At 39.2% G+C, this 72,089-nt stretch overlaps 1 protein-coding gene across 1 annotated transcript; it reads right to left on the bottom strand.

The window, feature by feature from the left end:
- Positions 1-24,139: 24,139 nt before the first annotated feature.
- LOC116507949 (E3 UFM1-protein ligase 1-like) lies at positions 24,140-55,518 on the bottom strand. Its single transcript, XM_032216375.1, has 16 exons — positions 55,370-55,518; positions 51,789-51,934; positions 49,921-49,949; positions 49,117-49,214; positions 47,939-48,053; positions 45,540-45,670; positions 43,496-43,554; positions 38,909-39,055; positions 37,730-37,905; positions 35,968-36,147; positions 34,463-34,583; positions 32,872-32,994; positions 31,476-31,596; positions 27,001-27,164; positions 25,489-25,619; positions 24,140-24,205 (listed from the first exon to the last, which is right to left on the bottom strand). Exons 1-16 carry the CDS (start codon positions 55,444-55,446, stop codon positions 24,155-24,157), a joined length of 1,869 nt encoding a protein of 622 aa, XP_032072266.1. The 5' UTR covers positions 55,447-55,518; the 3' UTR covers positions 24,140-24,154.
- Positions 55,519-72,089: the final 16,571 nt, after the last annotated feature.

The raw sequence follows: 72,089 nt of genomic DNA, 5'->3' as shown, positions 1-72,089 counted from the left end.
TTTGCAGCCCATGGCCCAGATATGTCATGTCCTGGCCACACCAGAGGTGGGTTGCTCCTGGTTTGTCCCGGTTCAACTGAACTGGTAGTGGTGGGGGTGGGAGGCTCAGTCCACCCACCTGGATGCTTCTGTGCATGTGCAGAAGCATTGCACGTGTGTGCTCGCACAAGCAAATGGATAGTAAACTGGTTAACAACCCACCACTGGGCCACACCTACCCTGTTTTAGCAAAGGGGAGAAAAAGTTGCGATACGTCATGTGATGACAACATGACTCCGTGAATTTAATACCCCTGCACTACCCTGTTCCTGACATTTTTACATATTCTAGCTTCTGCTTCCTTCTTCAGTATCCTATGAAATTAAACTACAACACCAAAGAGTACCTTTTTATCATCCTCGGTTTTTAGCTTGCTGTGTTTTCTGTTGCTAGCACAGAAATATGATTTTAAACAGAAAAAAGCAATTCTTAACTAAGAAAACTAAGTTATCTGCCTTTGCAGATATTTTTTCAGCTTTCACACACCACAATGACAACAGATTGAGAGACAAATTCATTCTATCCATATTGAGATAAAAAAAATTAAATGTCAAGGGTATGAAATATCAATAAAAAAATTAGAACAAACATCACATGGGAAACATCATCCCGGAGTCCTTCGGGATTGGGCGGCCTATAAATTTATTAAACAGTTAAACAGTTAAGTGACATGTCAGATCCCCCCCCCCCATAATAATACTGTATATTAACATCTAGGTTTATATTTCCTAATTTTATCCCTCATATTTTGTGGAAGGTGGATGGGCAAAAACACCAACCCACCTGACTCTTAGTTCTGAGAAAATTCCATTTAGGCATGAAGTTTGTTGATTTAATACTTTTAAAATATTTATGGTAACCTTTGTTTGATCTTGCATCCTTTTAAAATTCTTTAAGTGTCAGATTACCCAGGAATTTTTTAAAAATAGTACCACATTAATCTCTTTCAGTTAACATGACAGTCTCCTGGCTATCAGCTTGGTTTTACATTTGTACGCAAAAATATGCTTCATTGGAACACCAGAATTGTTCCACAAGACTAAATCAACCAAATACAGCATGATCCATACCAGGGGTGGGTTTCTACTGGTCCTTGCTGGTCCTTGTGGACCGGTTGGTTGGTGAACCCAGAAGTAATTAACTTCCAGGAACGCCGGCAATGTTCCCTCTAAGGTGCATGGCTGCGCTGCTCTTTACCGTCAGTCGCCCCGTTTTCAGCAAAGCAAGCACAGGGACGTCCTTTGCAGGCAGCTAGAACTGGCCACCCACAAAGGACCTCCCCAGACTTGTTTTGTTGAGCACTGGGCGACTGACGGTAGTTTGCGCCAGCCGTGTTCAGCAAAGCAAGCCCGGGGAGGTCCTTTGTGGGCGGCCAGTCCTAGCCGCTTGCACCTGGCACTGCAGCTGAAGTGAAGCTCCAAAGCCCCCACCGCCACTAGAATAACTGCTGCTGCCTCCTCCTCCTTCAACAGCACCACCACATTTGCTGCCTGATGCTGCGGCTGAGATGAGGCCGCCAAAGCTCCCGCCAGCGCCCTCGCCCGTAGCAGCAGCTCCTCCCCCTTCACTCGGAGCACCTGAGCTGGGCACCGCATTACCCCTGCCTCCTCCTCTGCCGTGCTTTTGAGGAAACATGAGGCCGCGGGAGCCAGTAGGAAGGTGGCGGGGGGGGGTGTGGAACAGCCTCATGACTTCTCAAAAGCACGGTGGAGGAGGTGGCGGCGGCAGGGATAACGCGGAGCCCAGCTCAGGTGCTCCGAGTGGAGGGGGAGGCGCTCGTTGGCATCTTCAGCGGCAGCCCTGCCCCCTGTGAAAAAAACAATGATGGAGCAGATCCGCGCAGATGACGTCGCCGCAACATGACTGGAGGAGGAATTCTGGGAGTTGAAGTCCACAAGTCTTCAAGCTGTCAGGTTTGAAGACCCCTAGTTTTTTTTCTAAAGCGTTAGGGGTGCAAGGGTCTTGTAACTTGACAGCTTTAAGACTTGCATGCTTCAATGCCACAGTTTCTGAATAGCTACTTGGACCAAACCAAGTACTAATTCATAATTTCATATCCGGTCACATGGGCGGCAAGCCACTCCTATCCGGTCACATGGGTGGCAAGCCACTCCCACAAAGGAGGTCACACCCACAGAGTAGGTTCGAACAATTTTTGAAACCCACCACTGATCCATACCTAAAATGGAAGAGTTAGGTTCTTTCAATTTTTAAAAACTATTTATTTTAAATATTGATTTCTAGTTTTACTAATCACAAGATACTGCTTTTGGTTATCCTAATCATTTCTCTCTCTCTTTTTTTTTTACATAAGAAAAACCTATCAGGAATGATGGGAATATGCAATAGATTTAAAAGTCCTGAATTTGAAGCACAGGGATTACAACCTAAAAGGCACATCCGGGAAGCTCTCTGGAGGATTTTCAAGCTTGACAGAAGTAAAAAAAAAATAAAAAAGTTTTTTTCAAAATGATGGGGGTATGGGAAAGGACTTATAGAGTTCCTTTCTTTTTCTCCAAAGAGCTTCAGGAGCATGCTTCTCATGATTAAACTACTTGGGAATCCCTTCTATGAAATGGGGCTGCTGTGCAGAAGTTGAATAACAAGAGAGGGACTAGGAAATACAGATAGTCCTCAACTTATGACCACAATTGAGGCCCAAATTTCTGTTGCTAAGCGAGACATTTGTTAAGCGATTTTTGCCCCATTTTACAATCTTTCTTGCCACAATGGTTAAGTGGATCACTGCAGTTTAAGTTAGTCACACAGTGAATCTAGCTTCCCTAGAAGCTAGTATTCCCTAGAAGCATGTATTACTGAAACCTGGCTGGGCACAGAAGGAGGAGTCCCCCTTGTAGAGCTGTGCCCAGGGATTTCAGGTGCTTCATCAGCCGAGAGCCCAGGGAAGGGGTGGCGGTGTGGCTATTGTAATCTGGGAGTCTCTGTTACCTCGTAGGGTCCCTGCTCCGGAGCTTGTCGGGTGTGAGCCCTGCTGATAAAGTTGGACCTCAAGGGTCAAGTGGGTTTGCTGCTAACGTACCTGCCTCCCAACTGCGTTGCAGCATCCCTCCCCTCGCTCCTCGAGTCAGTAGCTGAGCTGGCAGTTGAGTTCCCCAGGCTTATAGTTCTGGGGGATTTCAATCTGCCATCGCTCGGTGAACGCTCTGATGGGGCGCAGGAGTTCATGGCTTCCATGACAGCCATGGGCTTGACCCAAGTAATTCGGGGCCCAACCCATGCAGCGGGTCACATGCTCGACCTCGTATTCCTCTCGGAGCAGTGGATGTGTGATCTTGGTCTGAGGGGTAATGAGATCATACCCCTGTCGTGGTCAGACCACTGCCTACTGAGGCTTGACTTCCGGAGGCCAAACCCCCACCGTAGGGAGAAGGAACCGACCAGGTGGTTCCGCCCCAGGCGACTTATGGACCCGTTGAGGTTCCAGACGAGCTTGGGGTTATTCCTGATACTCTCGCCCACAGTTCGGTGGAGACTCTGGCTGCCGCCTGGTATTCGGCGGCGTCGGAGTCTCTTGACCGGATTGCGCCACTACGGCCCCTCCGGGTCAGTGGATCCCGGAGGCCTCCTTGGTTTACCGAGGAGCTCCGGGAGAAGAAACGCCGGAGGAGATGCCTAGAGCACCTGTGGAGGTCCGATAAGTCCGAGTCGAACCGAGCACTTTTAACTACCTGCACCAAGGACTATGTCCGAGCACTAAGAACTGCAAAAAGATCATACATCTCTGCCTTGGTTGCGTCCGCCGAGTCACGCCCAGCCGCCCTGTTTAGGATAACCCGCTCCCTCCTCAATAGGAGGGATGCGGGAGACCCCTTGCAGGGTAGAGCTGAGGACTATGCTCAATTCTTGGCGGACAAAGTAGCTCGGTTTCGATCGGACTTGGACTCCACCGCAGTAGATCCAGCCGAGACACAGGAGGACCACTTGCCACACCATCGCTGGGTTGAGTTCCAGGATGTTGCCTCTGGGGATGTGGACAAGGCCATTCGAGCTGTAAGTGCCTCCACTTGTATTCTGGACCCGTGTCCCCTGGCTGGTTGCCAACAGCAGGGAGGTGACACATGGCTGGATCCAGGCGGTTGTGACCGCCTCCCTTCAGGAGGGGCACTTCCCCGCCGTACTTAAAACGGCGGTGGTGAGACCCCTCCTGAAGAAACCATCCTTAGATCCAGCCATTCTAAACAACTTTCGTCCTGTCTCCAACCTCCCCTTTATCGGGAAGGTTGTTGAGAAGGTGGTGGCCTTCCAGCTTCAACGGGCCTTGGAGGAAGCTAGTTATCTTGACCCCTTCCAGTCCGGCTTCAGACCTGGTTACAGCACAGAAACCGCTTTGGTCGCATTGACCGATGATCTCTGGAGGGCCAGAGATGGAGGCTATGCGTCCATCCTGGTTCTCCTTGACCTCTCAGCGGCTTTCGATACCATCGACCATGGTATCCTTCTGCGACGTCTGCGGGAGTGGGAGTGGGAGGCACTGTTTTACGGTGGTTCTCCTCCTACCTCTCGGACAGGTCGCAGTCGGTGTTGGTCGGGGGCAGAGATCGTCCCTGAGGCCCCTAACATGTGGGGTGCCGCAGGGTTCGGTCTTATCCCCCCTACTATTTAACATATACATGAAACCGCTGGGCGAGATCATTCGGAGGCACGGGATAAAATACCACCAATATGCGGACGATACGCAACTGTATCTGTCCGCCCCGTGCCAACTCAATGAAGCGGTGGACGTGATGAACCAGGGTCTGGGGCCGTTAGGAACTGGATGAGTGCTAACAAACTGGTACTCAACCCGGACAAGACCGAGTGGCTGTTGTGCTTCCCTCCCAATAATTTGGCTAATACACCAACGCTTAGGCTGGGGGGTCAAATTTTATACCCCTCAGATAGGGTCCGCAACTTAGGAGTCCTCCTGGACCCACAGCTGACTTTTGACCATCAGCTGTCAGCTGTGACCAGGGGGGCATTTGCCCAGGTTCGCCTGGTCTGCCAGTTGCGGCCCTACCTAGACCGGGAGGCTCTCACAACAGTCACTCGAGCCCTTGTGATCTCTAGGCTGGAATACTGCAATGGGCTCTACATGGGGTTGCCCTTGAAGTGCATCCGGCGGCTACAGCTAGTCCAGAATGCAGCCGCGCGAGTGATAGTGGGCGCACCACGGTTCGCCCACGTTACACCCGTCCTCCGCGAGCTGCACTGGCTACCTGTTGGTCTCCGGGTGCGCTTCAGGGTACTGATGACCATCTTTAAAGCACTCCATGGTAGTGGATCTGGGTACTTGAGAGACCGCCTTCTGCCGATTACCTCCCTAAATCGACCAATTAGATCGCACAGACTGGGCCTCCTCCGAATTCCATCTGCCAGTCAATGCCGACTGGCAACCACACGGAGGAGAGCCTTTTCTGTTGCAGCTCCGACCCTGTGGAACGACCTCCCGTTGAGATCCGTACCCTCACCACTATCCAGACCTTCCGCGCAGCCTCAAGATCTGGCTTCCCAGCAGGCCTGGGGATAGGTTCCCAATTTACCCGCCCGAGTGTTTGATTGCTGAATGAAAGTTGTGTTTTTACTATTTTTTCTTTGTTCACATACTGTTCTGTTTTTGACACTGCACCCCCCTCCCTTGTGGTTGTAAGCCGCCCTGAGTCCCTCAGGGAAAAGGGCGGCATATAAATCCCAATAAAATTCAAACTCAAACTCAAAAACTAAAACTCAAACTATTGACTTTACTTGTCACACTTTCAAAAAAGAGTGATCCCGTGACATCAAACCGTCATAAATATGAGTCAATTGCCAAGCAGCTGAATTTTGATCACATGACCTTGGGGATGCTGCAACGCCATGTGTGAAAAACGGTCATAAGTCGCTTTCCCCAGTGCCATTATGACTTCAAACGGTCACTAAACGAATTGTTGTAAGTCAAGGACTACCTGTACTGCTGACTCTACCATTTGTGATGAAATAGCCTCTTACATTTCAGAACTTCAGCGCTTATTTGAACTTGGGGCAAAAAAGAGCCCAATTCTGATTCTAATTACAAAAAATGAAAGTAGCAGTTTTAGCACAGTAATGCAGTGCCACAAATATATGGTATGGATGCAACCAGAATAATTGCAGAATAGAAAACAGAAGGCATTGGTTGATGTCCAGGTATTATTCTTGGTCCTAGCTGGTTCTTCTCATTGAGACATTTTTAAATTTAAAATATTAGCCTGTCTCTAATATATGCGGTTTCTGAAAGTCAAAACATGGATTCTTTCTGTTTTTAAAAAAGTTTGAAACCATTACATATGGTTTACACAATTATTGACCATAACATAATTTTTAAAACGATTTAAGTAATCTGGTCCAAAGGCCAATGGAAATAACTACCTTGCTGAAGCTAAGGAGGTTTGCATGCTGTGAAATTTGATGTATTATTTCAAGCTTAGGCAATAGATAGATACATAGATATGGCTATGTCAAAAAGGGGGGCTTGCAACAAAAAAAATTTTTTTGTTTTGATTAATTGGAATAGGTCCCTATTTCTGGCTCCACTGCTTGCACAAATTCAGAAGCAGATTCCAGTATTGGGGAATTGATGTGGTTAATTGTTAATAATTGGAATCAGATGTGAGAAATTCCAGCTTGTACCTCTGCTCCTCCCTAAAGCAACATATTGAAGAGCAAGCCATGAGATCTTCTCGAGATATGATTACAGTCCATCAATAAGTGAAGTTACATTGATGGATCTGTTTATTTGATAAATTTATAGACCCACCTATTACATAGATGACTGGATTTCAGGCAGTGGTGGGCCTGTTCTGTGGATTCTCAGAGTGTGTGAAATTCCCAGCAGAGAGAGATACATATGGTCCAATTTGAAGATACTTTATTAAAGTAGTGCTTTGTTTGCTTCATCAGAAACCTTTAGAGCAGTGGTTCCCAAACTTTTTCAGTCCACCATCTTCTTGGTGCTACAAACTGATCCTCAGTGCCCCCCCACCCAGTGGTGGAATTCAATTCTTTTACTACGGTTCTGTGGGTGTGGCTTGGTGGGCGTGGCTGGGGGGTCATGTGATTGGGCAGTTTGCATGACGGAAGGAAGATAGTAACAGTAAAATTCAAAACTGCAACAATTAATTGCACATTTATTCAAAATCCAATTTAAAAACCTTTTTAGTTAATGTTAATTCAACAAAATTGTTGAACATGATCCAGTGATACCAGGTTTTCAAAGTCTGATAGTCATTTATCAAGAACCTTAGTGACTAGTAACTTAGTAAATTTAGTAAAATTTAGTAACTACTTCACTGTTCAATAAATTCTTAATGTGATGGATGGGCTTGATGAAGTGATACCAGTTTCCCAATGTCTGGTTTCAAGTCACTTAGGAGGAGTCTTAAATCACCACGTTCAGTGATCTGGAGTCGATTTCTTTGTTTGGAGGGAAGTTGGATGACCACTCTGAAGCCACGTTCCACTAAATATGATGTTGGAAATGCAACAAGGAGCTTCTTAACCACTCTCCATAGTGCAGGATAGCGATCAGAATTTTCTTTCTGTAACCAAAACTTTGTATGATATCTTAAACTTTGGCTTCAGCTCAATGTCATTTTGCAGCTCTATGAGATGTTCCTCCACTATCCCATCTTCCTCAGTATCTGAAAATGGATTTATCACCCAATCTGGAATTTCCATCAAAAAAAGATCCTGATATCATTCAGACATCTAAGTCTTAGAATGTCAGAGAAACAACTTTAGCTGGGTAGTCACATCCCTGCAATAACATCACTGTAATTTTCAGTTTCATTAATTTCCACAATATCAACACTAGCTTTTCTACTAACCCCTCCAAACCATCTGCAGTCTTTAAGATTTGGTGGTCTAAATATCAAAAATGGTTGACTCACATCACACATCTAAACAAAACTGAAGTATAATCTATTTTCCTTTTTTTTAAAAAAATATCTCAATTTAAAGATTTGTATTACTGTTTTCATCCAGTTCCCATCCAAAAATGGCAAGAAACTCTGGTGTCAGAGTTTATAAGCTTTAGAATAAATGAGCTGGAAGGGACCTTGGGGGTCTTCTGGTCCAGCCCCCTGCTCAAGCAGGAGAACCTATACCAGAGGTCTTCAAACTTGGCAACTTTAAGATTTGTGGACTTCAACTCCCAGAATTCTCCAGACAGGTATGGACTTCAACTCCCAGCTATGCTGGCTGGAGAATTGTGGGAGTTGAAGTCCACAAGTCTTAAAGTTGCCAAGTTTGGGGACTCCTGACCTATACTATAGTAGTATATACATATAGTATATTATACCTATATCAAAGAAAGCTCCTGTGAGTTTAACAACACCCGTATTTCCAAGGCTAGAAACAGAAGATTGCAATGCGAGCTCACTCCTGCTGGTAATCCAAACCTCCCTAGACAAAATCCACACCACCAAAAGGGAGTGACCACACTTCCGCTCATCACCCCTCCCCCCAGTTACTTTTATCCAGCGCGTCTCCATGCAAAGGAAAAGGATGGCACGAAATATGTGACCGTTTTTTAAACCAGTGGCAAAGAGCTCTCTCGCAAGCTCAACTAGAATTTGATTGGTGGGTTTCCCCCCTAACAACACCGTGCACGATCTTCCCGCCCACTGACCATTTAAAAGAAAAAAGCCAAGATGGTCGGTTAAGATGCCGGCGGTGTTGGGGGGCGGGTGATTGAAGTGGTGCGTGCCCCTCTCCTGGGAGGAAGGCGGTGATTGGAGGGGAGGGTGGTGACGTTGCTTAAAGGGAAACCCGTAGCTATTTCCAGGTTTGTTTGGGTAATTTCGTCCTTCTGCCCACGCCTTTAAACAGCCCATCTTCTGGTTGGCAAGTTTCTCCTTTCCATCTGAGAATTAGCTAAGGGGAAGCTACCAACCTAGGGGCACGCTGTCTGCAGCCAACACAATACACAATCTTTTTTTCCTCGCCCTCTTAGTACCCCCCTGCTGCCCCCCTTGCCTCTTAGCGCCCCCTAAGTCATCCCCCCAGGGGCAGTACCGCCCACTTTGGGAACCACTGCTTTAGAGGAATGTAGTGATGTTAAGCTCTTCTAAGAAACCCTTATATTTTACTGTGAGAACAATGTGCTCTGTAAAACACACTAATCTTATACTTCCCCCCTCATAAATAAATAATATATCTCTCTCCTATACCTACCTGAGCATTGCTCACCCTTTTATAGCCCTTACTTTACTTGAACTTTGCATCTATGCCATTTACTCCACTGTACTCCACTTATCTTATTAGCAATATATCACACAAGGGTGGTAAATCCCTTTTGGTAGCAGTAAATAATTCGTTAGGAATTTATTTAATGTCTCAAGGGACTTACACTCTTGTTAAAAATGTTGTATTTATAACTGCACAGAATACTGTTTTTATTGTATAAGTTGGTCAAAGACCATCAAAAGATTTATTTCTGAATAAGCACATACATAATAGAATATGACTTCTAACTGCATATTAACATAAATTTTAACACACAATCAACTTACAATTTGCAGCATTATTCCTTATTCAATTTTCTGGATATGTTCCCATTCCATAGTTTTTCTCAGAACAAATAAAACTTCTGAAGCATATAACATTAATTAGTCCTTCCAGTGCATACTTCTTTAAAAGTGAACCTTTTTTATATAAACGTTTTTCCATCCACATAGTGAACATTAATCGAGACATTTTGTCAATAGGATTACAGGAATAAAAGGAACTAAAGTTATACACTGTGGTTCATAAGGGGCAGCTATGGGAGGAGATACTTAGTACAGATTTGATTAATATTTGAAATCAGGCAAAAATTGATTAGAAAAGAAAAACTTGTCGCAATACTCACCTTTTTTAAACAGTTGCTTCTTGTTATCTTTGGACCTGAGAACAACAACAACGAAAATCTTGAAGCAACAAGCCCCAACCGCCAGCCGTTTTTCTTCTGCAAGACTCTCTTGGTTTTGGAAAAAGCAGCCAAGGTCACTGTTTCCTTTAGATCTCAAACAGCTGACTCCCTTCCTATTTGTCATTACACACAGCTTGCAAATTGGAGTGCAAATCCATGTAGGAGGGTCTTAAACAGGCTTATATTTCAGAAGCAGGGAGGAGACATTTCAAAGATCTAGGCATTTTGAGGAACCACAATTGGCAAAATAACTTGTCCTGTATTTTCCATATAAAATAACTGATCATGTGGAACAGTCATTTACTAAGTCACAGTTGGCTGGTTACATGGTATTGAATTAAGCAAAAACCAAACCAGCTACATGGTGGCTTAGTAAAATGTATGAAATTAGTCACTGACTTATATAAGGTGCCAATCTAAACTGGGCCATTTTCCCATAAATTCTAGCTTCTGGGTGGCCATGAAACTTGGCTTTTCAGAATACCATTCTCCTTTGGTAGCATTTTGATCAAGGTCACCTAGGTGCCATCTCTGTCTCAGTTGGATCCAACAGTTCAGATTACAACTCTCCATTTCAAGCAAGGTGTTTGAAATGTGTTGGGGCACCCGAAGTTGGAAAATATAAGGAAATGATTAGAAGAGATAACTGAGCAAAGGATAGAGCTGAAGCCGGAATTGTTCCTCCTGGGAATCTTTAATGGGAAAATGGAGAAAAAACTACAATACATAATATTACACATATTAACTGCAGGTAGAATTGTACGAGCACAGAATTGGAAACAAACAGATACCACCACCCCCCAGACCCGATTATAAAAGGGAAAATTTATGAATATGCAGAAATGGATAGACTATCTATGGAAATGAAGGAAAGAAACAATACTATCAAATTTGGAATAGATGGTCTTCCTGGCTTGAGAGTAAATGTAAAACAAGATATAAATGGTAAAAGTATAATATATAGAGTATTTAAAGATGGATATAACTTAGGATAGTGATATAGAGATAGAATTTTTTTTTTGTAAATAGGATTATTATGAAAAACATGTATACCGATATGGAAAAGCTGTTACAAGTGTAAATGTGTTTTGTATTTTGGAAAATGTAATAAATACTTTTTTTAAAAGGAAATGTGTTGGGGCATTACAGAGGTGGTATTCAGCTGGTTCTCTCCAGTTCAGATGAACCGGTAGTGGCGGTTGTGGGAGGCTCCGCCCACCTGCCCTGATGTAATGCGCAACTTTCTGTAGTGTGTATACAGGTGGTCCGTGTGAGCAAAGCTCTCGGCGCATGTGCACGCTCCACTGCAAACTGGTAGGGAAGGTAAGTGGGGCACAAACCCATTTCTTTTTGTCTTTTAAAAAGCAACTCCCAGCAGCCTCCACTACAAACCGCAGTGATATCACAGGGTTGCTCTAATCACCCAAATGCTGCAATTAATTACATAATTGCTTCAGGAAGTCTGGTGCAAGTACACAAGTCACAGCACTGTTGTGATTACTCATCATGCACAAAGCTTTGCTTTCCTTGGGTTGTCCAACCCATATGCATAGGAGCTGCTCCTGGCTGCCTTCAATTTTGAAGTAGCTGTGCCTGCGCTCACAAGCACACATTTGGAAGTTTCTAGAGGCAGCTGCGAGACTTTTCCTGGGGGGGAAAAGATTCAGCTGCTTTCATGATTTGGTGTCAGTCCTCTGGGTAATCCAGATAGGAAACAGGATTAAATGAGCTAAATCAACGTAATTGGAAGGCTACATTAACACAGCAAGTCTGAAGGTACAAATTTCCCGCTCCCACTTTTAACCATTTGACAGTTGGGAAGGTCTTTCCTAAGTTTCGTTCTCTGCCTGTTAAACAATTATAGGCTCCTTCCTCTCGTCTGATCATCTCTAGGCAGCATCTTTTTATCTTGTCTCCAGGGTTGCAGACTTGGGTTTGGCTGGTCCAGGAGTAGTCAACCTTTTTATATCCACCGCCCACTTTTGTATCTGTTAGTAGTAACATTTTCTAACTGCCCACCTGTTCCACAGTAATGATGATTTATAAAGTAGGGAAGTAGCTTTACTTTATAAAATTTATTAAGCAGAGTTACAGCAAACCCCTACCGCCCACCATGAAAGCTGGAACGCCCACTAGTGGGCGGTAGGGACCAGGTTGACTACCACTGGGCTAGTCTAAAGAAAAGAAGAGGACATGATAGCAGTGTTCCAGTATTTGAGGGGCTGCCACAAAGAAGAGGGAGGTCAACTTATTTTCCAAAGCACCGGAGGGCAGGACAAGAAACAATAGATGTAAACTAATCAAGGAGAGAAACAACATGGAATTAAGGAGAAACTTCCTAAGAGTGAGAACAGGTAACCAATGGAACAGCTTGCCGTCAGAAGTGTGGGTGCTTCAGCACTGGAGGTTTTTAAGAAGAAGACTGAACAGCTACTTGTCTGAAATGGTATAGGGTCTCCTATTTGAGCAGGAGGTTGAACTAGAAGAACTCCAAGTTCCTTTCCAGCTCTGTTCTGATTGAAGTCAGGTCACCCACACATTCCTTTTCATTTGGACCGTATTTTTTGGAGTGTAAGACGCACCTCTCCCCCTAAAAGAACGTGGAAATATTGGTGTGTCTTATACACTGAATGCAGCCATTTTTGGCCTCCCAAAACCCTGTTCCCACATCTCATTTTTGCGAAAACAGGTGAAAAATGGAGGTGTTTTGCTTTCCCCAAGCCTTGTTGAAGCCTGCAGACTGCTCCTGGGGGCCAGGGAGGACAAAATCTTTTTTTTCTTACACCTCTTCAAAATGTTGGTGTCTTATACACCGGTGCGTCTTATAGTCTGAAAAATACAGCACTTCTTTTGGGCTTGTTTGAATACTTTGTTTGCTTCAAGCTCATCCAGGCTTTTCTTCAATTTATGGTTGTAATGGGAATGCTTAAATAGTATTTCTTAACTGGAATTGAACAACCTTTCAGCTTTCAAAGCACAATGATCAGTTAGTTTCACTTTAGTTGCAAATGATCGTACTCTGCAATCTGTAGAAATTGCTTGTACACATGGGTAGAAATTATTGTATAAAATTGGAGCTTTCTTCTAATTGTCTTCTACTCCTCTAAAAACAAACGTAAACTTCCAGAGTTTCCAATGCAAAATGTTGTGTTCCATCCTAACTGCTTTTCCAATTTATTATATTCATGCCCTTTTCAAACTCACTTCTTCATGTAATCTTTGCAGATATTTTCCATATTACAAAAATATAAAAATTACCAGCAATTCTTTTATCTGTTGTACCAGACAAGTTTGAAATATAGATTCATGCAGAGACCCAGGAATGTCTAATAAATGCCTATGGTTGGTTATCTGGTTTAAAAAAGAATATCAGAATTGCAATTTTGATAAAATAAATACTCCAATGTATTAAAGTTGGGTCTTCTTGCTTACAAATATAGCAAAGGATATGCAATCTTCTAGTTAGAATAAACATATAAAAACCTTGCTTTAATTAAAAAAAAATATTTTATCAGAAGCTGTTACAAAAACATATATATATATCTAGTATGTATATACAGTGGGCAAAAAAGTATTTAGTCAGCCACCAATTGTGCAAGTTCTCCCACTTAAAAAGATGAGAGAGGCCTGTAATGCATCATAGGTAGACACAACTATGAGAGACAAAATGAGAAAACAAATCCAGACAATCACATTGTCTGATTTGGAAGATTTTTTTGCTAATTATTTGGTCAATATCAAAAGTTCATCTCAGTATCGTTATACCTTGTTGGCAATGACAGAGGTCAAAACATTTTCTGTAAGTCTTCACAAGGTTGGCACACATGTTGCTGGTATGTTGGCCCATTCCTCATGAGATCTCCTCTAGAGCAGTAATGTTTTGGGGCTGTCGCTGGGCAACACGGACTTTCAACTCCCTCCAAAGGTTTTCTATGGAGTTGAGATCTGGAGACTGGCTAGGCCATCAGGACTTTGAAATGCTTCTTACAAGCCATCCTTTGTTGCCCGGGCGGTGTGTTTGAGATCATGTATGCTGAAAGATCCAGCCAAGTTTCATCTTCAATGCCCTGCTGATGGAAGGTTTGCACTCAAAATTTACGAACATGGCCCCATTCATTCTTTCTGACACGGATCAGTCGTCCTGGTCCTTTGCAGGGAAACAGCCCCAAAGCATGATGTTGCTACCCTGTGCTTCACAGTAAGTATGGTGTTTTGGATGAAACTCAGCATCTCTCCTCCAAACATGACGAGTTGTGTTTCTACCAAACAGTTCTACTTTGGTTCCTCTGACCATATGACATTCTCCCAATCCTCTTTGGATCATCCAAATGCTCTCTAGCAAACTTCAGACGGGCCGGACATGTACTGGCTTAAGCAGGAGGGATACAATCTGGCACTGCAGGATCTGATCCCTGAGGTGTAGGTGTTATGATGGTAGCCTTGTTACATTGGTCCAGCTCTCTGCAGGTCATTCACTAGGTTCCCCGTGTGGTTCTGGATTTTTGTTCACCATTCTTGTGATCATTTTGACCCCACGGGGTGAGATGTTGCGTGGAGCACCAGATAGAGGTAGATTATCAGTGGTCTTGTATGTCTTCCATTTCTAATATTGCTCCCATAGTTAATTTCTTCACACAAGCTGCTTGCCTATTGCAGATTCAGTCTTCCAGCCTGGGCAGGTCTACAATTTGTTTCTGGTGTCCTTTGACAGCTCTTTGGTCTACCATAGTGGAGTTTGGAGTATGACTGTTTGAGGTTGGTGGCTGACTAAATACTTTTTGCCCCACTGTATATGTACGTGACCCAACAAATGCGTGCATGACAAAAGCGTGCCAACAAATCGCAGCGCTAAAACCATCGATGTCATCAACGCGCCGACAACAGTGCGCCAACAACAGCGGGCCAACAGAAGCACGATTTATTAAGTAAGGGTCAGGTTTAGGGTTAGGTTTAGAGCGCGCTTCTGTCGGCGCTGTTGTCGGCGTGCTTCAGCGCTCATTCATCGGCGAGGTTTAGAACTCACGGTTTTGTTACCGTGGTTTCATTGGGCACGCTTTGTTGGTCGCCCTTTTGTCGGTGAAGATATGTATATTGTATATATATTTAAGATAGATAATCATATAAAGCTCTCCAGTAACAAGTTAAATATGCTGAACAGGCTTGTGTAAAATGAGTCGAGTATTTGAGTAAATTCTGTCATCTATTTTTTTTAATCATTGGCTTAGTGCTATGCTATTTGGAGGAACACTGCGGCTCAGAACTGATACAAGACATTATACAGATGCTAAAACTCATAGCTACATTTAAAATAAAACAGTGAGACTACTAGCTAATGTACATGTAAGCTGGCATGTGGTGATTTATTTGGCTGTTTTACCATTTGGCAAGTAATACATTATCAAACTCATCTTATCTGCAAATGATTGAGCACTCCATGCAAATTTGGGCTGGAACCTGGGGTGGGGGATACTGCTGCTTCCAGTTTCAAGTGATTTTAAATCACTACCCTGTCTTTTTAGTTTTCTGATCCTTTTCAGTATCTAACGCAAGATCAGAACATGAATAAACTAGTATTATTTTCATTAAAAGGAGACCTTGGAAGTTAATGTTGGAATTTAATGAGAAACTCTGAAATAAATAAACATACACACCATACACACACAACACACCCACACACACACACACGTTAGGTAAGCTCCCCGTTGGGAGAGCGAGTGCATTCAGAGAAGCATTGTGAGAGTAGGTTGGAGAACACAAACAGCATATAGAGACTATGCAGTTTAAATAGGCTTTTACTTTCATGGAAATAGAGGTATCAGAGTCCATCAAACAGTCCAAGATACACGGTTAAGACAGTCAGTCATCAACTTCTTTCAGTTAAGGGATAATCCAAATAACTTAGTCCATAATCATACAAACAGTCCGGTACACAAAGTTTGCTAGCAGTTGCAAACTTACAATAGCTCATGCTGATCACTATACAGCACTTCTAACAGCCAGCTTCCAAACACTCAGTTCAGATCAGTCTAAGTGATTCTGGCTCCATCTTATGGCCAATTGAGGAAACAGCAACCAATCACATTACAGCATGATTTAAAGAAACAGGTACAGTTGTTACATGATTATATATTGCCAACCCAACCATTAGATTATATTCCTAAACAACACAACAACACACAACAACAACACCACACACACACACACACACAGAGAGAGAGAGAGAGAGAGAGGAGAGAGAGAGAGAGAGAGAGAGAGAGATTTTTCTGATCCTTTCACATTTGGACATAACTGGCGGTGGAGGGTGTGTGTGTTTAAAAGACTTGATTATTATGCATTCTTTTTGATCAGTAGATCAAAACTGAATTACAATGTTTAATTTGTAAGAACAATGAAGGAAGCTCAGGAATACACAATAAGGCAAGACTGTTCTCCAAAGGAAACATGGAAGCACTGAGGAAGCAGAATACTGAAGAATGAAAGAAAATTGGAACTGATGTAGTAGCATAGGTCAAAGTCAGGGACAGAGAGAGAAAATGGGAAGGGCAGGCACAAAATATGTCACAAAGGAGAGGATACTAGCATGAGCAACTGGGTACATGATGGAGATGTGGGAAAACCAGTAGAGATAAGCAGGGAGAAAAAAATCTGTCCAAGAGGTGGGAAGCAAAGGAATCTCATTTTGAGACAAGTAATTCTGCTATGCTTTTATGACTAAACAATTCTAAGAGGAATCCAATTTAATAGAAGACAACTCTGCTTCCCCTTGAATCTAGCTGTCACAATCCTATTTCATGCCTTGATCTGAAGTTAGGCAGATGCAAATTATGTTACAACTGCAGAAAAGATATGGCGAAACAATATCAATTCTGGCATTATAAAACTACTAATATGGTAGTATCCAACAGCACTACCATATTACTGCATGGAAACACTGCAAAAATAATAAATTCATGAATTACATGTCAATAAACCAAATGCTTAATATAAGGATAAGAGTCTGATGAAATTATATTGCTAACACAAATGGATAAATGAAAGAACACAGCAGCACTTCGGTATAAAAATAAGAATAAAATCTTCCAAAAATAGCATTAGGACAAAATAACTCACTCAACAACAGAGAAATACAGAAATGGAGAAAGTGCAAGTGCTGAACTTGTAACTTGTTTTCCTTCTGAAGAAGATAATACGATTATTATGGATACTACTGAAGATGCCTCTGGCAATAAGCAGCTCATAGATCCTATTTAAATTCATTACTGTAAAAGTACTGGCATGCTAGCAAAAACATAAGCTAGAATACTGTTGGCCTCCAAGGAATCTTAAAAATTTGGGGTGAGCAAATTTTCTCCCCCCAAAAAGATCAAAGTGATATTATATCTTATGATTTAATATAATTTAATTTTATTAATTTATAGTATTTAACCTTTTGAGTAACTTTAAAAATACCAGACAATTTTGGCCACTTCCATTTTCTTCATAATATTGCATGCTGCCCGTGGGCCTCGGATGGTGGGGAGGACTCCTGACTCTTGGCTGTACTTCAGCTAGCAAGCAGGACACCAGGGCACTAGCCAGCGCCGGGCTCAAGCACTGCCCCGCAGATCTCTAGGGAAGGAGACGGCCCGCCAAAAGGACAGGTCCCTTCCTTCAACCGCCCTCGGGTCCCTAGTGGTAATGAGTAGGAGGGCAGGACTAGCCGGCGCCCAGGACTAGGCCCCAGCACCTCCCCGGCGGTAATCTGCGTTGAGAAGCAACTTATACGACTTTCTCACTCTCTCTGGCTCCAACTCTCTCACTCGGCTCCTTCGCAAGTCAGACTCAAGACAATATCTCAGATGGTAGACTTTGGTTTCTTATCTAGTCAATGCGCAATACAAAGTGGTCAAATTAATCTTGGGAGACCAGTCTATCTGGACTTGGACTGGAGAGCGTCCTAATTTAGTCCTTACGGGCGGACTGAGTTTTTTAAACTGAAAATATGGAGGCAAAGGGAGGCACAAAAAACATCACTCCGTTCAAGGGCAGATAGACTGTTTAACCCATCTTGGACTCTCCAAGCAGCGCACTGGAGAACACAGTAGATCCATAACACAGTCTTGTATCTTACCAATGTGTTCAGAATGATTCCAGTTCAGGCAAGTCATGCTTTTGCAAAAACATTATATTTCCTAAGTAAAAAAAAAACCCCTCTCTTGTATTGAATGTATGAAATTGTAGGTTGTCAAATTACAAAGAACTTCCTAGACAGTGTTGTATAAAATCTGAAAGTTGCATGACTCTATATAAAGCACTTTAATAATCTTTTATTGATATAACTACTATATTTTTATTTAGTGCATGCTGCAGGCAGCAGTCTCCAAAAACCGAGTATAATTCTGTTTATCAACCTGTAATAATCATCTGATTCAGAATTCTCATCTGTATAAAAAACAGGGAGAAATCAACTGCCCACTGAATCAAAATGTAAATGATTTTGTCAAAAAAAAACCCCACCAAAAACCCTTATTTCACTGCCCACCTCCCTCATAGAGGAGCTCTTGTTATTTTCCCTTTCTTCATAATTAATATTCAATGAGTATTTCTTGACTAGATGCTCCACGCTGCTACTACATGATCAGTTCTGGGTTTCATAATCTAGTACAGGTTTCCAAGCAAAGCCTCTAAAAGCCAAAGCTGTTTCAAACTCATCAGCAATATTTTTTCTCTAAGAAAATATTCTGACTCTTTGAGAAGCCTAAAGGAAGTTTATTAGTTTTAACATTCCTCTGTTACAGAAGATTTTCTGGACCTGAGAATAAGATCTCTGACAGAGCCAGACAGCTCCTGAAGTTCTTTCCAGAGTGCTTCCGTGTTTTCTTCTGGGGTTCAAGGTGCTCTCCACTGAATCATCATCACCTTGCCCAATCTTCTTGTTTTGACTGATCAGCTGCTTCACTACTAATCCCTGGTATTTGACAAGAAGAGAATTGCTGATCCTAAAAAGAAATAAATTAAAATTCAAAGTGGCTTCTATGAAGGCTAATTAGATGTTACAATGAATAGACTACAGACTAAAAATAAACTAAAAAATCCAGAGAAACAGGATGGATCAAAGGAAGTGATAGACTGCAAGTTCCAATCTGGCCTTAAAGTATGGAAGCCATCTTTGGGCCCCTCACTTTCTCTCAGATAACCCACCGCAAGGGCTGGTTTTGTGGGGAAAATGGGAGGCGGGAGAATTATGTACACTTCCTCGAGATGCACAAAATGAAAGTGGAATAAAAATCTAATGCTTTCTGAGCATGATGATAACATTAGGATCAAGGCAAAAGAGAAATGTACAGTTCTGTCATATTTTAGTCCTTTTATGAAGAATATGTCAGATCCAGAAATGTAACATAACAGCCGCATCAAAGGCCTAATTTGTTAACCCAAACTTATTGGGTTTAATTTCCTTGCAGACTTAAAACATTTTACTAAAATATGGTAACAGAAATGCAACCTATTACAAAACAATTCTGTACATGGACCATAAAATCAAGGCTCATCACATTCAATGGATCTTTTCTAATAAATGAGCATAGCAATACCCATGAGTGGTGCAATTTAAGGGGTAGACCAGTATTGTATCCATTACCATATCCCAAGCTCCATCGTTTCTACTGGTCAGATAGGAATTCTGCATGTTTGGGGAAAAGTTTTTTTTAAAAAAATTATGCAAGGCCAGCATAGTTTTATGGTACAAAATCAGGACTCTTTGAAAGGTCCATGATCCAGTGGATCTCCAAAAACTAACTCTCTATTTCTCAACACTGGAACTCTGTCATAGCAAAGTCTCCTTCCTTAGACCTCTCTACTTCCTTTAATTCTATCAGGCCTTCAAAAAATAGTGGTTAATCAATGCACTGTAAATCATTAAAAATGGTTTCATGAATGCCAGATGTTCCTTTCTTTTGCCACCGTCACCCCTATTACAGATGCAGAATGAACACTTGCGAGAAAGCCCAAGATCCAAGATTACAAGTCAGACTATAATAGTAATATTAATTATCGTGAGGCCAGGTTCAATATGGAGATTCAGTTGCAAACTGCAGATGACCTTAGAGAAGACAAAATGTAGAACTGCTGGAGTGCAGAAACGACGCATCAAAGCTGACAGAATGAAAAGGCACTGGCTCAACTGTACATTGTACATCTATGTCTGAAAAGACATGAAGCCAATCAGCTGCAAAATAAGTTCAAAAAAGAAAAAGGCCTTCAATCCTAAGACCTAAGCTTCAATGCTGCTTGTGAAAAGAGACTGACCAGGAAGGAAACAAGAAGTGTTGGAATCCGGACATGGCTTCTTCCAATGCCCTAGACCCGTGATGGTGAACCTATGGGCACGTGTGCCACAGGTGTCACACAGAGCCATATTTGCTGGCATGTGTGCCACAGGTGTCATGCAGAGCCATATTGCTGGCATGTCAACAGTCAGCTCTGGTGTGCATGCGCACGTCAACCAGCTTATTTTCAGCCTTCCTCAGGTTTCAGGAAAGCGCCCAGAGGCTGAGGAGTGTAAAAAATAGGCCCAATGGGCCAAACGGGAGCTTGTTCCCTAACTTCCGGTTAATTTCCCTAGGTTTGCCCTCCTTAAGCTTCAGGAAAGTCTCTGGAGCCTGGGGAGAGGTCATGCATGCATGCGCGGTGGGCGGAGAGGATTGAATTGGTGTGGGGCATGCCTACGCCTGCAATAGTGTGCGCACACACAATTTTGGCACGCACAAGAAAAGGTTCGCCATTAGTGCCCTAGACCGGGTGTCAAACTCACGCTTGTGGGCTGGATGCATCACATGCTGGCCATGCCCACCTCCAGTTTAGCAAAGGGGAAAAAGGTTGTGATACATCACATGACGATGACGTGACAACGTGAGTTTGACACTCCTGCCCTAGACTCTGGCCAACGAAGTGGTAGGGGCAGGTTGTGAGTATGGTGTGTTTGAGGAGCTGTGCTTTAATAAATGAACTCTCAATTAGTTGAAGAACCATTTAAAAGTCATTGGTAACATTAATGACTTGAGTTGTGGTTGCATAAAACTCATGAGCCGCTGAATGAGATATGGTTTCCAACAATTAACCCCCATACACCAGGACTAGGTGTAATTCTTTTCTTAACCCCCCTGCTCTTTGGTTAGGCAAAACAGATGTGCCTTAGAGTCCAAAAACACAATCAGGAGATTTGGTGCGGAGTCCTTCTTGTCAGTGAATGAAGTTATATATCTACGGGTGGGACATAGGAATATAAATAATCTAGTTTCAGTGAAAATACCTCTGGGATCTTTGTACTTAGAAGGTAATTATCCTGCGGCACACATCTTCCTGGTGCATGAAGCATGGATGGGTTGAGAATTGAAACAGGCAAGACTGATGTCAGATGGAGAATAAGAGCTGGATCCTCTGTGACTTTCAGGTGTTCAATCAGAGCTTGCCTATGCTGAAACAGGATTTGTCTAAGAAAATTAAAGAAGAAGAACATTAAGGAAGTTTTTTATCAACTGAACTGTGCTGACATTTACCATAATATTCAGCATATTTACAAAATAATGTATTAAAAAACATAAAACTATGGGCTCAGAGGAGCATTCTCTTGGGAGCCAATATGCATATTAAATACTGCTCTATCTGCCTGTATTCACCTACCAATAAAATTGAAAATATTTAAATTATATCTAATTTTGGACTCCTATACTAGAACCTTTAAATACAATAGCTTAGGGGTCTGCAACCTTAAAAACTCAAAGAGCCATTTGGACCCATTTCCCACAGGAAAAAAAAACACTGGGAGCCACAAACCCTGGTGAACATGGCCAACTCGATGTCACTCAATCCCAGTCACATGACCCCCTAGCCATGCCTACCCCAGCCAGTTATTAGGGCATAGACCAGTTGTTAAAAAACACTGGGAACCACAAAACCATGTTCTTTCTTTCTCTCCTCCCTGTCTCCCCCACTTTTGTGCTTGCTGAAGCACAGCAAAGGCGCCTGCAGGGCAGGCGGGGCGCTCGCTTGAGAAGGGTTTCCCCACTCGTGTGCACTCTCCTGGCCCTGCCACAGCCAGCCAGCGGTTTGCGAAAGTAGATGGAGGGGAAGGAAGGAGGAGGGAAAGGCTCCACCATGGCTCATTCCTCAGTGAGCCCAGATTTCCAAAAAGGAGGAGAGGGACAGCAGGGGGCTCAAAGAGCAACATGCAGCTCCGGAGCCGCAGATTGCAGACACCCGCAATAGCATATAATAACATTGTAAGACTTTAGCAGGCTTTCATTAGATCAGTACTATAGGATAATTAAATTTCTTTATCTGTAAAATGTTTCCAGACAAATCTTGCCTCATGAGCAAGGCTGAAAATTATGACTAGATTAATTTCCATTTGCACAGAATCTTTTTTTCTTTCTTTCTTTTTCTCTCTCTTTCTCCCCTCCCCCTCAATCTCATAATTTTAACCCCCCCCCCGCCCAATATATGTTCTTAGATAAAAAGCAAAAAAAGAAAAAACGTTGCTCGTGGCTCTTCTAGTACTGGCAGCATCAGTGAGCAAAATCCTTGCAATCTGGTCAGCTCAAGTCCGAACCTCCGGATCTGCTTGTGGGCTTTTTAAACAATTCCCTGGGAATTAGATGAATGCCTTTCAAAGTGGAAGTCTTTCCAGCTGGCATACAAACCTGTCGAAATGTTACAGCCTTGACTGTATGGTTTAATAGACAATAATACAGAAGTAGGTTGCCTTCTTCCAGTCTTGAATTTGAAGCTTTTTTTTCTTCTGTATCAGATGACTTTCTTCAGACAGAACGTGACCAGCTAATCCCTGTGCTATCGATTAGTCTTAGTATTCATGCTCCCCTTTCTATCTTACTGGCAAGGGTGATTCTACATAGAACTTTAACCCTCGGGCTCATAGGAATTACTATTATATCTTTACCACAACAAGTTGGTAATCTTCCATCACCCCCAAATTAACAGTTACCTTTCTTTCTTCTTATCTCCCTTTTTCAACATGATATCACAAGCCTCTGCAGCAGCATCAAGACAAGAAACAATTCTTCCAAAGTCTTTTTTTAAAAAAGAAACAAATTCATTATTACTAGTTCAGGTTCCAGCAATTTTCTTTAACAAAAATAGTATTTTCTAGGCAAATAAAAAGAGTAAATCAATGAATCGCCAGAAAGGGAAAAGGGAAAAGAGAGAGAAAATACCCTTCATCTATTGAAGCAAGGATGTTCACATAGTGGTATGTACCAGTGGTGAGTTCCTACCAGTTCGGCCTAGTTCGGCCAAACCAGTAGTGGTTTGGCGACCTGGGTCGCTGGAACTGGCAGCGACCCAGGCCTGCCACATCCCCGAACTGGTTCTCCATCTTGTTTTTGGCTTCTGCCCATGCGCAGAACAATTTTATTGAACTGTGGATGTGCGCATGGGGCGCAGCCATGAGCAAACTGGAAGTAGTGCCTGCCGGAACCCACCCCTAGTATGTACCACAGATAGGACTGTAATCTAGGTGAGATATAGGATAAACATTTGAGAGGTCAGATATAATGGTTTGATAAATTAAAAAAAACAACTTAAATATAGGATTTGGATAGATGCAGTTAACTGAAAAAGTGATTCCATTCCTAAATCTGATCATTGATTGTGAGGATACACCTTTCATAGATGCTCCCCCATTTTCTCTCTTTACCCATTGCACTTCGTAAAAATAGTTCTATCACAATGAGTCACTTAAGAAAAAAAAATTAAACACAATTCTTATATCAAGGTATGAATACAATGAAAACTATTCACAATTCATACAGATTTCATTCAAAATGGTACATTTTAAAACTAACCTGACATTTTCAACTGAGAAAAATGTAATTAACGTTTCCTATTCCTATTAGGAAGTTCTATAATTTTATAACTCTCTTCCTCTGAATAGACATTAAAATTAATTTTCAATCATTGGTGTCCTTAACTTCATCTCCATTTTGATTTCTATGCATATAAAATGACATTTTCCCCCAGTTGGACTTTTACTAACCTAATAGTGGTTGGGAAAGAGTGATTCAGAGTTAATATCTACATATTTCAAAATGTTATTAAGCTAATAACTAATTAACAATATCCTTCAACAAATTAATTACAAAATAACTTGGAACTTAGAACTTACCTTGCCATTCAGAGAAACATGGAGCTTTGTTAAAGGACTCTCATCTCTTCAGATAATGTACTTAAAATTTTCTTCCTCATCTATTTGAGTTTCAAAAAGAATATAACATGTTAAAGATAATGTAAGGTTTCAAGGTCTAACATATTTATTTCCGAAAATGCTTAAATATTTCACAAATATTTATATATAAATGGCTGTGTGTATGTGTGTATGTTGCAGCATAACTCTAGAATGCCTCGAGCAATTTCAACCAAACTTGGCTTCTACTGTACAGCAAGTGGAGTTGCCATGGTAACGGTTTCACAGTAGTTCACAAAGGGGCTCCCTCTGGTAAGGGGGAAAATCCAACATTAGAAATTACATTTGGTCCGAACATTTTCTCCCTACAAATAAATACCTGGGTATCGCTGGGTTATCAACTAGTATATTCTAAAAACTGTAGTGTGTATGTGTGCACACACGTGTAATTTATTTTCCCTAATTTAGCTCTTCCTTATTTTTATAAATAAGGAAAGAATTGAATGATAATGACCTAAATAATTTTTTAATTACATGCTACTCTGGAAACAGACAGGAAATATTGAAAAGTTTATTCTTAGCTACTTATCTGAGAGGAAGGAAGATACCTAACTCATAGCTACTTAATTCTAAATGATACAATACTTGGCTTAATTTTTCTTGTTTAGATTATTTCTACATATTTAAGATATGTTTAAGTTTCAAACTGCAATTAGAACTGCCCATTTACAGTTAATTTTAAAATCTTGACAGGTACCATGTTTCACTGTGTTTGATTATGGCCTTCAGAATCTTCCAAAACTCACCAAAATTTATCATTTACAACTTATAACTTAAATTGATTTTCAAAAAAGCTAAAATAAGAAAAACAGGAATGGAGGAACCTGAACCCTTTAAGAGAGAAGGTTAAAGCAAATCCATTTGAAGTCATTTTACAATAATTAAAAAGGAAATAATATTTCCAGCTTGCTGAAAACATCACACTGGTAGTGTAAGGACAGTGGGGGACAGGGGGCCCTGGCTTGCTATGGTCCATGGTGTCATGAAGAATTGACCATGACTTAGTGACAGAACAACAACAAAAATTGGCAGGTTTTTAGAAAAATGGGTGATATTTCAGATATCCTGATCTGAAACCATTTAGTAATTTGTAGGAATAACCATCACCTTTAACAGTGCATGGAAACAATTTAGCAGCAGTACAATTAAAACAAAACCTGTATAGTAGGATCAACAAGTGACACATTGAAAAGCATCTGTTGTGTTACATTGTGATTTCTTGCACAGCTTGGAAACCCATCATTCTTTAAGAACCAAGACACTACAGAAAATTGCATTGTTGTACCTCAATTGTAAGGGTGGTGTAATCATCAGCTGCCATCATTACATCAGCAGCAAGGAAGTTGAAAATAAGATTAGTGATATCTGTACAAACTGTTTTCAGCATGTGTTTTGCAATGTTATTTTGTGTCTCGTCTGTAAAATAAAATTTCTATTATTAAAATGCTAGTTTAAAATCAGCACATTACGTAAGAAATCTGCACAATCTAATTTCAGAATAATATGTATATATGGATTAAATGGCAAAATAGAAATCTCGAAATTAAAAAAAAAATTGCTATAGTTATCCCTTTATAACCAGTAAACTTTCGTTGGATCACACTGCGAAACTCTATGTTCAGCTGCTTTTATTATTAAAATGCGACATCAAAGAGCATGAAAAGCTTGTTGGCAATGTCAAATATTTCAAACTAGGACATCCTGCTTTCAGCTGACAAAACAACAACAACAACCCATACTATGTAAATCACAAATTACAGAATCAATAAAGATCAACACAAAAATATTGTAGAGATGAAGTAGCAGAGAGAAGACCAGAAAAAAAAATCAGCCAAAGCTGTAGCAGAAAATGGTCTAAGAAAATTGAAGGAGCAGGATCATCAACTAGCTGGAAATCAAAACAGTTAGCAAACAATAAAAATGGTTCATATGAAACAAAGAGGTGAAATAAACCTGGAACAAAAAATGGGGGCACTTCAGATACTGCACAGTAAATGCTTACCGTATTTTTCGGAGTATAAGACACACCTTTTTTCCTCAAAAAAGAAGCTGAAAATCTGGGTGCGTCTTATACATCGAATATATCATTTTTTGCCTCCCGAAGTCCCACCCCCTTCACCAAAATGGCTGTGCATACCCTTATGGAGGCTTTCAAAGAACTCCTGGGGGCTGGGGAGGGCAGAAATGAGCAAAAATGGGCCAGGAGCACTCTGCAAGCCCCTCCCCCCAAGGTTATTCATGTCTTTTATTTGAAAAAAAAATGCCCGTTTTCACGAAAAAATGGGCCGTTTTGGGAAGGTTTGCAGAGTGCAAAAACTCCCCCCTCCCCTTTCAGAAAGCTCTTTAAGTTAGAGTGATTGATGAGAATTACATTGATCAAGTGCTGTGCCAGCAGCAACAAGTCTTAGGTGCTGCAGGTTGTCAGATTTCCTTCTCCAGCACATGGATAAATACACCTGGAAACATCTACCTACCTACCTACCTACCTATCTACCTACCTACTTACCTACCCTCTCTCTCTCTCTCCCTACTGTATTTCTCTCTATATATATCCCTCTATCTATCTACCTACCTACCCTCTCTCTCTTTCTCTCTCCCTACCTACTGTGTTTCTCTCTCTCTACCTATCTGTATATTCCCTCTCTCTCCCTACCTACCTACTGTATTTCTCTCTCTCTCCCTATCTTTTTAAAAAAAATTGCCTCTTCAAAACCTTAGTGCATCTTATACTCCAGTGTGTCTTATACTCCGAAAAATACGGTATTTATTTTGTTGTTATGAAAACTCTTTATCTCACCTGTGAAATGTTTTGCTCCTTTTTCAAATAACCGGATATTGTTATACAAATTGGAAACTTCTTCCTGTAAATCCTTAATGGTCCTTTTTCTGCTAGCTCCGGAGTGAGAAGTTGAGGAAAAAAATACAGAACGCAACACTTCTTGATAGTTCTTTGTTAAGGGCCTTAAGGAGAGGAGAAGGAAGCAGAATACAGGGTGACAATTAGCAGAAACCAACCATTGGTCCAAAAGTGATAGACTGTTAAAACAAAACAGGCTTGTCTTGAATCAGAGAACTGCTGATGTCAGGCTGACCTTCACATCTGTCAGTACAGAGGACTGAATGGCTTCCAATAAATATAGGAAAGGGAAGGACCCCATACTAGGTGGCAGAATGCCCAGGCACGAAAAACAATTAGCCCGGCAGTACTTTGTGTCTTATTGGCCTTGTTAAAATTAATTTTCCCAGTAGGCATAAGAGGCAGACAGAATGAACTGGAGGGATAGGAGGAAGAGCTGCTACCAAGACAATGATGAGATTTTAAAAAAACCTGAATCTGGGGAAGAAATATAACCTAGGGAAAAAAATTTGACACATTCTCACAAAGGTAAAAGGAGGAGGAAATGCATTCAAGATTCTGTTACTATAATCATATAAAAAAAGTAATATAGGCCTATGTGATTTTGGTTTTCTAGGTTGGTCTATCCTGAAGGGTTGATAGTGGGTGGGAAAATTTTGTGTGTGTATGTGTGTGTGTATGTGTGCTTGTGCGCATGTGTGTGTTCAAGGGAGTGGAGGGAAAATACAGAATCCATGGCTCCATTTCCTCTGGTGTTAGACAGTTTTATAGGCCAGTTGATCCATCCTGTGCAATTCCTGGAATCAAAGGTTAGCTATTTCAGGGATACTTTTCTAATATCCATTTGAAGTTGCTGGATACTAATAGCAGCATTCACTTTTTCTTGGGATATGACGATTGATCAAAACAATTTAAAAATCAATAAAACAAGAATCAAGAAAGAAGTTTCATTTCTTCAGGGGCATTAATGCCTAACAAAGCAGGAGCATTTTCACTCATCAGATGGAGCTGCTTGAAGGAATGAACACCTGGTTTGTGGAAGATTTCAGGTCATGAACCATGAAGGAATCTAAGAAAGCACAGACTCTCTCCATTCTTGCACTGTGAAATTGCAATCAAGCTACAAGTTACAAGCTCTAGATAAAGCTAGAGGATTACAAAACAATCAGAATACACTTGCAGAACAAACCAGAGACTATTTTTAGTCCATGATGACTATATCTATATTTCTATCCTTCTAACCAAGATAAGCATCTTCTTAGCTCTTTTTATACACTGCTCAAAAAAAATAAAGGGAACACAAAAATAAGACATCCTGGATCTGAATGAATAAAATATTCTTATTAAATACTTTGTTCATTATATAGTTGAATGTGCTGACAACAAACCCACACAAAAATTATCAATGGAAATCAAATTTAGCAACCTATGGAGGTCTGGATTTGGAGTTACACTCAAAATTAAAGTGGAAAAAAACACTACAGGCTGATCCAACTTTGATGTAATGTCCTTCAAACAAGTCAAAATGAGTCTCAGTAGCGTGTGTGGCCTCCACATGCCTGTATGACCTCCCTACAATGCCTGGGCATGCTCCCGATGAGGTGATGGATGGTCTCCTGAGGGATCTCCTCCCACACCTGGACTAAAGCATCCCTCAACTCCTGGACAGTCTGGTGCAATGTGGCATTGGTGGATGGAGCGAGACATGATGTCCCAGATGTGCTCAATTGGATTCAGCTCTGTGGAATGGGCAGGCAGTCCATAGCATCAATGCCTTCGTCTTGCAGGAACTGCTGACACACTCCAGCCACAGGAGGTCTAGCATTGTCTTGCATTAGGAGGAACCCAGGGCCAACCGCACCAGCATATGGTCTCACAAGGAGTCTGAGGATCTCATCTCGGTACCTAATGGCAGTCAGGCTACCTCTGGCGAGCACATGGAGGGCTGTGCTGCCCCCTAAATAAATGCCACCCCACAACATTATTGACTCACTGCCAAACCGGTCATGCTGGAGGATGTTGCAGACAGCAGAACGTTCTCCATGGCGTCTCCAGACCCTGTCACGTCTGTCACATGTGCTCAGTGTGAACCCGCTTTCATCTGTGAAGAGCACAGGGCGCCAGTGGCGAATTTGCCAATCTTGGTGTTCTCTGGCAAATGCCAAACGTCCTGCATGGTGTTGGGCTGTAAGCACAACCCCCACCTGTGGACATCGGGCCCTCATACCATCCAGACTCTATGGAGTCTGTTTCTGACCATTTGAGCAGCCATATGCACATTTGTGGCCCACTGGAGGTCATTTTTCAGGGCTCTGGCAGTGCTCCTCCTGTCCCTCCTTGCACAAAGGCAGAGGTAGCAGTCCTGATGCTGTGTTGTTGACCTCCTACGGCCTCCTCCATGTCTCCTGATGTACTGGCCTGTCTTCTGGTAGTGCCTCTATGCTCTGGACACTACGCTGACAGACATAGCAAACCTTCTTGCCACAGCTCGCATTGATGTGCCATCCTAGATGAGCTGCACTACCTGAGCCACTTGTGTGGGTTGTAGACTCCGTCTCATGCTACCATTAGAGTGAAAGCACCGCCAGCATTCAAAAGTGACCAAACCATCAGCCAGAAAGCATAGGAACTGAGAAGTGGTCTGTGATCACCACCTGCAGAACCACTCCTTTATTGGGGATGTCTTGCTAACTGCCTATGCTTTCCACCTGTTGTCTATTCCATTTGCACAACAGCATGTGAAATTGATTGTCAGTCAGTGTTGCTACCTAAGTGGACAGTTTGATTTCACAGATGTATGATTGACTTGGAGTTACATTGTGTTGTTTAAGTGTTTCCTTTATTATTTTTTGAGCAGTATATTTACAAAGGTTTTGGGTCATTCCATGTCAAGTGGTCTGGGGCTCCCTACTCAACCATCACAGATTTCAATGAATGCATGTGACATTGCCATACAAAGTCCTCAACTTTATCCCTGTATTTAGGGCTTTATACGTCAGCGATGAAAAACCAACCTTACTTTTTTAGGGGCACTGAAACATGCTCTTTCTAATGAGAATGATTTAACAGAGTTTCCAGAAGGTCTTTTTTTTTTCTAAAAGTGGGCTGAAGATACCCTATTTTTGGCATTTTTACAAAAACCATCAACTTTACATTTAATTTGTGAACTATTGGAAACCAGTAGGAGAATGAAATTTTATATTCAAAAACCTTGTGTTGCTAAGTTATTACGCACAAAGGTTCACATTTCTCATACGTTTCCTTTCAGAGATATAAAAAGCCAAACTTTAACCTTTTTTCAAGCCAGTCGTTTTTAGCCAACTTTGCTCCAGCTTACCTAGATGGAGATTGCTCATGACAATGTTTTTATTGTTTTGTTTAATGGAGAACAACAAGTTGTACAAGATGGCCAAGTTTTATTTCTCTCAACAAAATATTGCCAGAGATATTATGTCTCAAAGTTGCTGAAACCTCAGAGTCACACTGTAGAAGGCTGCTGTATGGGGGTCAAACAAATGACTATATTTCTGCAAGGATTGCATTGGCAAATGTAACACTTTACCAATGTTCACTGAGGATGTGTGTGCATGTTCACACCAAAATTCATCAAAATCTGGGACGGTCAAACTGGGCACTTTTCTGAAATAAGACCACTTGACATCGAATTACCCTTTCACAAAAAGTCACAAATCTGTGAGTTAGAGAAAAATTAGTAACATGCAACTGCTGTCAAAGTGAGAACAAAATGCTCTTTAGACATGTATGGAGAGTGATTCTAAGCACCTATTGTACGTCTATATGTGTGTAGGAAAAACTATGAAAGATGCATGAATTTATCAATGCACTGCATCTAACAGAATATCCTCAGCTAGTTACTGGATAGTCTTAAAACAGGGGTGTCAAATTCATGTCGTCACAGTGTCACATGACGTATCGCGACTCCCCGCCCCTTTGCTAAACTGGGCATGGGCGTGGTCAGCATGTGACATATCTGGCCTGCGGGCTGCAAGTTTGACACCCCTGGTCTAAGATAATATAAATTTCTTTCTCTCCGGAAAGAACAAACATTGCAATGATCCATACCTGAGTAATATTACAAACTACGAAAAATGTTTCTGCCCTTCCATGTTCTATGTATTCCTTACAAAATGGAATGCTGGGTTTCTGCTTGGCCAGTTGTGGGCAATACAGGTGCAGGCATCCATTTCTAACTGCAGCAATGACAAAAATCCCATTGAGATTTCACAATACAAACTCTCTCCATTCTTGCATTGTGAAATGGCCACCAAGTATCTAAGGAATGGAATGTATGTCTCAATGAAGATTTTGTCACTTGCCCTCTGCTGCTTTTGTAGATGTCTCTCTGTACAAGAGATGCAGTTTATTATTTTCCCAAGATAAATGATTGCAGCTACCTGATTAGATGACCCGCAAGTTCTGTGATGAGCTCTTCAGGACAGTCCCTTATGTGCTTTCTTAAAACATCCTCAATTTCTTCTTGTGACATAAAATGGATCTCAAGTTGCTTGCTCCTACCTGTCATAACATGACAAACATTTCTAATTGACTTAACAGATCCTTATAGATAGAAGAAGCTATTAGATCTTTACAGTAAAAGCTAGTGCAAAATAAAGTCATCTTAATATCAATGCAGAAAAACATTAGGTGCTGAGCATTTCTTCAAAATTATTCTAAATGATGGATATGTTCATGCAAATCTAAGGTTTGTTTCTTATAAAGTTATGGTGATGAATTGAATTCAAAACACAGATAGGTGTATTATTTAAATAGTCTTGGCTGATCTTGAAAAGGCAAGTGTGGTCAAAACTAGTTAGTACTTAGTCTACAGATAATTTAGGAACTATAGTTGTAAGTTGGATTAGGAAACTGAGAAGCATCCTGGAAAAATTCATAGCAAACCAGTTCTGAACAGATGCCACAAAAACTACATGGATGTGAATGTGAAGCCACCAGGAGACAGGTGTGACTCAAAATCTTTAATTATTTCATCCAGGAAAACAGTCTATGAGAGAGGCTTAATAAAATGGGATTTCCTATCCCAAACTACTTGTTTAAATGACCATCACTGCTACTTGGTGCAAATAATGTGCTCTGGTATTGGGGCTGGGCAAAGTGTTTGATTAAGAGCAGTGGTGGCACAGTGGTTATAATGTAGTACTGCAGGCTACTTCTGCTGACTGCCAGCTGCCAGTGGTTCGACAATTCGAATCTCACCAGGCTCAAGGTTGACTCAGCCTTCCATCCTTCTCAGGTCGGTAAAATGAGGACCCAGATTTTGGGGGGCATTATGCTGACTCTGTAAACTGCTTAGAAAGGGCTGTAAAGCACTATGAAGCAGTATATACTGCTATTGCTGTTAAGATGCTTCACAACATACAAAGAGTAAATGATTCATCTCTCCTTGAATTATTAAAGCAGCCCCTTCCTTCAAATGCTTTGCATAGCACCATCAGATGTAATTCTTTAAGGTAAACATTAATTACAATTTAAAATTGCTAAAGAGTTGTATATTGGGATTTCTTGTTCAGGTTCATTTCTTCACTATTTCAGATAGATCTTTTCATGAAGTGTCATTTCCACATTGCCCTTAATTTACTTCAAGACACTTTTCAAAGAATTATCTATAAAAATCATCATCATACTAATATAGTTAACTCTTTAATGAGGGTATGTTCATATACATACACATTTTTGTAGGCATGCATTTTATGATAAATTCAAATAAAATGAAACACAAAATAGACTTAGAAAACTACAAAAGGTAGCATAATCAAAGCACGCACTACTTACTTGTGCTACTTGCTTGTGCCTCGTCATCACTATCGGCATCTTTTCTTCCCTTTTTTTTGTTTTTTTTAGTTTTGATTTCTCTAGCATTTCCACCACCACTATCTCTCACCCTTCCAGTGCCCTCTGGTGGAAAAACAATATAGTTACCATTGGCCATATGAATGAGTCAAGTCATATTCACGGAACATATTCATAGAACATCATCTATTTTCATAAACATAATGAAATGGAACTGATATCCTTGTGAAAACAAACAGGAAAAAAAACAGTAGTCCTAAATTTATAAAAGTATGCATGGAATTAGTAAAAAGCCACTGTGACATGATTGCACAATAATGAATTAAAGCGCACTAGGAACATAATAGTTCAATATTTATTCTAATTTTTCTTTTCCGCCATAAAATATATGTAAGAAATGGTTGCAAAATGTAACTTCTATGTAAATCAAACAGTTACTAGGAAAAAGAGAGCAACATCTATAGCAAGACTTCAATCATACATTTGCTTAGGAATGAAAGGAAACACATTTAAATCTCCAACATTGGAATTAAAATAACACTGTTTTTCAAAAGAGGGGGAACGATTATTGTAAGTAATCTAAACAGAACAATGTCCTGTAGTATTTTTCGTATAAAATGACTTCAATTAACTAGCCAAAACATTTTAGCTACAAGCTATATTCAAATGCTTTAGATGTACACTCCACTAAATAGTTGTAAGCATAAAAATTACAGAGCGGCATTGTTATTGAGGGCTTAAATGTTGATATTAAAACATTTTTTACAAAGAAATGCCTGAATAAAGTGCATTCTTCGAAACATGTTTTGTGTTTGTTCCTTTATTGTTATTGAAGAACAAAACTGTCTTTTAGCTATCTACCCTGTGATAAATTATCACTTAACAGAAGGACCATCATGCACTGAGTTTCATGCAATCCACGCTAACAAAATTTTTGTTATTTGTTCAATGGGACTTTCTTCTCTTTCTTCCCACCATAAATTTCCACTGCCCGCAACCCCTATTCCAGAAGACTCACAAATTTTAAGAATGAGGGCTGAGAGAGGAATAAAATGCTTTTGAAGGCAGAAAAGCCAGAGGGCTTTAACTCCGAGTAAACATGTACCATGCTACTATCTCCTCAGCAGCATAATAGAAAGACTTACAAGGGGTCCTTGGTGCTCTGTGACCTTGGTTGCTTTCTTGCAGACATTTCATTACTCAAACAATTACCTGACCTGCCTAAACTAGGTCACCACCCCAAATTCTAGCTAAATCCCAGTCTCCTTAGGGCAACAGCAGAAAGGACACCACTGTTCCTACTGTTGGTCAGCTTCAAACAGGAAATTCAAAAGATAACAAGTCAACTACAACAGGCAAGATCGGTTCCAACCATCACATCAAAGAGAACAAAACATTAGAAACAGTTCTGTTCAGAAAAAAAATGGAACTTGTCCACATCTGAAAGACCATTCAGTTTCCTGCCATGTCTAGAACAGATATCTAAAACTCAAAGTTTATATTGGAAGCCCAGATTGTCCCAGATGAGATGAGTACAAACTATTTTGGATACCCATGATTATGTCTTTTTTACCTGTGGCTTTCTTCCTTCTTTCATCCTTTTTGTCTTTTCTGCTCAAAAATGTGTTTTCTATAAGAGCAGACTGTTTCAGGTCCTCTTCTGTGATTAAATGAACGGGGTCATTTTTCATTTCCTGAAATGAAGACCATATCCAAATATGTGTTATATTAAGAATTCCTGTGGGTTGTCAAGATTTTCAGTTATCTTCCCATCAGTTTAGTTTTAGCCTGAGACACAAAGAAGTTTGGAGCAGTATGAAATCAATCACGGAAGGTCCAAATTTATCTCATTTAAATTCTAGACCCAGAAATGCATATAGAATCTGTGATTCAATTGAAGCTAAACCTAGTAACATTATATAATGTGGAAATGGTTTGGACAGCTATGAGATCTATGAACAATCTGCAGTTCAAATATACCATCCATGTCACGGGTGGGTTTCTACTGGCTCGCACCAGTCCAGGAGAACCGGTAGTGATAATTTGGCCTAGGTCGCAGAACCAGCAGCAATCCAGGCTGGCCACGCCCCCAAACTGGCTCCCTGGTCTTTGCTGCTGGCAGGCTTTTTATTAGCTTTTAATGATCTTTGCACAGAACAATTTACAGTAAACTTGCACGTGCTAGCAACGTGTGAAGTGAACCAGTACCAACACTAGTAGGAACTCACCCTTACTCCATGACATAAAAACTGTAAGCTAAGTCATTGGTGCACCCTTCTCCCCATCAGGCAGCAGTTCTAGTTATAAAAATGTATGTCTGTAGCCTTGTTCAGAGATAGGCAAATAAAAAAATGCTCAGGACAAGTCCTTTAGAAGACGTTTTGCAAATCATCTCTTTTTGGACAGCTGTTCATTTGTTGGTTTGCAGGTGCATGATGAGCCACTTTGCTTTGTGTTTCTGATTTAAAACCAAAAACAAAACCTGTCTATATATTTCTGCAGACACAGAAACCATTGTTCCCTCTCTGTTGTACATATTTATCTGCAACGTTGTCTCGAGTCCATCAGTTGAGACACTTTGGAAGAGACCCAGTGGCAAAGTATTGCATCTTTGCATAACAGTAAAGAATAAACAGGAAAAGGCCAAAGCTTTATATCAATTAGCAAAGAGGTTTCCTAGGGCTATCTGGCTATCTTTAGAAAGACGATACTGAACTAGATATTCTTTTCTCTGATGGGGAATGATTATTATATTTTGATAATGGATACAAGCTCAAATAATCTCTGGGAAAGTAACATATGTGTCAGATCCAAATTCATCACTATTATCTTGGACACTACATACTGCATTATGTCAGTTTTTGATAGGAAACATTTAATCTCACTATCTTTCACTCTAAATGGCTATTTTTCCTGCAGAGAAATGTTTACACTTTATACCCCCAACGCTTCACAAAATTACTTACAGTATGTATGTCTTGGCTGCAATTTTGCTTAGGCTACCCTCTTAGAAATTATAAATTAGGCAAGCAATCTTCTCCAAGGATTGTTTTGAAATGTTACGCTCAGTAAACCAACCTTTTCAGCTTTCTGGTGCATAAGATCACTAAACAAATCAGCACAGCTGCTGATAAATTTCTCACTGACTACATTAGTGTCACCAAAGACCAAGGCTGAAGGTTGCTTATTGAAGGCTCTCATCACTTGCTGAAGCAACATACCGGCATCTTCTACAGATAATGAACTTGGAAGAAGAGGCTAGGATCACAAAACAAAAACAGTCATATTCAAGATTACATTTATTGGTTAATGAACCACCTAAAATATTTTAAAAATCAAGTAAGCACTTCAGAGTGTATGCAAAATATATTTAAATTTCAAAATACTACCGATATGATAAACTTTTATCATAGTATTTTGAAATTTCTTTTTGCTTTTTGGTGCCATCCTCCTTATTTGATTGTTACAACATATAAGCAGTCATTTGTAAATCTGATATATGATAGCAACCTGGCACAGAATGTATCAATATAAATCTCAGTTTCATAAAAGTAACTAACCTTATTCAAAATTTTACATCTCCAACAACTGGTATAAAAATATTAACATGATGCTGGATAACATCATGTGATGATTGTAGAAATCCACATACACATCTGGATAAATCAAGTTTGACTAATCATACTGCAGAATTAAGCTAATTTTGATACTGATATTATCTTGTATTATATCTATATAAATTTGAATAGATGTAATTGTATGTGAGAATACATAAAGAAAAACTCCCAAGATTTTAACAGTGAGCACACTTTAACATAAATAAAGAAAAGGAGCAGACTAAGACAAACTAATATTAAAATATAAGTTAAGTTATTGTAACTCAAATATTTGGTTGTAAGAAGTTGGTTTCAAGCAATAATTCTATTAGGATGAGGACAGGTATATATCTAGTATGTCTTGCTACAGGGAAGTGAAAAAATTATTACTGCAGCTCCATTCTAATAGCTCCAGACATACAGTAAAATTCAACAGTCATTTATAACAGTAAAATAATTGTGCTTTTTGACAAAGTCCCGCAATAGGATGAAATAGTTCAAGCTGGTAGTAAAAACAATGTAAATTATAAATTACTATTGAGCATAAGCAAGGTACATTATTAATTTAGGAATCATAATCTCATTCAGGTCTCTGCGTAACAATCGACTTAAATTTTACCCCTACATTTATTCAAAGACATTTAATATCAAATGCTTTCTAAAGGGCTGATAAAACAGAAATCAGATTTCAGCCTTCAAAGAAATCTGATAGAATTTCAAAATATAAAATACATTCTTCTTCCCAACTGAATCATGAAGCAACACAAAGTATGTCACTGATATTATATAGAAGGATATCTTAAGAAATAAATCTGTTCATTTAAGATTTGTAAGAAAATAGCACTTCAAACAGCATTATGTTTTATTGCTCAGGTTAAATATTGATTTGACATAAGGTACTCTTTTAAATTAGACCCGTAATACTTTTCAAATTCGAATAAATGTTTGTCGAATGATTTTCAACATTCTCACACTTTGAGAGGCTGTACTTCTAGAACTTACACTATTTCTATCTGTCACAATTAGACACACATTATTATATTATAGAACTACATACAAATACAGGTACATCATATCTCATATTATGATTGGAAGTACTCTGTAAGATTTAATTCCAGACTCTTTCTCAGCCCTTCTCACATATATTTGGGATTGAATGTAGGACGTTCTAGATAACATATGTCACTGAAAACTAGATCTTATTTCTCAACAATAAAACTAATCAAAAGTCAGGATAAGCATACCATAATATCCACCCACAGACCAGAACTGATGGCTTCATCCACAGATGCCTCCACCTGATCCAAAATTTCATGACCAACACAAGATGCTTTCAGAAACAAAATTGGCAAAGACTTGTATTTTTTCTTTATGTAGCTCACAGGATCAGGGATGCCAAGTCTTGACAATGCATCGAATTCTACAAAATTATATAATGACATACAAAGTATTAAGTGTGTGTGTGTATGTGTGTGTGTGTAATATTTACTTCTGAGTGGATTCTAGACCCTTCTTTATATATTGGCTGTGAATTTTATTCTGAGCTTACCTAAAAGCCTGTTATCTTCAACTTATTTTATTTATTTCTGCAATTTATATGCTACTAAATTCCAAAAAAGCTCTGAGGCACTTTTATTAATACAAAAGGTAATACAAAAATAAATAATCAAACCCTAAAAGCAATATCAATCAGCTTGCTAGCCATTAACACATTAAGGAAAACAGTACTAAGAGCAAATAATATCTACTGCAAAGAGGGAACCTGCTATACAGACCACCCCATTTTCCCCCCAGAACATCCCAGTTTTAGAAACTTTCTTATGCCCAAAGGCTGCTTTGACCACTGAATTGTGGTCAAAGCAATCTTAGCTTTATTCCAAAAATGAAGGGCAGTTCTATCTATATAGCCTTCTACAACTCAGATTGCCACCAGCTTTGCCCTTCACAATAAACTGTTTACCAGCTCCTATACGGTAAATGAGAAAGCAATATATTATTTTTCTGAGCCAGAAACTGCTTTTAGAATCTGTATTCATGGGCTTTGATGAAGCTATTAGAACATTTCTCAATTCTTTCTATTTTACCGGAGAAAAAGGAACATATTCCCCTCTTTCTGAGAATGTAATAATTAGTGATTGTGACTCCTAATTCAGGAATCATAGGCAGATTCCAGTCCCAAGTATGCGCTTTCTTTCTTTTCATAAAAATGGTCAAAATCCTCTAACAGGAGAACATTAAAGAGCAAATGTAAAAATTACTGTTTAGTGATGCTAACCTTTTAAGAATTCATGTTTTCCCTAGTTACTGCAGTTTTTTTCTTGGCCATACAAATGTGTACACGAGGATAATGAGAACTGACAAGTGTACAAACAATATCTAAGATATATTTCTCTTAATTGTTTTAAAACAAAGGATTTTGTTACCTAAATAACCATTTTGCTTGAAAAATGAATCCACCCAATTACTCTGAGTTCTGGCGTAAATGTCAGGGATAAACACAGCTTTATCTTGCCTTCCACCAACCACTGTGCCTTTTAGACATCCAGAATTAATAAGTTCTTCAAGCAAAGCTGAGGGGGGAAAAATGAAGCAGCCGCAGTATTAGAAAGATTTACAAAGAAATCATGAAAACAAATTTAGCTGCAATAATAAGGTATGTCCCCTTACGTTTCAGGTATACAGCTCACAGAACACAGTAGTTAAGCACATTTAATGGTCTACAACTGGGTTTCTTTTGTGAACTTATATAGTTTAAGGCAGGATTTGCTTAGTTTCCGGCTTGATTTGTAATTTGGAAGCATGAAAGTTTGGATTACAGATTTCTCAATGTGATTTTTAATGTGTAAATTTTTTTATTTTATTTTACAAATCCCATCTGTCTCTTATAATGGCTATCAAAAGTCAAAATTCAAATGCTTAAAAAGGGAAATGGAGAAGTGCTTCTAGTCATGTTCCTGGCCTTAGATTAAATGACAATGTATTTCTATATATTCTGCCATCTACTCTTACATCATCAGTGGGGCATTTTCTACAGGTTTAGTCCCATTTCTGCATCAGCTAATAAATTCAGCCGTAAAAAAAAATAAGCATGACAATTCATACATATTTGTGTGCACATTTTTGGGAATCTTCTTTTCTAATATGTATAGATTTTCAAGCAGTAACTTTCATATATTTTTGTGAACTTATTTCCTTTAATGAGTATATTCTGTACTGTATTACAAAATACTAAAAGCTATGGATTCCGACATATTGTACATATGCCTTTTTTGCTTCATAAATTTACAGACAATTTATATATTAAAAAAACAGAACATAGCTAACAACCAGGTCTTAAAATAAGCACAGGGAATATCAGCCAGATTTTTTAAAGCAAATAGTTGCAGATCTCTCTCACTATTGCAATACTTAAGCTCCAAAAACAAGTAAGACTGAAGTGAAATGAAAGGTTATGATGTGTGTTTTCTTGGGTTTTTGATCCCCTTGTTAGAAAGCTTCTGGACTTTGAGAAGCAAGTTATACACATCAGAATTCAGCTTGTTGACATAAAGTCCCTAGAAATTTGCTTTGTAACATCCATTATTTTAATAAAAATAGGTTTCATAGCAACATGTTTTCTAACAGAGTCATTTTGAGTTTAGACAATAATTTCTTTCTGAGAATAGCACTTTAGAACTAAGAACACCAGACTTTTGAGTGAGCTAAGCAATTGGCTCCAAAACAAATTAGGATGACATTTCATGGACTTCAATGAATCTATTTTAAATGGGTACGCAACTGAATCCAGTTCACTGCATTCAAGGAAACAACCATTGTACACTATTGATAGCATGGCTATTCTGTTTTCTGTCAAGGACAGACAACAAAGTGGTTGAACGGCAAGAACAAAATGCTCTGGGCTCCTTTAGGGATAATAGAAAGTAACATGTGAATAAGGCTGAAATAGTTGAATGATGATCAAAGAAAGCTCAAGGCCTCTTCCTAGAGTAGGGAAAAAAAAGACACATTCTTCCCAATCTCTGCATTGAAGAGCAGAGGCAATTACTGGTAGTCCTCGACTTCCAACCACAATTGAGCCCAAAATTTCTGTTGCTAAGTGAGACATTTGTTAAGTGAGTTTTACCCCAATTTTACGACTTTTCTTGCCACAGTTATTAAATAAATCATTGCAGTTGTTAAGTTAGTATCAAGGTTGTTAAGTGAATCTGGCTTTCCTATTGGCTGCTTGTCAGAAGGTTGCAACATGACCTTGGGATACAGCAACAGTCATAAGTATGAACCAGTTGCCAAGCATCTGAATTTTGATCACATGGGGCTGCTACAAAGGTCGTAAGTCTGAAAAACAGTCGTAACTCACCTTTCTCAGTGCTGTTATAACTTTGAGTGGTCATTAATGAACTGTTGTAAGTTGAGACTACCTGTACCTTGAGTGTTATAGTATTCTTCTTTTCTGAAGCCTTTTTAGGTGAATGAATGACTTTAGTTGGTTTTTAAACTGATTCTTTTATTGTTATTGTTGATCAGTAATTGCTTTGTTTTAATTGTGAGCACACAGAATATAAACCAAAATAATAAGAATAATAGCCTTTATTGTCATTCTACATCATGTATACAATGAAATTGGTTAATAAGAAATGTTACTATGCTGCCTTATATGGTACAGAGTCAGATTCATTGGTTTTTCTAGCTTATGATTACCTAAATGACAGGTAGTTGATCTCCAGTGTTTCAGGCATCAATCTTTTCTAGATCTGCCTAGAAATGTCAGATATTGAACTATAGAGTGCAAACTACTTTTTGTATACCATCAGCTACCATGATGGTGATGACATGTATAAAAGAACCTATTTTTCCTTAACAACCTCTCTGCTATAGTCATCTAAAAACCTGGAATAACTAGATCAGACCTAATTCTATGTTTTTTTTTTAAAAAAAATCTATAGATAGGTGGCAAAAACAAATCTGACACGGTGCTAAGAAAAATGACATGTGGTTTCAGGCTTCCAAATATTATCAAGTGGAAAGAATGATTTCAACAGGATTGCAAATTTAAACATGGAGAAACTAAATGAAGGCAACCTGGAAGAATAACAAGATTGTTTATATCAGCCAATTTATTTATTTAAAATGTCACTTAGTCTTCTCATTCTAAGTGGCTTACAACACATGAGATAAAACATTAATAAAATAACACTCTATTGTAAAAAACAATAATAAACAAAAAGTTAAGAATCTATCATATTAGCTCAAATCCTCTTTTGAAGTTAACTGTTTTCATTATCATCCAATGTCATTAGTTTAGTAAGGGCACACATAACTTGGGGGTAAGCTATTAAAGAGGGAGGGTTCAATCTGAAGGTCCCATATCTTCTTCTTACTTCTGGCTAGGTATTTGGAACACCTCTTTATTAGACTGTATTAGACTGTAAACAAATTCTATATGATGACAATTAAGGTAACAAGGGCCCAAGTCTACTGGCAACTAAATTGGATACAGAAGTGAATTGGCAGCCAGTTAAACAGATGTCCTGCTAAACTGACAAATGCATGTCAATATGTAAGCTATTGCTTACTGTAGCAGTTGTAGCCTCATAATCATTTTCAAAGTTATCCCCACACAAAATAACACGCAGTAGTATAACAAAGTTTGGGTTATCATTTTTTTTAAAAAGGACAAAACTACCGTATTTTTTGGAGTATAAGATGCACCTTTTTCTCCCCTAAAAGAGGGCGAAAATTTGGGTGCGTCTTATACACTGAATGTAGCCCTACCCACCAACTGTCCCCCACCCTTTGGCCTCTGCCTCCCAGCAATTTACCTCCTTGCAGCAAACGGGGAAAATGGGAAAATGGGGCTTGCGGAGGCTGCAATAGGCTATAGCAATCCCTGCAGCCTGAAACAGCTGATGATCGGGAGGCCTGCTTAAACTGAAAGTGAAACTTGCTGTTTGCTCCAGGAGGAAAATTGCTGGGAGGCAGAAGCATATATTTTTTTCTTGTGCTAATTAGGCTGTTTGCTACAGGAAGGTAAGTCAATAACTGCAAATGCCTATAGAATGTTCAAATGATTAGACTTATTGTTTAAAGACTGCTTTATTATGGTTCAAGACAGCTTAATAAAATGAAGAAGCTTTTTAAAATAAATGCTTGATCAGAAGAGGCCCGGTGCTATTCTATCTTCTTTTAAATAGCAGAGAATAACTATAACTAAAAGCACATCAATTTTAACAGCATCTGTACAAGTGTAGTCTGAAATGTAACACTACAAACAATGTACATTGTTTGGACTGTTTGCTGTTTGTTGCAGGGAGGCAAATTGCTGGGGGGCAGAAGCAGATTTCCCCCCTTGTTTTCCTCCCCAAAAGCTAGGTGCATCTTATACTTCGGAGCATCTTATACTCTGAAAAATACGGTAGTAAATGTGTTGAAGTTAATCAAAGGCTGTCTTGGCTTTAGCTTCCATCTTCTGATTCAACATGACAACCTGGGAACTCTCATCACCTCCTTCAGGGGCAATGCTATCCAATCAAGAGTTAAGGGATGAACTATTCCATGGCGCAAGAAAGTTTCAGAAAGGATGTCTTGTCTCTTTTGCCCCATTCTAGCCTCTAGCCACTGAGTCAGGATCTCTATACATTACCTGTTCAGTCTGGGATTGACGTCTAAAATTTGACATCACAACAGTATTGATGATATCTGATCCCAAATGGATGGGCGCTTCTCCAGCAGGCTCATATAGATTGTTAATAAAATAGGAGAGAAGGTCCAGCATTCCACACTGAAGTGCCCAACATGCCCTCCCCTAACAGTACCAGCTGAGCATTGCCCACTGAAGAAAAAGGAGCGTCAATCAAAAACCGTATCTCTGATTCCCAAGCTCTGCAGATGACTCAAAAAATTAATATGGTTGCTTACAGATGTAGCTGGAAAATAGATCATGAGCTTGTTATCACTTTGAAATGCTACTTTCACTAAATGGAAAATAAAGAAGGCATCTGAGCAAAACTCACAGTAAAGCAGATGTTCCTGAAATCCATGTCGGGTGATTAGGTTAATTATTGGTGTAGGTCTAAGAAAGAAGTGACATAAGCATCATGTCAAATACTATGTCACCATATCCTAAATAACCAGATATGATCTTCAGTACAGACAAACTATTTTCTAGTGTTTGCTGTGCTCAATAAGCAATACTTTTTGTGTGTTTGTTAGCACTGTATGGTAATACAATGAAAAAATGTGGAAATTTAGGGAGTAGGCATATGCTTACTCCTAAGCAACTATTTGGAAAATGCAGGGATTGCCAATTAACACCCCTCCCTTTGTTTTTATTTTTAATGACTCCTTCGGCAAATAAAATAATGAATATGGAATGCATTCCCATCTTTAGTTTTAAAGGCCTTTATAAACTAGTTTTTATACCATAGAATTTAACTCCAAATTAAACATTTATTTACCACATAGATTATTTTATGCACACCATATCATAACAACTCTCAGTACAAATTTGATGGTTAAGATTGTAACAATTCTGAGTACAATATTAAGGATCCAATTAAATAATCAATTAAATCTATTTCAAAAGTATTTTTCATCATAATGCCACTTCATATTTCCCTTTTTGGGTTCTTGTGCAAGACCACCATTCTGCCTAGTGCGACTTACTTAGAATTACAGTAAATGTATCCAAAATGTTGCTACTTGTATTATCAATTGTATGTCAATGAACCAGTTTTAAGTCCCAAAATGAACTGTCAGGATACACAAAGGGAGGCAGGGATTGTAGAAGCTACTGGGCTCTTCTGGACTACAAAATTTCTTGGATGGAATTTTATAAATCACCAGTAGTCTGGGGACCATATTTCAAAAATAAATTAAATAAGAGTAGATTGGAATAGAGGTAAAAAGTGAATAGGGGCAAAAAGCTGTACAAATGTATCCTTTTTCCCATTTCCCTTTTCCCTCTTTCTTCATGAAGAGAGTAAAAAACCATTCCAGATTTTTTTCTATTGCTCTATACAGATCTCATATTTGTAGTATCTTTTAAAACTTTTGAAGGATTTTATCAAGAATGTAACTGGCCCAAAGCAGCTAACAAGCAGTACGTTGACTGCTTTGGAAACTCATATAGTTTTGAATGTATTTAGAGAAAATATTTTCAGAAGCTAAACCAACATCCACTTTTACTGATAATTGAAATGTTTATGAAAAGTTATTATAAGATTAATGGTCTCACGTTTTAAAAACAATCAAATACAGGTTTTATGCTTTTAAAATGAGGTAAAAAAGAAAACATACAATATAACCTTTTCATGCAACTTCATTTCACAATAGATACCGTGCTACCTTGGTATTCATCGTTAATTAGTTCCAGGAGGTACGAATACCAAAAACGATGGGTACCAAACAGGGGTGGGTTTCTCGCCTCGTTCCAACCGGTTCGGTTGGAACGGGGTCGGTGGCGTCCTCGTGAACGTGTGCGGTGCGCGCATGCGGCGCACGCATGCGTACTAGCGTCTGTGTGATGCTGCAGCTGCTCCTGGAGGATTGCGCAGGTGCTGTATGCGTCCTGCGCATGCGTGGAAGCGCAGAACTTATCAAAACCGGGTAAGGAACGCGCGCGGGCGCGCAGGCGGGCCCTTCGCCATTCCCAGAAGTTACTTACTTCCGAGTTCGCCGACCAACCGGTTCGCAGGGACCGCCGTGAACCGGTTGAAACCCACCCCTGGTACCAAATTATCTTTTCCCATAATGTAGTGAGTCACTAGGCAGATGACAGAACAAATTCTATTTTGTGTGTTGAGTACCAAACAAACGATGAGGTACATAAGTCTAATGCTACTGCTGGTTTAAAAACTGAATGGCCGGATGCTAAGCAAAAAAAACAAAAAAAAACCATTAAAGCTTTTGGCATTCCACAAATCTAAACTTCATGACTATCTGTGAAGAACAGAACGTTAAATTATTTTACTTGTACCTTCAAAGTACACATTTCACCAAGACATTTATAAACACATTAAATTACTCATAGGCATCTTTTCATTTTCTTTGACTTACCGGGTAATAGCCCGGAAGAAACCACGAATACGGGCCCGATGTCTTGTGACAAATGTCTTAGTGAAAATCACCCCACGGTTTTCCTGATCGAATTGGCCATGAATAATTTTTCCCAACCGAACAGAAAATGCCTAGAATAAAATACACCAATTAAGAGAAGAATCACATTACACATTATTATGTAGGTGAAATTCTTGTGTGTGAAAATTCTAAGTTCAACACATTTGTAATATCTAACTTGCACATTATCAAATTTTATGTACATTAATATAAGAAAATGATTCTTTTACTTCTGGATGCACAATATTTTGATCCTATTAGAGATTAATTGACCTTGTTAATGTGTAATTCAAATGTTAAAGAATGGACCACTATTACTCATTGTCTATTTGTCTTCGTGCCAATTTGTCCTGCTCCTTTCCATTTACTTCTCTTATACGCCAATACACAATGTTTCATATGCCATGAACATCAACAGACAGGACAATAATTATTACTGACAACACCCATCATAGCTTGGTTAATAAAGGCTTTCATATAATGCTTATTGAGTTAGGAAAAATGCAACAATAGTATCCTTCTAGATACATTCAGAAGATTGAGAGTGGGCAGTACAGTATTATGTGGATACATTTCCTTTCTCTTGGGTTGATTTTGGATGGTGGTATTAAGAGACGAGAGATCCTGCCCCTGGCCCAAGTGTGCAGGGACCACAGGGATTGGTGGTCTTCCCTCTCCGGTTTAACATAATGAGATTGCTAGGTGAGCTCATCGATCTCTATGGGTGAAGTATCATGAGTATGCTGTTGATATCCAATGTATATTTCCGTTCCTGGTCAATTAAGCAATACTATGGACATCTTACCCTGATGTCTGGAGGCTGGGAAGGTCTGGATGGGGACAACAAACTTCAGCTGAACTCTGGCAAGAAGAAGTGGCATTGGGTTTTGGGGTCCCTGATTCTAAATAGTACACCTTCTCTGGTGCTGGATGGGGCTGCAATGCCCCAAACAGACCCAGTGTGCAGTCTGGGAGTCGTCCTGGATTCTTGAGTCAGGGAAGTCATGGCAAGGAGGGCTTTTGCCCAACTTCAAACTATGCATTAATTGTACTTGTCTCTGGATCAATGGGCCCTATTCATGCCCTAGTCACTTCCTGGTTTGATTATCCCAATGTGCTTTACATGGGGCTTGGCCATAAAGGGTATCTAGAAACTTCAGCTGCTGCAAAATGCACTGTCATAAGCAGTTATGAGTGTCTCTGGTAGAGCACTGCTGCATGAGTTGCATTGCTTATCAGTTTGTTTCCGGGTGCAATTCAAGGTGTTGGTATGGATCTTTAAAGCCCTAGATAGCAAAGGACGGGGTTAACTGAGGGACTTTGGCCTTTGCCCAATTTCATTTATCCAGATCTATCAGAATAGATACGTTATAGATTCTACTACTTAGGGAGTTCCATTTAGTGGGCCCTAAGACAGAGAGTCTTTTCTGTTGTGGCCCCCACACTGTCAAATCTCCTTCTCCTTCTAAGCTTTCAAAGGTCCTTTAAGACCTTAGCCGGGGGGGCTGAGGACCCCAGAGGCAGGGGAACTAGTAAGATGGCACTATTAACACACCTTCATCTATTATTTTTGGTTTTAGCAGTTTTATGGGTTTTTAATAAAATGTTTTTAATATTTATTAATAATGGTTTTCTATTTTATTCTTTCAGTTTTGTTATATGATGCCCAGAGCCACTTGCTTGTGAGATGGACCACTATATAAAACAGATAAATTAATAAATCTACTGTGCCTATATCCCACCAACTAGAGGATTCAATATAAGCAACACATTAACACAATCTCAGGATTCAAACTACTATTAACTACTATGATGAGCCAAGGTGGCGCAGTGGTTAAATGCAGCACTGCAGGCTACTGCTAGATCAGCAGTTCAGCGGTTCAAATCTCACCGGCTCAGGGTTGACTCAGCCTTCCATCCTTCCGAGGTGGGTAAAATGAGGACCCAGATTGTTGGGGGCAATATGCTGACTCTCTGTAAACCGCTTAGAGAGGCCTGAAAGGCCTATGAAGCGGTATATAAGTCTACTGCTATTGCTATTGTTTCATAGAGAATTTCATCAAAGCAATCATGTAATTGGTTCTGAATTACTTTTCATAATTTAAAAGCTACCTTACTTCCTGGTTATTAGGCAAGCAGTTGCCAAGAGATTGGATACAACCCTTACCCTAACAATGTGGCAGAAAAAACTAAATTATAGCTATGCATATGAGATCAGTTATGGTTTAAATCTCAAGTCAAAATATGTTATCACATTACATTTAAGATATAACTGGGAATCCAAATAGCTACCAAAGTGAAATAGTTTCTGTGAAAAAAGTAATTTTCAGATGAATTACCTGTTTCAAGAAGTCTCCTGGAAGATCATACGCCTTGCATAAGTCAGATATTTTCACTTGGCCGCATTCCTGCAACTTGTCATTTATTTCTTCTGCTATGCGATCTAAGTAATTTCTGATATGACATGAAGAATCAGTATTAGTGTAATATTTCAAATGTGCTACTAAATATACATATCATCAGTAATTGGTTTAGGAATGGTACTTGATGATAAAACAAAAAAGATATCGCTGTATAGTGCCTGACAATAAAACTTTCAAGGAACAGAGTAATTTTATTCAAATAAAAGTTACTGTTAAGTCCATATTTTCAGGTGGTGAAGCAACAATTTCGTTGTTTGGGGAACATTATGCTATCATACCTCTGGATCTCTGTTTTTTTGGTGGATTTTAAGAGGGCTTCAGGAATTTTAGATTGTGCCTTCCCTAATAGAGATTCTTGTTTTTAATGTTGCTTTTGTTTACTGTTTTCAATCTATTGTTTTTCTTATAAGCAGTTCACAGCCAGGGTATAATAGAATATAATTGCACACAGGTCTATATAACTGCAAAGTGGAAATGGAGATATACAAATAGCCAATTCTTTGGTCCTGTTGTTCTATGAACTTCCTTGTAGTTTATAAAATTCAGTATTTCTTTATACTAAAATCCCAAGCTCCAAACAGCATAATGTAACTTAAAAGTAAGGGAACTTTTGTATGTAATAAGATTTTTTAAAATTTCCTTTTTGTCTCTTTTACTAGTTCCCAAAGACAGACTACTTGTTACTGCTCTCATTCACCTTCATTTTAGATATTAGACATAAATGTCTCTGTTTTCACCATGCTTTCTCTTTTTTAGCTCTTCCCCTCCTAGTATTATTTAGTAATGTTACTGAGATCTAAATTTGATATATTAAATAAATAAACAAACAAATAAATAAAATAAATAAATCCAGAGTGCTTTTCTTTAGTTTGGATTTTTTTTTTACCATCTAGACAGCGACACTATTTCAAGATGAACCATTTGTCTCCAGTTTAACAAGAAAAATACAATATATTGCAGTTTACAATAAAGTCTAGAATAGTATTTTGATGGGTTCGAAACCTGAAAGGTTTATGCAAATGCAGATAAAGCTATTCCTCAAAATTATGTCTCAACTATAATTAGATTGCATTTAATTATCCTAAGCAACTCACTCATCTATAAGTTGTCCCAATACCAATCGAACTGTTCGATCTGATTTGACAATGTTGTTAGCTCGGTTCTCAATATGGAGCAGATCAACGTTTATTATCTGGCAGAGCAAAGAAAGGAGGAATAAGTTAGTAATTAGTATTTTATCACTGTCACTGACCCGAGTTCAACAAATTAACAGCAGTTGAAACAGAACAAATGCAGAATGAATAGTTTATAGCAAATGTATCTGGCTTTACAAATACTGCAAATATAGCAAAATCTAATTTGTTACCGCCCGTTAAAACGATATACTGACAATTTCCTACATAATTATTTAGCAGCTATTTCAATACACAACATTTTAATTAAAATATGGATCTGAAAAAGATTAAAACAAGACATGAAGTAATGTATCACTAAAATGTTATAAAATGATTCAATTTACTTGAAGTTTGAGAAGAAAACAGGTTAATGGAAATGAAATATTATATTTCTGCATGTATTGGTGAATATTCATTTTTATTTATACACTCACCAACATTCAATGGATGAATAAAAGGAAAGCTTTTCTCAAAAAGTTACAACAGCTTTAAGAGAAATTAAAGAAATTAAAACTACATGAGACTATTTCAGTATGAACAAAGTACAAAATTATAAACATAATAGAAACTAAATAGGTGATATATACAATGATTATAAAATCTACAGATATAAAACAGTTTATAACCCCTTTATTTAATGACAAAGCCACTAAAAACACCTATAAACTTCAACCTGACTTAATAAAGGGAAAATAAACAATGTTTATAATGAAGTCCAATTACCTGTTGCAAATCCACAATGTTCACTCGACCTGTAATAAGATTTTGAAAAAAAGAATGCCGGGAAATATTAATATTTGTTCATTACGTTTTTCATTTTGACTTCAAATCTCCAAAGTAACTTGGGACCACTTTAAGCATTAATTATATCTATGACTGCTGCCTATAATATTTTCTCCAGCATGGTTGCCTCCATCTGTATGTTACTTTCCTCTATATATACAGGTTTTCCTCAACTTACAACCACAACTGAGCCCACAATTTATGTTGCTAAGTGGGAAATTTGTTGAGTTTTGCCCCCCTTTACAATTTTTCTTGCCACATTTGTTAAGTGAACTACTCCAGCTGTTAAATTAGTAACCTGGTTGTGAAGTGAATCTGGTTTCCCCATTGACTTTGCTTATCAGAAGGTCGAAAAAGGGGGTCCCATGACCCCTGGACACTGCAATTGTCATAAATGTGAGTCAGTTGTCAATCACGTGACCCTGGGGATGCTGAAACCGTGAAAAGTGTGAAAAATGGTTGTCAGTTTTTTCAGTGTCATTGTAACTTTGAATGTGAACTGTTGTTAGGTCGAGGGCTATCTGTATTCTCTTGCACTAAGGGGAACATACCATTTATGAAACAGGTACTTCTACAACTTTAAAAGCAAAGACTGAATCAGCACCACCAAGAATAGTAAAGAGGGAGAAAATGCTGAGTACAAGTATTTACAATAAGCCTTGCACTGGTATGGCTGCTATTTTTGTAAAGAGATTGATTCAATGATTTTTTTTAATGGGAGGCATAAAGATGCCTTCTTTCCTGGCTAAAGTAAAAATGAAATCAACTCAACAATGCAGACATTAATTTGAGTAAGGGAAGAGCAAGATTGCTAGGGCTGAAGTCTTGATAGCATTTGTTTTTACATTCTGCAATAAAAACTGCAATCATTTTATTATAAAAACATGATATAATCCTTACAGTGAAGTTCAAAAGAGCTAAACTATTATCTACTGTGTTTTATGAGGTTGGGAAGGTGCTGCCACAAGCATCACAACAAACACATTCACAAGAATGAAAGCTGCCTTGGAAAGTATTTTAATATTACAGGAGTACTGCCTTTATCAGGCAAGGAATGTTTCAGAAGGATGAAGGAAGTTATGCAAGATTTGTCAAGAAAATGTCATTGGAGAGAGAAAATATTCAAACCAATGTAGTCCTGAATCACATTGGGGTACCACAGAGGCATTTCTTATAAAAATGCAAAGAGGTGGGAAATCTATTTTTTGTTTTTTATTCACTTCATGGATAAAATATCAGTGAACTAATGCAGTGATTAAAAAAAAACTGTGTCCAATGAAATTTTTAACGGTTCTATTCAATACAGATATATAATTTTCCACCAGAGAGGAACTCTGCGCTTGAAATCCATATAAAAATACTTTTCTTGCTGTTCCTTCTAAGAAATGACCATTGAGTATTACATTAGCCAAGCAATATATAGCTTGACAAAAGGGATTTACCTGATGGAAAATGTCATTGAACTCAATGAGATTTCTGAATAGAGAAGTTTAGTGTTCAACATAAATTTAAACAAAAGTATTATTAGAATTTTGGCTAATGCTTTTAGAACTGAAATGCCTAAAATGTTTCTCCTGCTAAATTCAAGTACTCTCTCAGGAAAAATGCACTTCTACTGGAAATACGGCTTGTAGAATCTCAGTATCTATTATTAGGCACTGTACCATGATTTCAGTTTTAAAATTATTATTATACAATGCCTAAATGAGAAAGTTACACATTTCAGTAACACCTTTTTAAAAATAAGTGACATTTAACAACCTAACAAATTATGTCAAATTTTGAAAATTATATCAATGGACACTTACCACCACGAATAAGAAGTTCATCACGTATTTCTTTGCTAATCTGTGCAGGAGTGATATACTCTTTTCCATCAAGAGTATGTACTACATCCAACTGTTTTTCATCAATTAACTTAGAAACAATTTCTATGCAATTACGTTCTGACAGTCTGTATATTGAAAGAACAGAGAGAATTTGCATGTAATCCTAAATATCTGACCTTAAATGTGTCATTTTGCCAGGACAGGTAGTCCTCATTTAGCAACTGTTTCAGAAAGCACATATTTGGTTATAATGGTGATTAAAGTTACTTTGAAACCAATGCCTACATTTACAATATTTGCAGACTCTCTCTCTCTCTTTCCCCTCCCTCCCTCCTCCTCTTTCCCCCCTTCCCCGCTCTCTCTCTGTCATGTATTCAATATTACAGTCAGTTAATTTGTATTGTCCTGTGCCTTAGCAACCTCCCCCCCCCCCCACTTTGTGGAATAAGCGCCCTCTTCCTCAGCTACTTTTCTCCACAGCATAATGCATCTCTATTGCAAGTTAACAAGCTCAGCTGTATAAGCTTAATTAGTTGATTAAATCTCTCCAGGACAGCTGCTGCTTGAAATTGACCAATCCTTAATCAGTTTCATACTAAAGGTTTTTGGGCCTCTTAAGCAGCTGGTGGCAGGAAGTGTGAGAAGACTAGGGAAGCAGCAGACTTTAGAGTACATTTCTTTCAGTGTATATACTCCATTGTCTGCCAGGCTACTCTCTTGTAATCCTTTCCTCTACAATGAATTTAAATAGAAACATTAATTCTCTTCTTGCTAATTATTCTAAGGCTTGTTTTGAGCCCTCCAAATGGTGGGGAGTGAGGAAAAAGGACATTTGCCCTTTTATCCAGTATCCTTGTGAGTTGGGCTCTGGAAACTTGCCCAATATTTGGGTTTAGCTGGCTGTTTGGGGTTGTATCCTTCTGAAGCTGTAAAGCAAATGACAGCAGAAGTAAAACCATCAGCATAGTCACTGTCACATAATTATCACATAGCAAGTGCTACCTGTAAGGACCAAATTGCTAGAAGCAATTATGATTACTAAATAAGGACTTCCTGTAATATATTGTACAGATATATCAACAATCTATATTTTAGATATATTTGTTAGAGTAATTTTTCTCTACAGGTGTAGAATCCAAATACCCCCTTATATCTGTGCAATTTTAAACATTTTCAATAATTTATTTTTTGTAAATAATGTCCCATGGTTTAGGTTAAATTAGGATTATGTCAGTACTGGTACTATCTGACAAAAATATGCATACCAGCATTGTGATATGTGCTACTCCAGTGAAACATTAAAAGTTCAAAGCTGCCTATAATTTAGGTCTGGACCTTCTTGTCTATTTTCTATCAAACTTCCAGTATCCAACTTATCAGAAATTCAGCATCCAGGGCTTTGAAAATTCTATAGAATCTACAATTACCATATATGAAATACATTTTAAATATGAATCATGAAGACTACTATTTCCAAGTTAAACACTTTTAAAATCAGTATTGATATATTCATCCAAGTAGGATTTTATGAAAGTTGATTTTCCCAATGCTTATTATTATTGTAACTTCATTTCCCCAAAATTCTGTTTCAAGAATCCTGCTGAATTAAGTAACTTTATCACCACAGGTTTTTTTTTTATAACACCCCTTTTTTCTGTTATACAAGCTATGCAATTGTTGAAAGGAATAGTATGAAAATCAGTTTTAGTCACTCTTTTCATAGGCAGATATGGCCCCAGTTCATAATATACTTCATGATAATTGTAATAAAATGAAATAACTGTTCTCAATCTAGGTATTCTTCAAACAGTAGACAGTTTTCAGAATTCTCCAAACAATATGTCCATCACAAAATATTTTGGGAGTTGATCCATACATCCAGAGTTTGAAGTAAAATAATCATTAATGTGACAATTTACAAAAATGTGAGCTGCTATGTATGTATGTATGTATGTATGTATGTATGTATGTGTGTGTGTGTGTGTATGTGTGTATGTATATGTATGTATCTCTCTCTCTCTCTCTATATATATATATATATATATAAACTATCATGGAATCCTCAACTTTATAATTAAATTCTGCATGTTAAAGATATCATGGATAGATGTAGGTAGTTTGGATTAGATTAAATTCCCCATAGATACTTCAGAATGTGGGGACCCAATGTAATACAATCATGCAACTCTTTATGACAACTGCATCTTTTCCAAAATTTATATGGCTTTCTTTCTGGTCCTTTATGTGTTGCACTGTATTAATATTTATCAAAATTCTAACATAAATATATTAAGTATGTGGTTAAAAACCTGAAAGGCTTTTATTTTACCAGGAACTGAATTCTCTTTTTATCCTTTAATAGGGGAATGACAAATTGTTTTTTATTTAGAAGCTTCAGATTTCCATCTGTTACAACATCTAAGGTAAAGGTTCCCCTCGCACATATGTGCTAGTTGTTCCCGACTCTAGGGGACGGTGCTCATCTCCGTTTCAAAGCCAAAGAGCGAGCGCTGTCCAAAGACATCTCCATGGTCATGTGGCTGGCATGACTAAACGCCGAAGGCGCATGGAACGCTGTTATCTTCCCACCAAAGGTGGTTCCTATTTTTCTACTTGCATTTTTACGTGCTTTCGAACTGCTAGGCTGCCAGAAGCTGGGACAAGTAACGGGAGCTCACTCTGTTATGCAGAGCTAGGGATTCGAACTGCCAACCTTTCTGATCGACAAGCTCAGCATCTTAGCCACTGAGCCATCTCATCCCCTGTTCTAACATCTACCTGCCAGGAAAAACAATTTTTTACAGTGCTTTCTTACGCCATTGGAAACCATTATTAACAATTTTTGTGACAGTAAATTCAGAAGACACATTATTTTGGTCTTTAAAAACGTGTCTCTCTATGAGATTAGTGCAGTCTGCAAAAGAAACTGGTAGTTCAAGTGTTGAACATCTGAAGATGTCACCAGGAAAGCTCTTTGCCCTATAAACATGTTTCAGACAGGAAGGCACACTGGTAAATTTCATGCACTTTCCATAAAGAGCATCAAGGAAACCCTGACATGATAAATAGATAAATACAGATATATGTAGGCAGAATTTTTGTTTTTGTAGACCTGGGCGTATCCCTTTGATAGTAGGCTTGCAGGAAAATCTAAGCAAATCCCTTGATCGTTTGTTTAGATCCTGGCATGAAAAAAACCATGTTTGTTTAGCTCCTGGCAAGGGAAAAATCATCCCAGTCAATCACCACTTGATAGCAGCAGTCAAGTATGGGATGCAGTTGACGCTTTTGAAAGGAAGCCAAAAAGGGCAGCTCTAATTGAGACATTACGGTAGATTTGTTCAGAAGCCTCCCCTTTTATTAAAAGCGGGAATGACGCGCCGCTTCTTCCATAAGCTTTACGGTGCTAACATGGGACAGAAAGTTAAGGTGCAACAGAGCATTGGAAAAGCGTCGCTGGGGTGGGAGCGGGGGCGACGTGTATTTGTGACTACAGCGAGCGTAAGGCGGAGGTGGGGGGGCTTCTTCCTCGCTCCGCCCACCTAGTACGTTCCTCTCACCTCTGGGTCGCCTGGGCGAACTGAGCGGATTGAAACTGCTGGGACAACTTGAGGATTTCTTCCCACGTAGCAGCCATCGCAGTCCCAGGTCTGGTCGGGGGAGGGTGGAGAGACGACGGAGCAGGGGAAAAGGGGCGTGTCCAAAAGAAGGCTTCGAAAATCACACGTCAGCTCAACGATGCCTTCCCAGCGACCGGCCGCGAGCAGGAACAATATTCCTCACGTCTTCGCATTATAAAGGCGCTTCGGTCGGTGACAGCGCCACCTGCAGGAGAGATGGTCTGTTAGGGCGGAGATGCGGGCCGATTGCTTTGAGTTTTTCTTATCCCGAATCGGAAACCTGACCCGTGGTCGTGGCTGCATGTAAAAACCAGATTTACCCTTTGGATCCTTGGCATTTGCGAAAATACGCTGCCCCTTGGATAAACGGAGAAAGCCGTCTCCGTATACTGCAATCCTATTGGAATCAAATCTTTTTAAAAAACCAATACGCATTTCACGATGTTCGAGAAACAACTTTTTTTCTTGCTTTTCCTCACTTTTCTCTTCCCCTTCCCCTATCTTCCCTACTATTTACTTTTGTATTTTTTTGTATGTTATATTATAAACTAATAAAAAAATGTTAACTTGAAACAACTTGCACGCACCCACACACCCACACCCACACCCACAGACAGACGGGGGGGGGGGAGGGAGAGAGAGAGAGAGAGAGAGAGAGTGAGAGAGAGAGCGCTTCTGAGTGCCTTAAGACAATGGTGGAAAAGTTGTAACTCTTGCAAAAGGTTCCTTCGCACAACGTTTTCTTTTCCCCAAAACTCAGATAGAAAGATAGGCATGAATGAATGAATGAATGAATGAATGAGGTAGGGTCTCCTGCTTAGCCAGGGGCTGGACTAGATGACCTACAAGGTCCCTACCAGCTGTTATTCTGTTAAGTCTAAGATCTTGTTAGAATCGATATTGACAGGTGGAGAACTCCATGGGAGCTAACTTGTAGTCATTCCACCCAGCTGACCTATAGCAGAAAGCTAAAAAATACAAAATCCCACACCGCCCCCCCCCCAAGAAACAAAAACAACAATAATCCAACGACGACAACGCGAGATGGAATCTTTCTCCCTCCACGCTGTGTTAGCGTTTGCAAAACAAAATTGAGAAGGACAGTGCTTAAGCGGCGAAATAATAATGATTTTATATATATATATATATATATATATATATATATATATATATATATATATATATATATATATATATATATATATATATATATTTGTGTTTGTTTTTGTTTTTTTAAATTTGTGCTGAGTTTATTTGTGCGGGTTTCTGTCGTGATGGACTCTTGTGACGAGCCGAAGGACAGATGATGGAAGCAGTTAGCTTCCTCCCATAATTGGGGCTTACCAGGGGTTGTAAAAAATCTAATATATATATATATTAGATATATATATATATGTGAAGTGAGAGGGAAAAGCCCAGAAGCTGAAAAGCAAGTTGACCTAAGGGAGCCTGGCGATTTCTGATGTATTGCAGGTAAATTGGTAATAAATAAGTGCTGCTCCACGACTAAGACAACAGGGCTGGAGAGGGACATGGAAATGAGCCAAAACAAATGGCTTGTAGATACCCTAAAGATGCAGAAGAAGTACAGTCTCCTGCAAATCAAGTTTTATGTCTGGTGCCAGTCCATGTAGTTTTGCTTGACAGAAATGTACAAGTGATATGTCATGGTGGAGAATGGAAGTGGAGAATTACCACGCCCAACACATAGTCCTGGATTTTCTAAGTGTTTCCCCATCTAATAGCTGTTCAGGCTTGATCATACTTAGTTTCTGATTCCAGGCAAGGTTAGCAAAGTATTTGCTACCTCTGCCAAATGCAGGAAACTTTCATTGTTGAGTGAACACATAAATGATTGTGTTATGTTAAATGATGTATAATGCCTGTCAGCGAACTGCACAATTTGTTCTAAAGGGTGCAAATTACCCGCTGTCTGCAAGGAATATAAAGCTTCCATTCCCCACTATCCTGTCAGAGCTGAAGAAGCTTCTTGGATGAGAAGCGAAACGTCTTAAAAAAAAAACTAGAAAGTCCAGGTGCCTCCTGAAAAAGCACCTTTGGGATATCTACACTGTGGATTAGGGTGAGACAATGGTAATGTCACTGAGGATGTATTACTGAAAGATGATTCATGGTTGGGGCAATGAGCTCTCCTTGGATAATATCAGTTTAATGGGGCAGTGAAGTGAACAGTTTATTCATTTTATTAATTTCTTATATAGCACTTAAAATTTATTTTATAATTCAGCACTTCATATAGTTCATGCAGTTATCCCTCTGAATGCTCCTTACTCTGTAAGCTTGTGTAAAAATTAAAAAGGCATTATTGGAAACTAAAATAGTTTACAATAACAAAGATATCCTACATATGATCCGTTCAAGCCTGGAGAGAGTTACCAGATATTTGAATAGATTGAGGGAGTGGGGGGGACAAATAGGGCACAAAAAGAGAACATATTATTTAGCCTTCTCAGCACTCATAACAATTCAACCTTCCTGTCACTAATAACAAAAATTGCAGTGAAAAACAGAGAAAAACCCCTTAGATCTACATTTAGATGAAATAACTTTTTCAAACATCAGAAAGACTGGTTTTTCAATCACAATATTTTCCAAACCATTATTTTCAATAATATATGCTGTCAATAGAATAGACAATGACACACTTTTCAAATTTTACCATAGAAACACAGTTTACAGTGATTGAAAATTTGAAGTGGCTGGATTGAAGTTGATTGCTAGAATCAGGAAATAAATTGAATAATGTAAATCTAAGTTATTGAATTGACAGACATGAAAGAAAGAAGCAAATAATGTACAAGGTCATAAAATATAAAAGTTTGAATGACTTTGTGTAAAAAAGTCCCCCCCTTCCCCTAAAATCCTCAAAATCCCCCTTCCCCAAATACAGGAAGCTGGACAGTATTTGATTTGATCAAGTTTAAACCAGATCTGAACTGCTATATTAGAATCTAATACAGAAAGCGGTGTCATTCTGTTAGGAGCTAATCTATGATTTATTAATTTAGTTCAGTTGTATGCTTCAATGGCTTTTGCATTGGATGACAATCTTAATTAATAAATTTACTGCCAATTCTTTTAGCATATTCTAGCTAATTCATACCTAGGGTCAAACTTGATCTGTCCTTGGCAAAAAGCTCATTCAGCGAAATCGCAGCTCAGAGGGAAGTTAAAACAAATTCAAGTATTCAAGTTCATATACACTCCACGCACACTTGTATATATATTACTAGATGCAATTTGCTGGCAATATTACAAGAAAACAATGTGAAACCAACATTGCTAAGATATTCTGTCTTAACAAAAATACTAAAAGGAATGATGTGAGATGAAATTATTACCAAGATGCAAAGCAGATTACAGGTAGTCCTCGATTTACAATAGTTCATTTAATGACCATTCAAAGTTACAACTCCACTGAAAAAAGTGACTTACCACCATTTTTCACACTTATGACCATTGCAGCATCCCCGTGGTCATGTGAAAAAAATTCAGTGCTTGGCAACAGACTCATATTTATGATGGTTGCAGTGTCTCAAGGTCATGTAATCCCCTTGTGTGTCTTTCTGATCAGGAAAGTCAATGTGGAAGCCAGATTCATTTAACAACCATGTGACCAGAGGTGGTATTCAACCAGGTCTCTCTGGTTCAGGTGAACCGGTAGTGACAGCTGCAGGAGGCTCCGCCCACTCTCCCAGCATAATGCGCAAGCAGTGTGCATGCACAGAAAGCGATGCACATGCACAGATGTGGCGGGTGCAAGTGAACTGTGCATGCTCACATTTGCAAACCAGTAGTGAAGGTTAGTGAATCCCACCGCTGTGTGGGACTAACGTAACAACTGCAGTGATTCATTAACCATTGTGGCAAGAAATGTTGTAAAATGGGGTAAAACTCACTTAACAAATGTCTTGTTAAAAAACAGAAATGTTGGGCTAAATTGTGGTCCTAAGTCAAGGACTGCCTGTATTGTGTTTGGGCTTTAAGGTTTCTTTTGTGCTTTAGATTTTGCTTTCTTTTTTTTCCTGACAGGTCCAAATTCAAACCATCGGTGACAAGAGGTGAGGAGAAGCGGGGAGGTCTTAACTTTGGTGACTGTTTCGTCCTAAATTGAGGACTACCTGTGAATGTATAGTAGCATTTTAAGACTTGGATTTTTTTCAGGGCGTAGATAATCTTTTTCTGAATACGAGGGGTGGGAGGCAGAGAGCCCATAAATACTTAATCATTCGAAAAGAGATCAACCCAGTTTATTTTGATCACTGTCAACAGTATTAACACAATCCTTTAAGCCCATCTCTCAAAATAAATCTTTCAGTACTATCGGGGAGGGGGTGTCCTTTGACATACATTCATGTGTATATCCTAGATTACCGATCACAAAGAAACGTGACATCTAAGCATTGCTTCAAGGGGAGTTCTTTTTAATCAAGACCCTATTATTTAGTGCAGATCTCGGGTTTTTTAAAGTGGGAAATAGGATAGTCTACTTCTTATATGTAAATATGCCAAGTCTCTTTCTTTTAGCTTCTTGCCATCTAAGTCTTTGGCAGCTATAAGTAAGCAAAATAACATGTTTTGTTATTTAAATTGGCTGTAACACTTTAAAAAGGAATGTTTGGGCCAAAATATTTTCACTTTCAAACGATTGCTTGCACCATTTTTGTGTCATGATTGATCATACCGCCACCCAAGACGTCAATATTTTTATACGTTCAAACTTTTACTCTATTCACAGCTATGAATCTAGGAGCACTCCCAGATCACAAATACTCTCTTTCAAGGACATGAAATTCCCACCAAACCCAGTCGGAGGGACTAAGAAACTCTAAAATGTTTTTTGAACAACAACTCCAACTGTGCTCCTCAACTTATGACCACAAAATTTTGAGCCCAAAATTTATATTGTTATGCGATACATTTGTTAAGGGAGTTGCCCCCTTTTATAACCTTTCTTATGACAGTTATTAAGTGAATCATTTCAGTTGATAAGTGAGTAACCTGGTTGTTAAGTGAATCTGGATTCCCTACTGATTTTGCATATCAAAAGGTTGCAAAAGATGATCACATGACCTTGGGACACAGCAACGGTCATGAGTATGAACCAGTTGCCAAGCATCTGAATTTTGATCACCTGATCATGGGGATGCTTCAAAGGTTGTAAATATGAAAACTGGTCATAAGTCACTTTTTTCAGTGCCATTGTAACTTTGAATGGTAACTAAATGAACTGTTGTAAGTCGAGGACTACCTGTATTTCAGTTCATTATGTCCCATCTAACCCCTTTGGTTTCTAAATGTTGGCTAAGCTGCCCATTTCTCTGCTTCAATTCCGAGACACCTTAACCCACAATGATGGGTCGTTTCCTTCCTGTCCTTCTTGTCTGTTATTGAATGAAACATAATACCACTACTGCAATCCTGGGAACCTATTGTGGTTGTTAGGAGTATCTCTGTTGGGGGACAGAAAGTAGTGCAGCGGAATGTTGCAGCTAGAGAGAAAGAATGTTGCTAGTAGAAACACACGAATAGAGTTTCAGACACTGCTAGTAAGAACAAGTAGCTTTACTACTGATAATTGCTTCACAAGCAGTAATAGTAGATATTAGTCCAAACACAATTCAAATAACAAATAGCTTACAGGCACAGTTCACATTCCAATCATCAAGTCACCAAGCATAGGACAAGCAGAGAGAGAGAGAGCTCTTTTGACTCCTTCTTATTGTAAAGTTAATTACAGTTGTTAAGTACATCCACTCATTTAAAGCAACAACGACCATTTGTTGTTGTATAAAGATATATATTGCCTACCCAACACTAGGAGTATACTCCCAACATTCTCCCCTTTGGGTAGCCAATATATATTTACAATTTCAGTCCATATCATTCACAACTTTCTTTATGTTTAACAGCGCCCTGAGCCTTTGTGAAATGGTCGGCTATATTATCCTCTGACATACAGTATGTTAACTCCACTAGCTTATTTTTAATACTCTCCCATACATTTAAATAACGCAAATCTGTATGCTTCATTCTAGTTTTAACTGCCAAATTAGTAGCTATTTGAATAGCTGCCTGGTTATCCTCGTATACGATAATAGAATCATTTACTTCTATTCCTAGATCTATCAGTAACTGTTTGTAACATATTATATCAGTACATAGTAGTGATAGAGATGAAAATTCTGCTTCCATAATAGACAGACTCAGATGTTTCTGCCTAATAGATCTCCAACCAACTAATGCCTTGCCCCAAAATACAGCTATTCTAGACATTGACTTTCTTGTGTCTATATCTGTTGCAAAGCTTGCATCAGCATATGCGGCCAACTTTAACTCCTCATGAGGTTCAAGATACAATGCATAGTGCATCGTTTGCTTCAAATACCTTAAAATCCTTTTTACAGCCTGCCAATGCCTCTCAGTTGGGTCTGAATTATACCTAGCTAATTGGTTCGTGCTGTATGCAATATCAGGCCTTGACCAATTGCTTAGATATGACAGACTTCTGATTAGTGATTGGTACAAACCCTTATAAAAAATAGCACTATGTTCATTGCTATTATTGAAATCCTGACTCATAGGAGTCTTTGATGGTTTACATAGTTCCATTTTGAATTGTTTTAATAAATTGTTTATTTTATCCGTCTGTGATATTTTAAACCCTCCCCTGGTTTTATCAATCCTTAATCCTAAATACTGACGTATTTCACCTAGATCTTTTACAGTGAAATGTTTCTTCAACTGTTCAATTATATTAATAGCCTCTTGTTCTGTCTTAGTTAACAAGGCTATATCGTCTGTAAATAAAAGAAGTAATGAAACATTTCCATCCCTTTCCATTCTAAACACACATGGATCGGCTAAACCTGCTTTAAATCCAATGCTAGTTAAAGCATTGACTACACACTGGTTCCACTCATAACCAGACTGTTTTAAGCCATAAAGACGTCAGAAGCCAACATTCAGACATGTCATTGTCTTTGACTCCTGCTGGTTTTTTCAAATATAATGGTGCATGTAGATAAGCTGTTTCTACATCTAAGTCTTTAATTAAACTTATTTTTTTGCAGCCCAAACTAAAGCGGCTCTAAGTGTAGTGGATTTTAGACTAGGTGCAAACACTTCATCGTAATCTGTGGCTAATTGATCAAAACCCTGAGCCACTAGCCTAGCCTTATATGTTATGGCTCCGTCTACTCCAGTTTTTATTTTATATATCCACTTGCTACCAATTGTTTTCTTACCTGGAGGTAAATCAGTGTTTACTTTCATATTCTGCAAAGACTTAAGTTCTTTAATCATTATAGTTCTCCATTCCTTTTGATCTTTTAGAGGAAATGTGGTCAATTCATGGTATGTTGCAGGAACTTTGTTAACCTGATAAGCCATAGTTACCTGATACCTATCAGGTGGCTTAGTTACTCATGGTGAAAGCCTTGGTAACTCAGGTTCCTGCTCTACTACTCCCTCTTCAGGAGACAACTCATTTTTATTATTCAATCCTGGTTTCTCATCATCTTCATTAGTGCTTGGCTTGGTTTCTATAATCACTTCATTATTTGGATCTAACCTACTCCACTTGATATGTTCCATAAAATTGGCACTCGCACTGCTCATATCCTCTTTGCCAAAATGTTGATCCTCTTTGCCAAAATCTATATGACCTGTGGTTAGCATTATAACCTATAAAAATTAGCTGTTGAGCTCTTTCTTGTCCTTTATGTCTTAATTGCGAAGGAATATGAACCCATGCTGGAGTTCCAAATATATGTATGTAACTGAGGTCTGGTTTCTTCCATCTAGTAAACGGTATTTCACCAGCTGTGGTGTTAATTACGTTGTTTAAAATATAATTTCCACACATTATCGCCTCACCCCACAATGATTCAGACAATCCAGCATCAGCCAGCATTGTTCTAACCATGGATTGCAATGTCTGCCCTCTTCTTTCCACAAATGCATTATGCTGTGGGCGATAAGGTGCAGAATGTTTATGTTGTATACCAGCCGTTTGTGAATTCTGTACCATTATCAGTCACTACGGTAACAATCTTATGATTTGTTTTCCTCTCTACAAATTTAACCCAGTTAGTGAATCATTGAAATGTTTCTGTTTTGTTCTTTAACAAAAAACAAAAACCATATCTGGAATAATGGTCTAAAATGCTTAGTACATAACAGGCACCCCCCAAACTAGGTTTTATTGGCCCTATTAAGTCTGCAAATACCACCTCTAGTGGTTTCTTGGTCTTAAATCCGTTTAACCTGTTAGCTGGAGTAGCTCTACTCTTCTGTTCATTACAAACATTACAATTTATATACTGGCTGCATGGCTTTATCTTCACTCCATCTATTAACTTCACCTTTTCTTGCAACATTTTGAAACTGATATGTCCCATTCGCCTATGCATTAAGTGAATACACTCATTGTGTGGTTTAACGTTCGAACACACAGAATTAACAACATTAGAATCAATATTTCCTTTTTCAATAAAACAATTATCCCTTTAAATGTTACAATGTAGCCATGATTAACCAAAACTCTAACTGAAAGCAAATTAAACCTAATTTCTGGTACATATAACATATGCAATGTTTCATCAATACATGGACATTTAGCAATACCTTCACCAGATACCTCTAGCCTCCACCCGTTTGCTAAAGAAACGTGTTGTTTACTTGTGACCAACTTTACGAAGTTTTTTCTATTTTTAGTAATGCACATCGACGCCCCACTGTCAATAATCCACAAATTGTGGTTAAATGGTGCATTATTAGCTATAGTCACATTAATCTCATGTTTTCTAGATTGTAAAGGTTTCTGTAGTTTTGGCTTCTTGCAAAACCTGGCAATGTGACCCTTCTTATCACAATTATAACATCATTTTACAGTATATACATAACTAGGTAAATCACTGGCGTCCTCTCTCTTAACTGTTTCCTATCTTCTTTTCCAGGAGTCTTGAGGTAGTGGAGATCAATGTAATGTCCTGTTGAGATAGAACTTCAAAAGACGTTACAAAATCGTGGTAACTTTCAAGTGATGAGAGAATAATATAAACTTGGTGCTGCTCTGAAAAAATTAACTCTTTCTCATGTAGCTCTTGAAACATCTGTTTCATGTAGTTCAGATGTGATAACATGTTACCACCCTTGGTGAGTCGTGTTCTAAAGAGTTTTCTTGTAATATTAATATGAGCACCCACAGAGTCTCGAACATATAGTTTCTTTAAATTGTCCCAACATTTCGCAGCAGATTGTTCACCTTGGATATGACTCAGTTGTTGGTCAGCCAGTGTGAGACCAATAATGCATAACGTCCGTTCATTCCTTCTCTGGAACTCTGCAATCTTCTTTGCATCATCATCATTGTTTGTATCCCAGGCAGTGATATCCGGTGGGGTCTGTACTACGTCCCATAGCCCTTCACTACACAATAGCAAACTATATTTTGCGGACCAGGATACATAGTTTGTGCCATCCAGCCGGGTGACCAACGATAAATTCGGAGTTTGGCCTTGTGCCATCTTCCCAGGTATATCTGACTAACCAGATGTTTGCAAAACTATAACGTGTGTAGCAACTCAACTCTCTTAACGCTGCAGCTGGCACTCTGGATACACTGGGTACACTGGGCCCATAACCAGTGTTATGGGTATCTCTGTTGGGGGACAGAAAGTAGTGCAGTGGAATGTTGCAGCTAGAGAGAAAGAATTTTGCTAGTAGAAATACACGAATAGAGTTTCAGACACTGCTAGTAAAAACAAGTAGCTTTACTACTGATAATTGCTCCACAAGCAGTGATAGTAGATAGTAGATATTAGTCCAAACACAATTCAAATAACAAACAATAGCTTATAGTCACAGTTCACATTCCAGTCATTGTCATCAAGCATAGGACAAGCAGAGAGAGAGAGAGTGAGCTGTTGTGGCTGTTGTGTTTCCCTCCCAAAAATTCGACCAATATTCCATCTCTCAGGCTGGGGGGTCAAATTTTATACCCCTCAGAGAGGGTTCGCAACTTAGGAGTCCTCCTGGATCCACAGCTATCGTTTGACCACCATTTAATGGCTGTGACCAGGGGGGCATTCGCCCAGGTTCGCCTGGTGCGCCAGTTGCGACCCTACCTGAATCGGGAGGCTCTCACAACAGTCACCCGGGCCCTTGTGACCTCTAGGCTGGAATACTGCAATGTGCTCTACATGGGGCTGCCCTTGAAGAGCATCCGGCGACTTCAGCTAGTACAGAACGCGGCCGCGCGAGTGATTGTGGGTGCACCTCGGTTCACCCGCATAACACCTATCCTCCGCGAGCTGCGCTGGCTACCTGTTGATCTCCGGATGCGCTTCAAGGTGCTATTAGTCACCCATAAAGCCCTACATGGCAGTGGATCTGGATACTTGAGAGACCGCCTTCTGCCAATTACATCCCTGCGACCAATAAGATCACATAGATTAGGCCTCCTCCGCATTCCATCGGCCAGCCAATGTCGGCTGGCAACTACAAGGAGGAGGGCCTTCTCAGTAGTAGCCCCGACCCTTTGGAACGAGCTCCCCGTAGAGATTCGCACCCTCTCCACCGTCCAGGCCTTCCGCATAGCCCTTAAGAACTGGCTCGCCCGTCAGGCCTGGGGACAAGGATAGTTACCCCTCCCGAATGATGAATGTATGTTGTTTACTATTTTATTATATGTCTCTATCTTAACGTCTGTATTCCCCTTTCCCGATTGTATGTGAGCCGCCCTGAGTCCCCTCAGGGAAAAGGGCGGCCTACAAATACTAATAAAATCTATAAATCTAAAAATCTATAGGACAAGCAGAGAGAGAGAGAGTGAGCTCTCTTGACTCCTTCTTATTGTAAAGTTAATTACAGTTGTTAAGTACATCCACTCATTTAAAGCAACAACGACCATTTGTTGTTGTATAAAGATATATATTGCCTACCCAACACTAGGAGTATACTCCCAACAGTGGTGATGCTGTTGGCTGGGATTTGAATAGTACACATGGTCTCAGGATGTGCCTTTATGTCCACACAGTCATATCATTTTCTCTTAGCTGTTAATATCGTGTTATTGGTTACATTACTGAGATAGATTATTGAGAATGCTGAATTGCATGGATCACACTCAATAACTACAAAATGAAACTGGATTCTTTTCCTGAACTAGGTGAATTTCATAATTCTCTTCAAAATAAAGTTATTTCCAGCCTTTGAAAAAGTTTGAATTAGGGTGAAAGACTGTTGTTGCACTTATTAAGATAATAATAGATTGATAAATTGCTGTAGGCTTTTCTGGAAGAATAGTAAAGAAATAAAAAGATTTACAGTATGCAAAACAACTATAAACTGGGGTGTGTGTGTGTTAATGTTGCTTGTGGTTTTCTTTATCGTGGTTTATGCTTTTGCCTTTACTTTCAGCCCACCTGAAAGCAGTATTACTGAACTCAGATGAAAAGTGAGATATTTTTAAAAAAATTTATATTTAAACCCTATATCAAGACAGTATTGTTTGTTTGATTTTAGCTTAGTTGTTATTTGAATGCAGCTGTAGTGCATTGTAAACCACAATCAGTAGTTGGCATATGTTTTGAACGAAGTCAATTGTGGTTAATTCAACAACTAGCAGAACTTAGTGTGAATTCAATCTGTGGCATGAATTAGAGGAAGTATTTCTGGATTTTGGATTGGTATCTTCTCTGGAGCAACTATATAGGAGGTAGATATAAAGTGCTTTACTGAGTATCAGTATTTTTTAAAAAAACTGAACCAATTGTTTTAGGAATTAAGGCCCCAAGCTTAAGGTGATCAGATTTTCAGATTGGTAAAGAGGGACACCTTTGACCGGGGGGGGGGATTTGATTAAAAATTTTATACGGAGCAACAAAAATTTTCATACAACGCAAAAATAGTATTGTAATGGTTTTTTTTATTTCAACATAACTACAATTTACAAATATAAATTGTAACTGTTGCCAAACATCCGAATTTTGATCACATGACCATGAGGATGCTGCAACGGTCGCTAAGTGTGAAAATGGTCGCTAAGTGTGAAAAATGGTCATCAGTCACTTTTTTCAATGCCATTGTAACTTTGGTCACTATACCACCTTTCTTGCCACAGTTCTTAAGTGAATCTTAAGTGAAGATGTTATATCTTAAGTGAATCTTAAGTCTTAAGTGAAGATGTTATACAGTAGAACCTCTGGTCACGAACGCTTCTGACCAAAATATTCACATTCTCCCCGCTGCTGATTTCCCCTTCTGCACCATTTTTTTTTGTAAGCACCAAATTTCCAAAATTAGGTTTGATTCATGACCAAATCAGTTTGCGACCAAAGTTATGGAACGAATTATGGTTGTGACCAGAGGTTCTGCTGTATTCATGCCTTTACATACTCTATATCACCTCAAAATGTTGCACAGCCTTCATAAGTTTCTAATACAGATAAAATTAAATACAACATCAAAACCATAAAAAAGTAAAATTAACCTGGCTGGAAAATCCTATGCCTGTCTTGCTATTATTACTGACACACTTGCTGCAATATTTGATGACTAAAAGAAAAAAAAAATTGTTAAAGTGTGTATTATGTTCACTCCCATGTCTTGTCTGCTGCGTTGATTTTGAATTCATTAAAAGAGCTTATTTTACATCAAATCCCTCTCATATTATTCTCCTATGTTCAATAAACCCTAAGAGACAGCATACTATACATGAAATTCCTGTAACTGTATATTTAGTAAATTGTGGAGCTGGGTTTATCCAATTAACTCAGTTTTTGGACTTGAGTAATCACATACAATAAAGGAAATAAAACTATTTAGAATGAAGTGTAGTTGGCTATTTCTGATTAAGGGTGTCATGCAGAAACAATTATAGTTTTGGTCAGGAAAATACCCTAAAAAAACCCTTTTGTTCTTTCAGGGTTTTTTTTAATGATTTTTCCATGGCACATCACATATTGTTTTGAATAAAAAAACAGTAGCTGCACATTTTAAAAAACCTACATTATTTTAAAATGCATTAAAAAATAAAAGAAAAAAACCCAGCACACTTACCAGAAAGTTTCTTTTCCCACCATTTTGAGCAGTCCTCCAACCTCCGTGCCCCTCCCCTCCGGAAAATCCAGGAAGTAACACTGGCGACCCCTCTAGCCATTTCCTGCAGCTCTATGGTACTAGGATCATTTTTTTTTCTTATAAAATGAGGTAAACGCAATCGGCGTGGGGGGAGGGGAGAGGTCTGTTTTGTTGCTTTAACGTTTTAATATCTTCAGTGAAAGTACTGAGACAGAGAGAGAGGTTAGACAGGGTGTCTTTTGTCTTGCCCCGGTTAGGATTTCTTAAGCAAATCCATTGGGCTTTCAACATGAAGCCAGAAAAAAAATCGGGACTTTTTTAAAAGGCGGAGGGACGCGGGAAAAATTGTTAAAAATCGGGACTGTCCTGCTGAAATCGGGTCATCTGGTCACCCTACCCAAGCTACTATTGGGAGAAATATCCATCTGGTTCAGGGGTGGGCTGCTGCCGGCATTACTGCCCGTTCGGTGTGCACTTGTGCGCATTTGCAAATAAAAATGTCTGCGCGTGCACAAAATCTTAAAAAAACAAATTTTTGCAATGAAAATTGTTCTGTGCATGCGCAGAACCGAAAAACAAGATGGCGCCGCCCAGTGGTGGGCTTCAAATTTTTTTAGAGCCTCTTCTGTAGATGTGGCCTGCTTTGTGGAGTGGCTTGCCAACCATGTGACCAGGTGGGAGTGGCTTGCCAGCCATGTGACCGGGTGAGAGTGGCTTGGCAGTCATGCGACTGGGTGGGCATGGCCAACTTGTAAAATATGGTGAAACTCACTTAATAATGCTCTTGCTTAGCAACCAAAATATTCGCTCAGAAATTCTGGCATTTGAAGCATGCAAGTCTTAAAGCTGTCAAGTTACAAGACCCTTGCACCCCTAACTCTTTAGAAAAAAACCCCAGGGGTGTTCAAATTTGACAGATTTAAGACTTGTGGACTTCAATTCTCAGAATTCCTCCTCTTGCTCTTCATTTTGATGATGTAAGGATGGGCAGGAGGAGGGAGCTGGAACTCGGAAACGGCACTGTAGATTTGTGGAACCTCTTCTATAGAAGAGGTTAGAACTGGCAGGAATCCACCCCTGGCGCCGCCGTAAGAGAACTGGCTTGGGGGCGTGGTAAGCTTGGGTCGCTGCCGGTTCCAGAAACCCAGGCCGCCAAGTTACTACCAGTTCGGCCGAACTGGTCCGAAACGGTAGGAACCCACCTCTGATCTGGTTCAGTTCCAAGCCGGGAGAAATACACTAGGCTGATTGGAAAGATGGTTTTAATGATGAAGCAGAACCGCATGGTGGTCCTGGACAGCTGACCACATGGAGTCGAGAATGGAGTTTTTTATACCTTCTCTTGAGTACTCGAGCTTCCTGATCCTGTGCAAGAATATGTATTCTATTGGCTGTTGTCAGATTCCTATGGGGTCATTATTTGTCTAAGCTCCAGGTTTTGCTAAAGTTTGCTGAGTGATGCAATGTTCATAGGAGATTGTGCAATGCACAATCTGTGAGCTCTGTGTCTTCTACTAAATGGTCCTATAATGTCCTGAAGGACCATGTCTTAATCCCTTCACCCTAGAGGTGAAGGTCTTTTGTCTTGTAGATAGGCTGGCCCAATCCTTCTGGGAATATTAAGAAAGGTGGGGGCTCTACATGGGGCAGCCCTTGAAGAGCATTCGGAGACTTCAGCTTGTCCAGAATGCAGCCGCATGAGCGATTGTGGGTGCACCTCGGTACACCCACATTACACCTATCCTCCGCGAGCTGCACTGGCTGCCTATTGGTCTCTGGATACGCTTCAAGGTGCTAGTCGTCACTTATAAAGCCCTTCATGGTATTGGACCTGGGTACTTGAGAGACTGCCTGCTGCCAATTATCTCCCAAAAACCTATTAGATGCCACAGACTAGGCCTCCTCCAAATTCCATCCGCCGGCCAATGCTGTTTGTCGACTACCCGGAGGAGGGCCTTCTCTGTGGCTGCTCCGGCCCTCTGGAACAACCTCCCCGTGGAGATCCGGACCTCACCACCCTTCAGGCTTTCCGCAAAGCCGCCAAAACCTGGCTGTTCTGACAGGCCTGGGGCTGATGAGTTCCCACCCCCTCTCAAATTTGTGTGGCTGTTGGTTGCTTTTAAATTGTTTTTGTATTTTGTTTGTTTGCCTTTTGTTTTTGTTTGTATTATCCCTTTCCCCTTTGGTTTGTTAGCCGCCCTGAGTCCCTTCAGGAATAGGACGGCATACAAGTGCAATAAACCTTATAACCTTATAAACCTACATTCCAAGAGCATGTTTCTCCTTTAGGAAAATGTAAATATTCTGCCTTTTTAAATATTTATCAAAATATTTCCTCCTTCTAGGAGAGGGGTGGATGCTAACTTTCTACACTACAAAGTGGGAGTCCCTAAATTCTAGTCCCTTTTTAGCCATGAAAGACAGCTGGGTGACCTTGGGCCAGTCACCCACTTTCACTCAACCCATCTCATAGGGTTGTTGTGGGAAAAATAGGATGAGGGAAATGTGTTGGATTTGGTTGTCATCTTGAAGTATTTGTGAAAATAGAGGTGGGAAATAAATAAACAAACAAACTTGCCCAGCTAAATGGACTTGGACAGCAGAAAAGACCTTAGTATTAATATATGAATAGTTTCCAATAAAATGAGGCCTTTGGAAAAAAACAAAAAAGAGAAAATACTGCTAAATGACAAGCATGAGAAAATAACATCACAATGATACTACAGTTGATAATTTAGCTTAGCAACTAAATATTTAATGCAATGTACCCTTTATAGATACTGTTGATAGACACTGCATACATGCTGCTTACAACTGCTTTTTAAAATAGGTTTTTTATTAATTTATATGCACACAACTGTTTTGTATGCAATACTTCTCTGTGTCTTTTTTTCTTTACTTTTCTAGTAGAAAATGGATAGAAAGCATAATATATGTTCCACTGAATTGAAAAATTGTAAACTTTTAGGTGATTATTTTGTTTTTTGTTTTTTTGAAATCAAACCTTTTTGCATATTTCCAGATAAACTTTGCACTTGATTTATTTCTTGTAACGCTGCCTCAGAGTGGTTTAGAAAGAGGAAGAAAAAAACTGTTTTATATGAAGAATTAACTTGAAAATGGATATTTCTAACTTTCTATCTGGAACACATGCTGTGAACTAAGCGATCTGAGATACCAAGGGACTTATGTTCATTTCAGTTACTTATTAATTTATACTTGTTTTTCACATTTTAATATTCTTCTAAAAATAAGAGTTATTTTTCTAAATTACAGTTTTGTGTAAAATGGGGACAGGGGAGGGGGTAACAACCAGAATTGATAGTTTTGAGAACAAATTGAGGTTTGCAAACACATGGGACAAATTGAAATTGGGGGAAGTGTGTGTGTGTGTGGGAGTAATTTTTTTTTTTAATTTGCTCCCTTGGATCATTTTCTTTTGTTTTTATTAATGCCACATTTAAAGGTAAGGGTAAAGGTTCCCCTCGCACATATGTGCTAGTTGTTCCCAACTCTAGAGGGCAGTGCTCATCTCTGTTTCAAAGCCAAAGAT

The sequence above is a fragment of the Thamnophis elegans genome, chromosome 4, assembly GCF_009769535.1.
Source record: "Thamnophis elegans isolate rThaEle1 chromosome 4, rThaEle1.pri, whole genome shotgun sequence".
NCBI classification, from domain to species: domain Eukaryota; kingdom Metazoa; phylum Chordata; class Lepidosauria; order Squamata; family Colubridae; genus Thamnophis; species Thamnophis elegans.
This window is presented reverse-complemented; position numbering and strand designations above follow the sequence as displayed.

Bases quoted from the DNA above. Each gene is read 5' to 3' on its own strand.
- LOC116507949 (XM_032216375.1), bottom strand. From the start codon at position 55,446: ATGGCTGCTACGTGGGAAGAAATCCTCAAGTTGTCCCAGCAGTTTCAA. The intron at 45,671-47,938 runs GTAATTCATCTG...ATTTTATTCTAG, and splicing joins CAGGAGACTTCTTGAAACAG to GCATTTTCTGTTCGGTTGGG. The intron at 32,995-34,462 runs GTAAAAAAGACA...TTTTTCCACCAG, and splicing joins AAGAAGGAAGAAAGCCACAG to AGGGCACTGGAAGGGTGAGA.